This window comes from Setaria italica, chromosome VI (genome assembly GCF_000263155.2).
Source record: "Setaria italica strain Yugu1 chromosome VI, Setaria_italica_v2.0, whole genome shotgun sequence".
Classification (NCBI taxonomy): domain Eukaryota; kingdom Viridiplantae; phylum Streptophyta; class Magnoliopsida; order Poales; family Poaceae; genus Setaria; species Setaria italica.
Genome location: NC_028455.1, coordinates 20,888,953 through 20,949,900, shown reverse-complemented (window position 1 = coordinate 20,949,900; position 60,948 = coordinate 20,888,953). Strand labels below are relative to the sequence as shown.

The 60,948-nt window shown below is 45.4% G+C and overlaps 1 protein-coding gene across 1 annotated transcript; it reads right to left on the bottom strand.

Annotated features, from left to right (window-relative positions):
* Window positions 1–18,328: 18,328 nt before the first annotated feature.
* Window positions 18,329–20,198, bottom strand: LOC101764233. The gene is made up of 2 exons (XM_004973208.3): window positions 20,168–20,198; window positions 18,329–20,041 (listed from the first exon to the last, which is right to left on the bottom strand). Exons 1-2 carry the CDS (start codon window positions 20,181–20,183, stop codon window positions 18,552–18,554), a joined length of 1,506 nt encoding a protein of 501 aa, XP_004973265.1. The 5' UTR covers window positions 20,184–20,198; the 3' UTR covers window positions 18,329–18,551.
* Between the last annotated feature and the right edge of the window lie 40,750 nt (window positions 20,199–60,948).

Sequence of the window (60,948 nt, the reverse complement as noted above, 5' to 3'; positions counted from 1 at the left end):
TGCTTGTTGGGCTGAGGCGCGAAGCTGGGCTGCAAGCTGCTGTTGCCGAGCGAAAAGCGAGAACAGGCCCAAGCTGTGGAGGAACGACTGCCTTGCTCCTGTTGCTGAATCGAAAAACAGGAGAGACAAACAAAAGCATCGTCAACTGACTGAAGAACTCTCCTGCTGACATAAAAGGAAAAACCAACAGCTAAAAACAAAACACAAACTTGAAACCAAGCAAACAAAATGAAAACCATGCAGCAGCATGGATGCGCAAATAAATTCCTATGTTTCATTAATTTATTTTGAAAATGCTTAAATGCCTAAAAATACAAAACAACCTTATATGCCTTAAACACAAGCAAAATTGTTTCTAGCAAATTTTAGTGAAATGCAAGGTTGGAAATTTTGGGTGTTACAGTTGCTGTCTCTCGATGGTGGACACTTCGCCAACTAGATATTCAAAATGCGTTCTTACATGCGATGATTGAAGAAGAGGTATATATGCAACAACCCTCTGGTTTTGAAGATCCTAAGAAAATTGATTATGTGTGCAAGCTTGATAGGGCACTGTATGGGCTGAAATAAGCTCCAAGGGCCTGGTACTCTCGGCTAAGTGCAAAATTGGTTAACCTTGGTTTCAAGGCATCCAAAGCTGATACTTCTTTTTTTTCTATAGCAAGGGAGGCGTCCCTATCTTTGTACTAGTTTATGTAGATGACATCATTGTGGCTAGTTCAACAGAGAAGGACACGACAGCTCTACTGAAGGATCTGAAGGAAGAATTTGTACTTAAAGATCTTGGAGAGCTTCATTACTTCCTTGGAATTTAAGTGAACAAGGTACGTGATGGAAATGTTCTTACTCAAGATATATATGCTTCAAATTTATTTAAAAAGGTGGGAATATCAGGTTACAAACCAGTTTGTACACCTCTGTCTACTTCTGAAAAATTGTCTCTACATGAGGGAACATTGGTAGGTGACAGGTATGCTACTCAGTATTGCCGTATAGTAGGAGCTTTACAGTATTATCTCTCACAAGACCAGACACCGACCACTGTTGATTGGGAAGCCTTCACCTTCTTACAAATGCCAGATGAAGCCACATACTTAGCAATATCAACCTTCGTCCACTTCCACCATAAGCTTTGCCTCAAATCTTGATACATCTTAGTCTCACTCTCACCTGGATGCACCATCTTAGTCTAACTCTCACCTGGATGCACCATATATGCTCATGTAATGGCAACTGAATCACCAACTGAGTCTCCTTATGGCAACACCAGCATAGCACAGAGAAATACCAATGTTGTCCAATTCAACAATCAAAGGCATATGAATCTTAGGGACACCAGTTCTCCTGCTAAGCGCATCTGCAACAAAATTCACCTTGCTAGGGTGATACTGAATAGTCAAATCATACTCCTTAATCAACTCAAGCCACCTTCTCTGTCTCAAGTTAACTAATTCTTAACGAGAATACAATTTAGTTCGATGATCCGCAAAGATGTCACATGATTTTCCATAGATACAATGCTTCTAAATCTCCAATGCCAAAATCCACTACAACGAACTCTAGATCTTAGGTAGGACTAACCACATTCAACTTTAGAGTGTGAAAATTGGACTCATGATCATTCACTCAAGAGGAACATCCTTATTAGAATAATCTATCCATGGCTGAATGATCCGACTTCTTTCACACTTTTCCAAAACCGAATTCAACTACAAATCTCAAAGTACTCCAGGGGATAGTAGCAGAGAGATGCAAAAAGCTAAGCATCAGCTATGTAATAAGAAATAGGAATATATTCACAAGGACTCCTTCTATTGATCTACAATTGCATTGAACTCTTTAATTTTACCACTCAAGCACAAAACCTTGATCTATTATTGCCTCCTGGGTAAACATCTTCATAACTTCAAACTTGTTGCATCAATATCCTTCATCTCTTACCCCAAAAAACTCACCTTCCAATAGACAACTTTCTTAAGGAATTGCTTGTGCATCTATTACAAAAAAACAACTCATACAATTCCCCTCATGTATGCTTCAACCACTTGAGAGCACACACCTCTAAGGAAACAACCTATTGTGACAACAATGGCTTCGTCAAGCACTTTGCTCAGCTAGTGTAGCCAGCCTTGGATCAAAACAAAAAACCATGTCACACTCCTCTTTTAACATCCATCTTAGCAATAAACTTGGAGCTACTACAAGAACTATACCCACTCTACAACTAAGAGAAACTTGATATAAGAACAATAGCTTCATTTCCTCAGCTCTTCTCGATACCCAAGAACAATTTCAAAGAAATGAAAGGATCCTAGTTTAATAACCCTGAAGGATTACAATCATTGAGCCACAATAGCACCTTCGGAATCTAAGCCATGATGCGTTAGACTTTCTGCCAACTGAAGCTCAATCAAAGGAGAAGAAAAACATTGCGCCATCTTCCACTAGCTCAGTAGACTTGTTGTTGACTTGAAGTAAGCTCTAAATAGTGCTGACCACTAAGGGTAGGTGAATTAATTTCATATGTCTCCAAATAAAACAAAATTATCCTAAACATGGCAGGCTTGCCAAGCGAGCATGAAAATGCTCACTAAGACCAATCTCTCAACATTGAATCTGTCCTTTGGGAATGAACATATAAAAACTTCAAGCTTTAGCGCTCACAAACAGATCATGACAACGTATTAAATTGATCACATTCCATTTGTATTTCTCAAATGCTCCATGTCATGATGACTCAGTATGATTTTCAAACTCTGTTCCTAAACACAATGGACCACTTAGCTATGCAAAAATAAAATATAACCTTTAAGGCCACTGTAACCACAAAACTAAAAATAAACACACAACATATACACTTTGAAGCAAGACACTTCTAGCATCCAAACCAACACCTCAAACTGCAGGGCCCAAACAACAAGCACTTACTCTCGTGGAACCTGATGAAAATCTTTCCAAGTCCTCTTCTCGTCACATCTGTAGGACAAGCTAAAGATGGCCTCTAGACTATAGGGAAAGAACATAAACCAGAGGTCAAGCTCAGACGTCGCCACTCCACTACATGGGACAAGGCACACAATGACCCACCCATCTTATACGTCGAGAGGCAATAGTTAGGGTGCATGGTATGTTGGCTAATCCATCCGTCACTCAACTATTTGCTTCGAATATAGATAGTTGGGGTGACCCTAATACTCGGGCAACCTCACTTAGCAATGCAGATAAGGCATTGTAGGGGCCTCTACTTGACCCATCTGCACTGCTAAACTATACTTTGGCTACAAGTTTCAAACTTCTTGGGATCTCTGATAAACTGCAACAACCTACCTAAGTAAAGGTATTTAAGATATGACAATGAGAAACATAAAACAATATTGGTAAAACAACAAGGCGAGGAAAAAAACCCAACTCCCAACCTATAAGTGCAAGTGTGTCAAGTTTTAAGGTGAGTCAAATTTTAGCAATTAGAACTAAGCGTAGAACCTATAACCTTAAGCTCTGATAACAATTGTAACACCCTAGAACAACAGCAACATTCTGGAGCGTTACCACACTACACTACAGCTACTACATGCACACACATAAAAAAACAACAACGAAGATAAATAAACAGACCTCGTGGAATCAACTTAAATCATCTAGATAGAACATCTTACAAACTGGATCCCAATATGAGATTATAAGCAAAGCAAAGGCTTTACAACCAAATATTTTTATTACAACACATGTGTCAAAAACATATATGAAAAAGTGTGTGCACATGTGTTGATACTCCCATCCAACCAAGCACCCTCCAAACTCAAGAACCTTTGGAGGGGAAAAAGCATATGAGGTTTATGGAAAACCTCAGCAAATAATTGCTTTAACCAAGTCATTTAAATCATAATATATTAAGCAACAATTTAAGAGTCATTATTATAGAAGAAGCACCACATAACTTTGAGTAGTAAAATGAATAAATATTTCAGAACAATACTTCATAATGAATATGCGAATGGTGCAATGCAATGCAATGCATGACTTCACTTCTATCCATACATCCCAAGGAAGGAGGTGAGGGCTGCAACCACATTGCTATATATCACGTGCGTTGCTTTACCGTATTTACCGCACAAATCCAGCTACAGTTTCTTCATATGCATAACGAACATGAGAATGCAAATGCAAGATTGCAATGCATGAACTTCAGATACTTCATAATTCATAACTTCAAAAGTAAAGCCTCAAGTGGATCAAGATATTTCAATATAAAGACAAATTGCAGATTTATCTTGCTAGTATGAGGTACTGAAATTAAATGGAGGCAATTAAAACAACAAAGTTAAAGCATGTAGACTGCATTGCTACATTTACTTGCATTCACCGAAGATCAAGAACGTGAGTTAAGCATGATCTGAAGGTGCACCACCTGTTCACAAACATTACTCAGCACCAGCACAAACAGACAAGTATAAACAAACATAATTCAAAGCGTTTGTACGCCCAAACCCGACATTCTCACAAAAGCCACACGCAAAACTAGACATGATAGCAGCTGTGTTGCTTCTTTTTTTTGTATCTTTTAATCCTCATGGCCAAAATTTCTCATCTTGTACCATCTGAAAGATAACTTCAGAACTTACAACTTTCTAGTGATCTATAAACAAAGGAAAAATCATCAACATAGTCTAATCTTGAGATGAACCTCAAATTGAAAATCTAACAACAATTGCAGAACAGTCCTAGTAAAACAGATTCATATGAAGATGCACTTAACCCATCTGGAAAGCTTATGAAATTTGTGCAGCTGATTTATTCATCCAAAGATCGAATTCTATTGTTAGGGTTGCCTAGACTTTAGGTGAACAAATTCTGCCTAGAATTATGAGACTGAAAAACTGACAATCAAACTCCAATATCTCTCAGCTCTTAAATCTGATTGAGCTGTTCTTTACGGCTATGACAACCTCTACAAATCTTCTACAACTCATATATAGGTTTAATATTTTTTTAAGCCATTAAGAGGACACAAAACAGACATTACTCTAAACTGCGCAGATTGACTATGTGCTGAAAAACAACGACGAGGGCAAAACTTTACCCTAGCCCTTAACAGCGTCGAGTACCGCTACACGCAGGTTCTAGAACTCTTGAAACCTTAGGAAAAACATGGATTACAATGAGGGCAAGCCTTTCCTAGGGTTTTCCCATGAAAACAGTGGGCAACAGTGACGACGGCGATCCCAACGATGACTCCCGGTCATCTTCCTCTCCCTAGCAACGAACTTCACGGCAGCCCCATCGATTGCACCTAAATTGAAACCCGCATGGTGGCACCATCATGAAGCGAGGAAAGGAAAATCAATTGGGAGAAAACGGAGAGAGGAAACGGAGCCCAACCAATTTTTGGAGAGGAACGGTGGCGTACCCTAATTTCACCTCTCCTTTCTTCTCTTCTTGGTCTCCCTATCTCCTCTTCAGTTCATGGCAACTGGAGGTGGCGGTGCAGGGAGAAGGCAGGGAGGGGTCCTAGGTATTGGAATAGGAGGGGTTGATCAGGAGGAAAAAAGTAAGGGAAAAACACCACGGGTTAGACTCCTATTGGGACTGTAGCTCAGCCCGGGTACTGTAGCTATGCGCTTAAGAGTGAAATCTTGAACCATCCATAACTTCATTACCAGAACTCCAAACGAGATATATGAGTGATCAAACGGAATGGATTCGACGAGCTCTATGCAACCATGACATCCGTTCGTCCATCCGAGCACCGGATCTAAAAGTCAACTTTTAGTCCTCAACTTTACATATTCCAACGTACAAAGCATATTTTATCATTTGCGCATTCTGGGTATTACGACATTACATAAAAAATTATATTATTATTGTTTTGTTGAATGCTCTGTGTATTGTAATATAAATATTTTGTCGCCCATAGCAATACACGGGTACGATCCTAGTATATATTAGTATATATTATATAGGAGATTCCGTCAAGGCGTCAACACATTCCAGGTCATGCAACCATCGTATAACGACCTGCGAGAAAGTGAGAACGGGTAAGATGCATATGTTTTAATACATCGTCGTGCTTGACTGGCGTGTGAACTCTAAAGCTATCTTTCTGGCTAGCACTTTTTCCAACCATAACATATACCATTCCAGCGAGCATTTCAGTGTGTTATTTTAATCCAGCTAGATATGTGAATCTTTTGCTGAATCTGATTAGAAACGTAATGCAAATTGAAGGGGAAAATTACGTAGTTGTCCTCGTTAGTTGTTGATGAACCCAAAACCAAATGTTAGTTAGCGTTCTCATGCTTAATAGGTCAGCAACAGATTTTTGACAAATGGATGCTCAACAAGGGCGCAGAGAAAATTTATTCTTGGCTCGGCTGATTTACTTTTCATTTTGTATTTTTAGAAACATTGAGATTATTGTCTATGACCAATGCAATCACAATAATGCTTGACGATCAACCTCTACCGGGCGTCTGACCGGTATCGCTTGTTCAGTACTAAATGACACGCCATTTAGTACCAGCCAAAATGCTCAGTACTAAATGCGTCATTTAGCATCGGTTGGTGGTACCAACCTGTACTAAACTGTGAGCCACGTCACGTTATTGCAGACGCAGTTTAGTACCGGTTGGTTTTACTAACCGGGACTAAATGGTTATTCCTTTTCTTTTTTATTTTCCTTTCATTTTAATTCGTATTTTTATTTGTATTCATATTCGTGTAATAGTAACACTACTATATATTGATCTAGCATAGTTAAGGTTACATATATTATATTTATATACAATTTACATACACTTCAAATATATTAAATTTACATATATTCCGAGTCCACATTGTTTTGTAGTTGACCCATTGTAATAAAATTCTCCCTTTGGATTTATGACCTCCTCCAAACGGATTCCACATTGTTGTTCTTGAATTGCCCTTAGTCGTTCTGGGGCGAGGAGTTCTTCTCTCATATCACAAATCTGTCACATGATAAATAATGAATTGTTATGAATTGTGTTTACGTACTTCCCATACCCGAGCCGTCAACTTATGTGAGTATCCACATAAGTTTTTTCCGTCCTCCTGTCTCAATCACTATGTATGGAAAAAGGAGTTATGAAATATTCAAGCAGTCATGGTGTTTAAAGAAATGGCACTAGATGTCCAAATTGAATTCGTACTAGAAAGTTCTCACTGATATGACGTTGTTCCTTGAATGGTTTTGGTGTTTTTTTATGAAGCGAGCCTATGCCTTGTTAAGCACGTCTATGAAGCTTTGGTACTCTTCTTTTGGTTTCCTCTTCGGGTCCAGCACCGTGACGTGGCTTCCATCAATCTCGATAACAAGTACTATCCAGTGGAATCTGTTCATATTCATATACCCAAGCAATGTTAAATATACTTATTATTAACTTTGAATAGATGAAAAAAGGGATGAATGACCCACTAAAAGTTGTACAACAAAAGTATGAATTGCATGTGATGTTGCTTATCCATGAAGTTGAAAATAGTCTTCATGGTCCGATTTGGCCATTTCATTCAGCATTCCTCATTTATAACATGAGGGTCCATGAATCCGACATTATAGTATTGTTTTCTCTAGCAATGTTGAATCTCCATTATGCATGATACAAAATAAAATATGGGATGAGAAAAATCACAATTAATGTAGGAGCTAGGATTTAGAAATGAGAGCAAACAATTACAGAACCCATGCACTAATGAGGGACTTGTCAAGGGTGTCTTGATGGTATAAGTAATAAAGACTGTCAAACTCAATCCATATATCATCTAGTCCTCAAAAGTAATCATGATCTTGAACCCGAGCAACGAACATGACCCGTCCACCTGCAGCTGCCTCCATGTACCATTTATGAAATGCATACATTTTCATCGGTAGGTGATCCACCAACTGTGGCCACAAAAGAGGTTCCCCCAGCTTAAACTCCCATTTACCAACCCCTGGATGATTTGGGATATAGGATATAGTCCTCCCCTAGGAGTTGAGCTTTTGTGAGATTGGCCGAGGCAATAAATTTGGCCATAACCTCATCTTTTCTTGAAAGAACTTTGAGCGGATTGACCGATTGTAAGGATTGTTCTTCAAGATGGGGAATGGTGGACTCTGATCTTTCTTTCTTATGATATGACATTATAATTGAGTCATCATAGTCTGACATGGGTTCTTTCACAAGTCCTTTAACCACCAGGGATTTAAAGTATTTCTTCGTTGCTTCATCCATTGGTGGTTCCTCAGGCTTCTTCTTTCACCCGAAGTGAGCAGCAACCTCACCCATAGATATTTGATGACATTCCTTATCTTTAGTTGCTATGCCAACTTCGGAGATGCAGACTTTGCTTTCTTAGGATGTGAGTTATTCTTCTGCTAAGGAGGTGGCGGGTTCAAAGCCTTCGGGTTTTTCTTTTGAGGAAGTAGAGACTGAGGCAACGGTGGACTCATGTTTTGGTCCCTTGTAGCTGGTGCATCCCTGGATGGTGGTGTTGGTGTTTTGTGCCTTGACCTATGAGGGGATGATGCGGGAACTGTGTCTACCTGTGAAAATCTTATGTAGTGCTTGGCCAAACAAATCCAGGTGTGGATGGTGTGTCCTAGTTCTGTTTCACCATCACCTCCAGGGATCTCAAGGTCTAGGTCTTTCCATCCTATTTCCACTCAGTGAACCTGGACTCTAGCATATCCTTCAGGAATTTGCACGCCATAAATTATCCCACCTGGTACCGGTACTTATGCAATCCCGTGAGCCACTAATTTTACCGTTTTCCTCATTGGAGTAAGAAGCTCACATGGGGTACTTATAGTGATGTCGTCCACGGGTTAGTGTTGGTTGTTGCCTGCAACTATGTCAGACTATTCTTCTGGTTGGAACTTCGTGGAAGTGACGTTGTGAAGCGGGGTCAATTATGTCCACATTAGCACCTGATGTAGTTCCTACTTGGCCTTCATTAGTCAAAGTGCTAATGCCTCTTGTAGCCAATCCATTTTTTCATTAGTCAAAGCTACATGTTCTTCTAGGATACGCAACTTCTCTTCTGTTGCGGCCTTACTTCTTCTTCGACTTCTGTAAGACTCGATATCTTCACTGAAGCCTTTCTTCCGAGGAACTATGCCTATGCCTTTGACATGTTGAGTGTGTTCCGGATTCCCAAGTGTATAAGTTAGCTCATCTTTCTCTCTGTCAGGCTTGAAAGTTCCTTCAGCATCATCTACTTCTACGTTGTAATTGCTACCTTCATTAATAATATTTTGCAGGAACTCCTTTTCCTCCCTATCTCCCATTTTAACTAGTACAAGAAAAAACAAGATATTTACAAAGTAATTCAGAATAAATCAAACTAAAAGAAATAATTCTATCCATTAATAAAAGAAATAATTCTAGGCATTGTCAATCATGTAAGTAATTTTATAGCCATCTTCTAGTAATCTCAATGATTTCTAGCAATTTCCTATATTTTGTAATAGTTTTCTATATTTTTATCTTCCATATTAACAAATAAATCTAACTATTACTAAATGAATGTAATTCTAAATAAATGTAACCGTTACTAAATGAATGTATCATCCATATTAACAAGTAATTCTAACCACTACTAAAAGAAATAATTAAGAAAGTAATTCTAAATAGAATGTAACTAAATGAGACAAAAGAAATAATTCTAGGAATCATGTAAATAAGTTTCCAACCATTTTGCAGTAATCTCAATAATTTCTAGCAACTTCCTATATTTTCTAATAGTTTTCTATATTTTTATCTTCCATATTAACTAGTAATTCTAACCATTACTAAAAGAAACAATTAAGAAAGTAATTGTAAAGAGAATGTAACTAAACCAAACAAGAGAAATAATTATAGGCATCATGTAAGTAAGTTTCCTAGCCATTTTCCAGTAATCTCAATTGTTTCTACCAATTTCTTATATTTTCTAATTTCTAATTCCTAACATCATCGTGGGGCTTGCTGACGTCGGGTTGGGGGGTTGGGGGCTTACATTCGCATGGGAAAGGGCCAAGGGTGCAGTGCCGGGGGCGGAGGCCGGAGCATGGGGTCCTGGCGGCGACGCGCGTGGGCTCCTAGTGATGGAGGCCGCAACGAGGGCAGAGGCACTCGGGGGCGGCCGACGCAAGGCGAGCATGAGGGTGAGACGGGGCGGAGCACGATGAGCACGGGGGCCGACTAGAGAAGGGCGGTGGCTAGCATCGGGGAGCGTGCAATCCTACGGGGAGGACACGCGCCACAATGTCGGGGGAGTGCTCGGCGTGGCTAGATGTCGAGGAAGTCGAGGAGGAGCCGAGGCCTTGACTTGCAAACCAGGGGGCTAGTTGGCCGTGGCAGTAGGCGGTGCCAAGGTCGAGGAGGAGCACGGAATGTGGCAGGACGGAGTGCGCCGTGATGCTGGGGACCGCCGGTTGCGGCCGGATGTCAAGTCCAGGAGGAGCCGGGGCCGCGGCCAGCAAGGAAGAGGGCCGGTTGCCCAGAGCGATGGGCGGCACGAACATCGAGGAGGAGCGCAGAGTGTGGCAAGACGGAGTGCTGCACGATGCCGTGTAGTGTCGAGCGTAACCGGTTGTCGAAGAGGAGCCGGGGTGGTGGGCAACAGTGGACGACGACATCGGGGGCAGTGAAGTGGTGGCGGGATCAGGAGAGGGAACGACTGCGCGACTAAGTGTTCGAGAAGAAGAGGGGTGGGGTTTTTGTAGGTTTGGGTAGTTTAGTACCGAGTGAAGGCCTTGCCCGATACAAAATGGCCTTTAGTACCGGTGCTAGCTACTATCCAGTACTAAATGGTTTCATTTAGGCCCTCACCCGGTACTAATCTACCACAAGCGTTTTGTTTCTCACGCTCACTCTATTTTCGTTTCCTATTTCTAAAATAGCTATTACATTTATTTTATACTTAATAAATGGAGTAAACTTAGGGAAAAGATTGAAAAATGTTTCATACCTTCCTGTTGACTATCTCTCTTTATACAGTAAAATAAGAAATTTTTAATTACTAATAGAATATGAATTGTTTCCATATTGCTGTTGATCCTAAAAAAGAAAAAACTACTATTTTGAACATCCAAAAATATTCAGAAATATTAGCTATAATAAATTTGACAACTATGCCATCAGTATACAATGTACTTGTATAATTGCTTCTAATTTAATGTATCAAGACTTTTGATGATCCAAAATCGTGCAAATATTTTATATTTTGACCATGCAAAAATAATTTATGAATTTGTGTTTGTTTTATTTGATCAAAATTGTATGGATAGTATCGCTAACCGAGAGAAATACCACATAATTTTTCGAATTGTACAACATACATTACAATAGTTCCTCACATGTTCACATAATACCACATAATGGTTCTAAACCTACTCGTCATTATTCAATGGAACATTGATAATCTTTTTCTTGACGAACTATTGATGGCTGTTAGCATGCTAATTTGTGAACCGCAAGCGTACAGATTAGTTGTAGCTCTTCCCTCAGAGTATTCTCCCAAGGTTTATCAATCCGTGGAACTTATAGTACAAAATCTATTTCAACTAGCATTGTTAGTATTAACTTGGTGTTTATGAGAGATTCAGATCCAATCTACTAAGCATGTACAGACAAATAACAGATACAACAGAGGTAAACAATCTAGAGCAACTTAGACTATGCATATGTTGTAATTCTGAGCATGGATAACAAAGCAACATAGATGTGATCCTAGTAAAAAGCATATTTAAATCTACACCTCTGGTCTGGCTCCCGAAACCCCCTATTTAACACAAGAAAGATCCCATCACGATCTCCTCTATCAGCAAAGGTAGATTAAAGGCAGCATCGAAAGAACATGTTATACTCATTAGTAGATCGGGCATGCAAATAGTCACCACGACCACAAAAACATCCTGAGCAATCTATCATCGATTCATAGATTGAAAAGCAAGCAAACGCTATAAAGCATAAAAGTATCAAAGGAGATATTTATAATGCTAAGAAGATGAACAGATCTATTACTTCACCATGAATGATTGTACATCACAAGATCACCATCGAGATCCTACATTGATCTTGATGACTCCTAGATCTAGAATCCAGCACAATCTTCCTCGCAGGGTGATCACACCAAAAGAGGTTCAGCTACGCAAACCCCAGACAACTGCATGGCCCTCGGCTCTCTAGAGAGGTGTCCCTCAAGCTCCTTCTGCTTCTCTACTGCTTCATGTTGATTAAATCATCTTGGATATGGGGCTAGGTGTATTTTTGGGGTATTTATAGTTTGGAGAGTATGTGGCAAAAATTAGAAGGCGAGGGGCCAAAGGAAACCCCCATGCCGATCGGCCTGGGCCTTCCTTTTGCCCTCTCACATACTGCTTCGTCCCCAAGTCTTCTTAGATGCTCAGGAGTGCTCAAGAGTCTTATTTTCACTTGCATGTGGGTCTAGCACGTTGGTAGCTTCCGGATGAGATTGATCTTCAATAAATTTCAAAATTTTCGCTTGATTTTCTTTGATTCCTATTTGATCATGAAGTGATCCATGCCATATCATCATAAACTTAGCCCTTAAGTCATTTTGGAGGATTACTTACGAAAGATGGGTGTCAGGGGGGCGCCAGAGAACCCTAGGCCGATCGGCCTAGGCCCTTCCTGGGACCGTTGGCCTTCGTCTTTGACTGGTTCGTTGCTCATTCAGTGCTTTATCCAAAAGTATACTTTTAAGTCCAATTTCTTGCAAAAATAGAATATCCTCGAAAATATGTTGAACATGTGAAAATGATCAGTTTATTAGGTGTGATCAATAGTTTAGGTATTAAATTCATGTCATCATTGAGGATAAACAGGGGTAAATGTGTGTCAATAACGAACGTCCCTTGGTCATGATCATGACGTAAGTAGAGAGCATCTTCTTTGGATAATAGGATGCTGGAGTCAACCTCATGAATGGAGGAAGGTCATCAAACTATCAAAATCTTCTTATTTGTCCAAAATGTCCTCAACTCCAATGATTTTTTCTTTTCCCTCGCAGAACTATGTGGCATTTTGGCTCATCTTCTAACTTTTTAACGCCCTTCATCTTGGGTTTGCTTGACATGTCCTTCATATAGAAAACCTGACTCACATCCTTGGCTAGGATGAATGGTTCATCTCTATATCCAATGTTGTTGAGGTCCACCATTGTCATCCCATAACGGTCTTTCGCTACGCATCCTGCAGCCCACCCATTGGCAGCGAAACAGAGGGACATTCAAAGGCCCATAATCAAGTTCCCGTATCTCCTCTATGACACCATAGTAGCTGTCCTTATTCTCATTGTTGTCTATTGCAACTATATGGACACCCCTATTTTTGTTGGTACTGTTTTGATCTTAGGCTCTCATATACAATGTTTACCCATTTATCTCGTACCCTTGTATTGCAATATCGAGACAGATGGTCCCCTAGCCAACCATTGAAGTTGATCATCAATTGTCTCGTTACCCATGAGGTGTCGTTGGATCCATGTTGCGCTCCTCCATATATGGAGCCAGCAAGGATGAATTCTGTAGCATTATGAAATTTGCTTTGCGGATTTCAATCTCATGTATGTTCATATTAGCTTTCTTCCCGAGTGTGCCCATTCCCATCATGCGGCATTCATGGCATGACATGAGGACCCCTATCGGAATAAGTTCATCAATAAAGTCAACACAAAACTCAATGACCTCCTATGTTCCATAGCCCTTAGAGATGCATCCTTCTAGGCGAGAACGATTGCGAACATACTTCTTTAGGACTGCCGTGAACCTCTCAAAAGGGAACATATTGTGTAGAAATATAGGACCAAGAATGGTCCCCTAGCCAACCATTGAAGTTGTTCATCAATCGTCTCATTACCCGTGAGGTGTCATCAGATCCATGTTGTGTTCCTCCATATATGGAGCCACCTAGGATGAATTTTGCAGCATGGTGAACTTTGCTTTGCAGATTTCAATCTCATGTATGTTCATATTAGCTTTCTTCCCGAGTGTTCCCATTCCCTTCACGCGACCCTCATGGCATGATACAGGGACCCCTATCAGACTAAATTCATCAATAAAATCAACACAAAACTCAATGACCTCCTATGTTCCATAGCCCTTAGCGATGCATTCTTCTGGGCGAGAAGGATTGCGAATGTACTTCTTTAGGACTGCCGTGAACCTCTCAAAAGGGAGCATATTGTGTAGAAATACAGAACCCATAATGGTTATCTCTTTAACAAGGTGAACCTAGATATGCATCATAATATTAAAGAAGGAAGGTGAAAGGACCATCTGAAAGCTGACAAGACATTGGACCATGTCATTTTGTAGCTTTATTAGATTTTTTGGATCGATTGCCTTCTACGAGATTTCATTGAGGAATGCACATAGCTTTATGATTGCCAATCTTACATTCTCTGGTAGAATACCTCTCAGTGCAACTGGAAGCAACTGTGCCATTAGGACGTGGCAGTCATGTGATTTTAGATTTATGATTTTCTTCTCTTGCACATTTATTATTCCCTATATATTAGAGTACACGGATGGGACCTTCATACCATTCAAGCAAACAAACATACTTTCTTTCTCCTCTTTGCTAAGAGTGTAGCTTGGAGGACATAAGTAGTGTTGTCCGTTCTCTCTCTTTTCCAGATGTAGGTTCTCTCGTTGTTCTGTATGTTTCATGTCCTGCCTTGCTTCAAATGTATCCTTTGACACCCCATAAACACAAAGGACAAGCCTACCAGGTTCACACAAAGATTCTTCATCAGGTGCATCACGTCAATTGCATTGCGGACCCCTAGAACTTCATAATAAGGTAGCTCCCAAAATATAGACTTCTTCTTCCACATGGCTGCATGTCCATTATCGTCGTTCGGAATAGGTTGGCTACGGGTCCCCTTACCAAATACTACCATCACATCGTTTATCATAAAAAACACACACTTTCCATTATGGTGCAAAGGCTTAGCACAAGTGTCGAGCTCCCCTTTTAAATGCTTTTCTTTCTTTATTAAAGGTTGATTATCAGGAAGAAATCGAGGATGGACCATATATGCCACATTTCAACAATGTTTCAAATACATGTCGTTTTCATCTAGAAAGTGGGTGCACGCCTGATATCCCTTTTTCGTCTAACCTGATAGGTTACTAAGTCCGGGCCAATTATTGAAGGTTACAAAAAACAATGCTCTGAAAATGAAAGTATCCTGTTTGTCCTCATCCTACACAGGTACACCTTCGAATGTTAGATACACGTCAATGTTGTAAAAGTTCATCAACCAACGGTGTTAGGTACACTTCAATGCTGTTGCCACGTTGTTTTGGGCCTTGGATAAGGACTAGCATCACGATGAACTTCCGCTTCATTCACAACCAAGAAGGAAGGTTGAAGATACATGGGTCACATGCTATGTACTATGAGCACTACCGAGCTACCGAACTCACCAAATGGATTTATTCCATCAGTGCTTAAACCAAACCTTATGTTCTTTACATCCTTCTCAAAGTTTGGGAATTCTCTATCAACTTTTCTCCACTGGGAACCATCTGCGGGGTGTCTCAGCTTCTCATCTTACTTACTTTCTTCTTTGTGTCATCGCATTAACTTATTGTGTGCCTTGTTCCTGAACAAGTGCTTCAAACATGGTATGACAAGGAAATACCACATCACCTTTGCTGGAACTCTCTTTTTGACAGGGTGCCCCTCAACATCACCAGGGTCATCTTGCCTGATCTCATACTGCAATGCGTCGCAAACAGGACAAACATCCAATTTCTCATATTCCTCGAAGTGATAAAGAATACATTTATTAAGACATGCGTGTATCTTCTGTACATCCAATCCTACAGAGCAAACAACATTTTTTGCTTGATATGTGGTTGAGGGCAGTTCATTACCCTCGGGAAGCATGTTCTTTACGATTCTCAATAGCTCCCCAAATTCCTTATGGGTTACACCATTTGCTGCCTTCCACTGCAGTAATTCTAGTGTGCTACCCAACTTTTTGTGGCCCTGTTTGCAATCGGGGTCCAACATCTTCTCCAGTTTCTTTGTCTCCTTCGCATTTTCAGAGTCTTTCCGTGCATCTAGCAACTCATGACCTAGTTCATCAGCTGGTTTATCTTATGCAAAAAAAAATTCACCCTCGCCCATTGCAAAATGTACAAAGGCACAGCTTTCAGCCCAGTCAGCTGAAATGTTGTTATCATCATCATCTTCTTTACTGTCTTCCATTACAACTCCTCTTTCGCCGTGCTTCGTTCAAAGAATATAGTTTTCCATGAAACCCCAACGAAATATGTGGCCATGTAGAGTGTTTGTTTTAGAGTAATCCTTATTATTTTTGTACATTTTGCATGGATCGCACATGAAACCCTTCGGTGACTTGTCCTCTCCGCCTTCAAGAAAGTCTTTAGGCCATTAATGATGGCATGGAGCACTGATCGCCGTACATCCTTTGCCGGTCCATCTGCAAAAAATTTTTAATTTACATATCCATTTATAAAGCAACAAAAGTAAAAATCTTGCTGACCATTTATGGACCACTTTTGATGAGCAAATTAAATTCGAACAAAATTTATGGGGAATTTCGGCAGCATCTCCCTTTGTTCCGAATCGCCGTCAGCTTGAGCTCAACTATGTTATTTATGTAAAACAACAATCTTAGTTGATTACTTTTATTTCAAATAAAACTAAACTTCTCATCCAACATGGTACTAAAAGTAATTAACACAACACATATTTCTCAACATCCAATACAAATTTCTCTATAATGAATACACTGTCATAAGTAAAAAGTCTACATTCTCAATGCATGTGTAAATGAAAAAACTCTCCATTCATCCTCACTCTAAAAAATCACAAATTTCTCTAGCTACAAAGCATAAAACATAGAATACTAATCATGAGAGGAGGAAGGATAAAGCTGCTAACCTTTAGAACAGTTGGAAGAGTGAAATCCCCAAAAATCGTGGAAAAAATGGGCAGCACCTCCCCTAGGTCGCTATGGAGTGAGGAAGCCTGAGTTCTCAGTCACATGGTTGAGCTCGGGCTCGAGGAGGAAGAAGGAGCTCATTTTATAGGGTTAGTACCGGCTGGTGGCTGTAGCCGGTACTAAATTTTAACATTTAGTACCTATTGGAGCTACCAACTGGTACACACATGTGTGAACATCATTTAGTACCGCTTGAAGCTATCAGCCGGTACTAAATGGCTTTAAAGCGAATCTCGCCATTGGCCACCCGGTACTATAGGGGCTCCGGTGGTACTGTGCATAACGTGGACGGAAATCCGTCCGGTACTAACGTATTGGACAAATGTTAAGTTTTTCAGTAGTGCAATATGGCACCAGTATTGACTGATAATTAATGCGTTTGCAGGGTGTGTGATAACGCCCTTGTTGGTTCAAGCATCGAGGAGAAAGACTTTGAGCTGATTTTGGAGGGCTTTTGCGGCCTTCAGCTTGACATGTTTCGATCAGCAAATCGAGGAACTATAGCATGAAGCCGTATAGCATGAAGCCGTTTCGCAATACAAGACAAAAATGAACTAAAAGTCAGGTAAAGCTTCACCGTTGAAGTCATTTTGGGAGATGCGCTCCCAAATGGCATGTTCCCCAAAACTAGCCCAAGAGGTGAGGGTCTGCTCCACTATTTATGTAAAACAAGTTCATTAAACTCTCCTCCATTGATGACGCGGACATTGCTGATGTTGATTTATTTGCCACCTCCACTACCATCAACATGCAAAAACCAGCTCGGACGCTATCATAGGCATTGCAGCCACACAACCTTTTATATTATGCATGGAGGCTCCTAATTAATGACTTCTTAGGCGGTAATAATCGTTGTGTCCCGGAACTGCTCAAATGAAGAGACAGTCTACAAAGACATGTTTGTTGCAGCTCTGAGGATTTTTCTTACCACATACTCCATCTTGTCACCCAAGCTAGCCAAGAATTGTTGACTGAATCCGTGCTCTTCATCTGCAGGGAATCAAGCTCTTGCATGAGGTACTGACCACGAGCATCCATGACGTGTTGGGCACCTTGGTACATGCAGATTCATGTAAGCGGTAACTAGTAACCAAACCTGGGGCTGGGATAAATAGACAATTGGCCTTGATCCTTTTTACAGCACACATCCATTTAACTCACATGCTACTAGCTAGGCAACACTCCAACACGCGTGACACGTCCATTGGCTATAATGCCTTCCAGACACACGCTAATTAACACCCCTAACGTAGAACCTACATGTACATATTCCCTCTGTCCTGAAAAGAATGTAACTCAAGCTTCTCAAGGAGTCAAACAGTTTCAAATTTGACCAAATTTATAAAAAACTACCAGCATTCATGTCTCCGAATGGATTTAGTATGAAAATATATTACATGATTAATTTATTGATGTTTATTTTGTACCATAAATGTTAGTACTATTTTGTATGAATGTGGTCAAATTTAAAATTAGTTAACTTTTCAGGAAGCGAGAATTGCATTCTTTTTGGGGACTGATGTAGTATGCTACACTCTGAACACATTCAACTCGTGGCTAGATTTCTAGTTCGCTGCTCCCGGATGGTAACTCAAAACAGCGTAAATTGCCTGCACCATGGTGCAGAGTAGCCCGAGTGCCGCCGCTATGACCCCGACGACAAGCCACGGGTTGTCGGAGTACTTCTGAACCAGCAGTGCCATCCACCGCCGCGGGCGGCTGCGGTAGAGCTCGTTGAGCGCCTGACAGGTGGCCCTCAGGTAGTTGTGGTCGGTATCGTCGGCGTCGAACACGATCCCCTTGCAGAGGTCGGCGAAGAGCTTGGCGACCTCCTTGTTGTTGCCGAGCAGGTGCACGATGACCCCACTCCGGGACAGAAGCTCCACGTCCCTCGCGGTGCAGGCCAGCTGGGACATGAAGGTGCAGTACGCCGTCACGTGGCTTCCGACCTCCTGGTTCTGCTGCTCCAGCGCCATCAGGTTGCGCAGGATCCGCCAGGTCTGGGCGTCGATCCTCAGGCGGGGTAGCACCAGCGTCCCGCTGCCGTGGTCCATCGTCACGTCGAGGATGCAGCGGGCTTCCATGGCGCCGGTGCCCACGGGGCGGCTGCTGAAGTTGACGCCGTTGATGTAGTACTCCATCGCCGTCCGGCACCGGCCCACCGTCTCGCCGGCGGCTGAATAGGGTTCGGTGGTGGGATTCGAGAAGTGCTGGTGCAGAAGGTGCAGGAGGTTGCCCGGCGGCTCGTCGCCGTCCTCCACTGTTGCCATGGAGTACTGCTGCTTCTGCAGGATACATCTGGAGACGTACCGTGCGATCGCCTTCACCGCCGGAACACTTCTACCAGGACAGGATAGACTGTGGACCTTGTCGATGACAAAAAATGGTATCTGGTTCTCCGCGAGGTAGAACACATCGCGCACCACCAGCACGGCCTCCAGCTTGTTGCCGCCCCCTGCTGCCGACGCTGTGCTGCTGGCTTGATTGCTCCCTTCCACTTGACCGTTGGCAACAGGGGAACCGTTATTCTCGCGTGCGATGATGTTGCTGCCGTCCCCTGGTGCCGATGCCGGGCTGCTGTTCAGGTTCGCAGCAGGTGAAATGTTGTCGGGGACGAAGTTACCGAACCAGTCGAGCACGTAGCAGGCGTCGAGGAGCAGCATGCGCAGGAACTCCATGCTGTTCATCTCACTGAAGCTGTGGGCATAGAAGCTCCTCGCACGGCCTTCGATGAGAGCCAGCTCGTCGAGGTACGTCTGCACCGTAGCACCGGGGCACGACGCCGACAGAATGGTTTCGAGGCTCGTCAGCTTATCGTCCTCCCTGATGATGCTTGGGTTCCTCTTCCGGTGGTAGGGGCCAATGGACACGTAGTGCGGATTGTACTCCTGCTCGTCGACGTTGCGGGTCAGGTCATGCACCACGCCGATGGTGGGGGTGCAAGGTTGCGAGCCACTGCTGCGGTGTCGGCGCCGCACCACTAGCTCGTGCTCCAATGCTTGGGCGGGGGAAGGGATGTCCACGAAAACGGCACGAGGGTCGCTAGATGGTCGCTCTGCAGGAGATCAGTCAATAAGATATAGTGTGATTCGTCAACTGTAACAATTGGTTGTTAGTACTCCCGTTCTACGGGGAAAACAATAAAACTGAGCTTATCCTAGGAGAACATTTGTTGGCACACCTTGCTGATCTTCCATATTTGTCTGCAAGTTGTCTGGCATGTTACCACCAAGGGTCATATATATATATATACCCTTCAATACTACACCGGCATTCTTGTTCAACCTACTTTTGCATTCCATTCGCGATAAGATCAATCGGAAGATTCATGGCAATGCAGGACAAAGTAAGTTCACGGCGCACAAGAAAAGGTGCTTATTAGTGCGACATGTACTATTGTTGGTGACCTTTGTCGAAAGCTTCGAGCACACAAGTCAGTCAAGCAATGATGTGGATTAAGACACATCTCTCGTCCAGTCTGATTAGACAACAGCTGAAATGAACAAAAGGGACACAATTCAGCCCTTAATAGAAATAGCTTGGGAGGTTGGGCGACAGTGGCCCATTGGATCGTGCATATGAAATAATCTGAGGTTCTATATATTTCACTTCCATTGGATATGATCATAATCTATTCCTCAGAGCAGATTAGATCTCATCAACAAGTGATATATTATATATATCTTATAGGAAACCATGATATTGCAATAATTGTATCCATAGAGCAACAAAATGAAAAATTGTACATATAATACAATGGGGTTTTACATATTTTAATTATGTAGTTAAAAAAGCACTACTCCGAGAAGAAATCACTGGTCGTAGAATATGTAATAAGTTTCCGACCTCAAAACTGAGGCAGTGATGTTTTCTCTCTTATCCTCATTCACCATCTGCCATGAATGTATGGGTATATAGATATCATGTGTACCTAGGCAATTGCAACAACGGAGTGGAAGGAAGAGAGTTTTCCCCCAAGAACATGAGTTTTGGGCTACAAAAACCTATACAGGTTGTTCATGTCAATCTTTGTTTCTGTTACTGGAGATGTATTTTACTACCGTTTTCCTTCTTTGTTAAACTTTGTAATGTTAGAATTCAGGCTGCAAACTTAAGACACAGTTCATTTGACAAATACACTGACACTGAAAACAAACACATGTCTGAACACCAGGCGACTAAGTGGACTATGGTATCCTATGGTTTGATTGATCACGACCTCTTTATTTTGATCCGAAATAGTGTTGATTTTTCAAGTTACCTATTACTTGCTCTAGTACATAAGAAATTTGCAAGAAAGCATGTGGATATTATAATTTGTATGCTTTTGGTAACTGGTTTACAGGCGAGTGTAAGAAGATTTAAGCCAACTAGTCCAGTGTTCTAGCGAGAGAGACATGTTCGGACAGTAGAATAGGAGATTCCGTCAATGCATTCTTGATCACACAACCATCATATTAAGCACTGCTACAAAAGTGGGAATTAGGCTTCTATCTTCCTTTCAGTTGCCGCAACAAAGGATTAAAGAGGAAAGTTGCATATGCATCTATCTTAATGCTTGACTGACTTGTGAGCAGTACTAAATTAAAGGTACCATTCTGGGCTTCTGGCTATAATTGTACCATTCCAAACGAGATTCTCTGTGTCATCTTTTAATTGAATCAAACATTAAACGTGAGTATGCAGCTTACTCTAATCATGAAAAACTGGTGTTCAGTGGCGGTGCAAGCATATTTTCGTGGTGGGTTTCAACTCTCATGAAAATATTTATTCCTATGTGTTACTGACCATTACAAATAATTTTCTCGCCGTGTTACCATGATGTTTGGCTACTTTTATGTTTCTGATATTATTCTAACGATCTCTCCTACGCAGCTTCTTCACGGGATTACTTCAGCCTTTCACAATAAGTTCTCAATGAAGTGTATTGGTTACTTCTTGAGACGGTGGTGCTTCTCTCGCAGTGATAGTATATGCTTCATATTTTGGAAAATACCAGTACAATTGACTGCAAACATTGCACTACTCCCGTTGATACTAGTTCCAAGTTATGAGCTGATAGCCCTATAATTTTTGGATGATCCTAATCATTACCAGTCTTGCTAAAAGATCATAACCCATCCCGATATTTCTTATGAAGGACTGCAACAGACTGATTGGCAGCCAGCCAGCCACGATAGGAATGACGAGGAATGAGCAGAAAGTAGTATCTTTAAAAAAAGTAGAAATGAACTGAACAAAAGGTGATGCCACTGATGACTCTCATTTTTTTTTCTTTTTGACGGGGACTGATAACTCTCATTGATCCCACAAGCCTTTCGTTCTCTTTCATGGTAGCTTCCTAGATTCCACAATCCACATTATACTTTATACCTTTTGTGCATTCAAAATTATTTCACACTACTAAGACCTTTCGTCCTAATGCTAAGTACCGGTTGCATTTTGACCCAGTACTAATGTGAGTATTAGTACCGGGCCTAACAGATAGTCGCCGAGAAGCCCCCTGTGACCCCCTTTGGTACCGGTACTAAAGGCCCTATGGCACATTAGTATCGGGTGGAGACTCCATCCGGTACTAAAAGGTGGCATTTAGTACCGGGTGGGATTCCCACCCGGTACTAAAACTCCCATCCACTCTGTCTCCTCTATCTCTCTCTCCCATCCCACCCGCTCCTTTATCTAGCCGTCTCTCTCCCATCTCACCCGCTCCTTAATTATCTATATCTTCTCTCTCTCTTACAGTATCCCTCTCTCTATCTCCTTTATCCGGCGGCGGAGGGGTGGAGCAGCGGAGGGAGCGGGAGCGGCGGTGGGAGCGGGGGAGTGGCAGAGGAGTGGAGCAGCGACAGGAGCGGAGGGCGGCGGGAGGCGGATATGGCAGAACCACCCAAATTAACCTGGCTAAAGTGTTCCCAACATCGTCTCAAATGCGAATTCACACTTTAATCGAATTAAAATGGTAGTCTATCGGGTTTCACCCGATACAACCACGTGTTTTTGATCAAAACAAGCATACAAAACTCGCACAAAGATGAGTCCAGAGATTACGATAATCTAGATAACATATTACAGGTCCCAAATTCAGTTATAACAAACCGGGTGTACAAATGCATAAAAGAGTAGTTCAGAGTTCATAGCAGCGGAAAAAGAAAATGATGGTTCTAATGACGATACATAATACCATGGTGAAGCTTACCATGATATCACTCACCACGATTCTCACCGACCGAGGACGAGGACAGGACCCACTCAGCTGTCCAACCTGGACGGAGCTGAGACGGTTAATTCACACTAGCAATTATATGCTCAAAATCAACATTACTTGAAAACATAGCCACAAGCAAGGCTGAGTATACTAATACTCTACAAGACTTACCCGTCAGGTGATATCTAATCCACCAACTCCTAGACATGCAAGGCTTTTTGGCTGAGGGGTTTATTTTTGCCAAAAGCTTCTAAAGTGGATCCTTACTTTCAAGTTTTAGCATCAAGTCCTAGTTGATTAACCATTCTAGGTAAGCACCTATTCTAAGCAAGCATGGTGAAACAAGCAAATTAATCAAGCATCCATATTAATCACCAACCTTTGTTCCTCTTCTTACTTAGTGTAGAAAGGCGACCAAGTAGTCCCAAACTGTGAGAAGCAGATGATTCAAATCAAATTTCTTAACCTTGCTAGGTGGACCTAAACACACGACATATACGTACCCCAACAGTTCACATATATCAACCGTCCCCATCAAGCCCTAGCACATGTCCAGGTCCCACTTCCCTTGGATACAAGGCCCCACCGGTCCTAGAATGACGCCATACCGATGCTGCACTTGTACCCACATGATGCATCAGCGGAACTCGGTTCCAAAGAGAGCGGGGAGTATGTCCACATTCAAGTTCAATTAGGTACTAGGCTTCCCGATCCCATACTCGGTATGTGTTTAGTACTTTCAAACACTTAACCACAACTCTAAAATATTTCGACCTTAGTAATTTTCCTCTAAACAGACGGGGCATCCACCAAATCCAACACATATTACCAAGACCCACCCGTCAACCTTATTATTCCAACATAAGTAAACAGGCAACTCCTATTGCTCGCGAGTAACTAGAAATCACTTGATTTTTACCGTGTCTCTATTTAGCATAGAAACTACTCGACTTATCATGCTAGTATTCAATACATGGGTACTAGGAGCATGCAACTAAGGTTTCAAGCAACTCTGATGAACTTAATGCACAAACATACGTAATAAAAGTATTGCATAATTTTAGAAACTAAGGTTATGCTTCGGGGCTTGCCTTCTTGTACTACGCTAGCCTGTGGCTCTTCCGAAGCTTGGCTCGAGTCTTGTGTGGCCTTGTTCAAGTTCAACGTAGCAGCTGAGTGTTCCTCTTCATCGTTCGGAACCAACTCATACATACCGTCAGCGAGATTAGCTTATACACGAGATTCATATGCATAAGATTTCTATTACACGCTTTCATGGTGTAGGTTGCATTTCATGAACATTGTAAAAGCTTAGGGTGCATTTTGACCACATTCACCTAGACAAGATTTTAACAAAACTTTTCTTCGCAAAACAAGGTGGGTTGTGAAGAAAACCTAGTTTTTACTTTGATGGTGATTGTGTACAAATAAAAGATTCTAACAACTTAGCATTTATAAAACAAAGGTGGTGTCATGTTGGTGTTGTTTAGCAATCATTTCCAAAGTTATCCTATTTCTGAATAAAAATATAATTAATCATTTCCTAGTCTACCGCAATTTTTATTAATAAACAAACTAGCTCTTAAACATGAATAAATATTTCTGGAAGCATCTGTTTAGATATCAACATGAAATTTTTACAGCCCTCTACACAAGTGATTTACAGAATTTAATAAAAACCAAACAGTGTTCAATTGCAGAACATGAAGAATGATTTTTAACTGGAGATTCACCATCAGTCTGGTTTCACAAATTTTCTAGAAGGGTTACCAACACAAACATATGCTACTGTGGATTTTTCAGGATTTTATGAGCATGAGAGCCATTTATTGCATAAAAAGGGGATTAAACAACATGCATTTCATTAAGCAATGGAAAACACATATTTTACAGGAGTAAGTACTTTTACTAGTTAGACATGTACATCCGGAACCTAACAAAATTTACTTTGCATTTTTATCTATTTTCCACTATTTATCATGTAAATAACAAGATTAAAGCAACAATTAAGCCTTTGAAATTAAAAATAGTAGGAACATCATGGATTCCATTAACACTAGTTGCAGTTTTAGAACATGCATGTCAAAAGGAAGCTAACAAAAGTGGTTTCACATTTTTCAGAGTCTCCTATGATTTATTAAGCATTTAATAGCTTTTATACAAAATAATTTTTAGTGCCAGATACAGGATAGTAACATGCACTTGGACATTTTTAACTTAAACTAGACATCACCAGGAACCTATCAAAACTAGTTTCACATGTTTCCCATTTTCCTACCATTTCCTATGCATTTTCCAAGTTTCAGCTATTTAAATTAAATTTAAACCGAAAAAGGAAAACATGCTTTGCGACTAGGCCCTTAAATCTTTTGAAGCTTCACAACCAAGCCCTTACATCTGAGACCTAAGACCCTAGGAAATTATTTGGTTTTACAATGTCATCCTTCGGGGCTGGGCCGGCGGAGCTCTGGCAAAATCTGGTGAGCTCCGGCGATGGGGGTGCGAGCTAAGGGCTTGGGCATGACAAGGGGCTCATCGGGGGTCATCGGGCTGTGGGGGTCGAAGGCGGAGGAGGTCCGGCGGTGGTACTCTGCGAAGCAATGGCGGCACGGCTGTGAGAGATTCGTCTTCGGCGAAGGCGGCGGTGGAGAAGACCGGGGACAGGGCTAAGAAGGTGGAGTGTGGCTCTAGTGGTGCTCTGGAGGGCTCGGGTGGCGGTGGTGTGGCTTGAAGGCAGGAGCTCGATGGGCGGCAGTAATGGCAATGGCAAAGCTTGTGTGCGGGGGGTGAAAGGGTGGCACTGGTGAGCAGGGATCGGCAGCGGCAATGTGGCGAGAGGATAAGGCGAGTGTTGGGATAAGCTTGGCGTGCAATTGGGTAGGCCGGAGGTGGCCAGGCAGAGGCGGTAGACGGAGCAGCGCTAGGGGTGGCCGCCGGTGGCATCTGGGGTGCGCGCGTGCAGGGGTCGCGTTCGGCGGTTGGCTGGTGGCCATTTGGCATGGTGAGGAGGCGATAGCGTGGGTGCGGAGTGGGTAGCGGCCGCGCTCATCCCGTCTTGTCACCAATGGGGGTTGGCTGAGTGGCGGAGACCAGACAGGCGGCATGACATGGCGACGTCGGACACACCGTGCGCGATCACCGTGGATCCGGCGCACATGGGCTCGCCATGGCGCGCGAGGGCAGCAGCTTTCAAGCAAATTTTCTCTGAAAATTCAAACTGAAGTTTGAAATCTTCAAATGTAGAAGTTTGAACTGTAGACTACAACTTTTAAATCGTGATAGATTTGGAGATAAACTCGGTTGAAATATGGTAGAATGCGGGGCAAAGTTGGTTTGAATTTGACTTGAAATTGACCAAACATTGACCTAGTTTTTGAATTCATTCCACTCAAAATAAGAGAAAGTACAAATTATGAGAGTTGTTTAGTTTTATAAGGTCTACAACTTTTAAATTGGCAAAAAGTTGAGTTCTGATATGAAATTCTATTTTTAGATCCTACCCAAATAAGTGCCTTTTAGGGGTGTTTTTCACACTTATAAGGATTTGAAAGGTTTTTTAATTTGACCTTTGGCAAATTTGGTTTGTTTCTAATCTTTCCCCTAACTCTTGATTTGTACTCTTAAACTCTAGGGATGTCAGAACCTACCCCCCTTAAAAAGAATCTCATCATGAGATTCGGATGATGAAAACTAGTGTGGCTGTGCGTGTACTGCTTTGGTCGAATAGAAAACCGCGAAAACTTTTGTTGAGATATTCTTCAGCTTCCCATGTTGCCTCATCTTCGGTATGATGGCTCCATTGAATTTTGAACATTTTTACCACTTATTTCTGAGTTCTTCTTTCCTTACAATGAAGTATCTTGATTGAAAACTCCACATAGGAAAGATCCGGTTCTACCCATATTTCCTCTTGTTCGATGATCTCGGTTGGAACTCAAACACATTTCTTGAGTTGAGATACATGGAAGATATCATGGATAGAGGAGAGTCTAGGTGAAAGTTTCACTCGATAGGCAACGGGTCCACAAATTTCCGTGATTTCATATGGACCAATATATCTAGGAGTTAGTTTTCCTATTACTCCAAACCTCTTCACATCCTTGGTTTGTGAAACCCGAAGGTATATATGGTCACCAACTTTGAATTGCAATGGTTTCCTCCTCTTGTCGAAATAGCTCTTTTGCCTAGATTGGGCACCTTTAAGATGTTCTTGTATTATCCTTACTCTCTCTTCCACCTCAATTACCAAATCTGGCCCATATAATTTCCGCTCTCCAGCTTGGGACCTACTCAATGGAGTTTGACACTTGTGACCATACATGGCCTCAAAGGGTGCCATCTTCAAACTAGCTTGATAGAGTTATAAGAAAATTCCGCTCATAGTTAATAACACAAGCTGGAAGCATATCTTCAAGGATTTGATTTACCCTTTCCGTTTGTCCATCCGTCTAAGGGTGATAAGTTGAGCTGTGGATTAACTTAGTGCCAAGAGAAGCTTGCAACTATTCCCAGAAGCGTGCCACAAACTAAGCACCTCGATCGGAGATGATCATTTTGGGCACTCTTAAGTGGCTTGCTTTTACCCTTTGGCTAGTGTCGCATTCCGACACATATTTAGCAATCTCCAGTTTCATTCCGGCCCACCAAAAATTTTGTCGCAGGTCCTGATACATTTTGGTGCTACCCGGGTGAATAGAGATCATGGAGAGATGTGCCTCATCCAGGATTTGCTTTCGAAGATCGTGATTTGCTGGAACAACTAAGCAGTCCTGGAACCATGCAACTCCTTTCCAATATTGGCGGAAACTCTTATATCCTTTGTCCCCTTGAGAAAGCTTTTGCTTAATGAGTTTTATCTCTTCATCCCCTAGCTGTGCCATAATGATTTGATCGTGTAGGGTAGGTTCAATAGAGATTTGATTTAGTGCACCTTGAGGAACAATTTCCAAATTAAGCTTCCTCATCTCATAACATAAGGTTTCTATCAAGTTTTTTGCGGAAAGGCAATTGCAATGAGCCTAGAGGCTTAATGCGTCTGCAACCACGTTAGCCTTCCCGAGGTGATAATGTACCTCTATTTCATAATCCTTAATCAACTCCAACCATCTTCTTTGATGCATATTCAGATCAGCTTGAGTGAATATGTACTTGAGACTTTTAGGATCGGTGTAGATATTGCAGTGAACACCCATCAAATAATGTCTCCAGATCTTTAGAGCATGAATCACCGCTGCTAGCTCGAGATAATGCGTTAGGTAATTCTGCTCGTGAGGCCAAAGTGCACATGAAGCATAAGCAATGACTCGATTGTCTTGCATATGAATACAGCCGAGACAAGTGCCAGAGGCATCACAGTAAATGTCAAAGGGCTTTGTATTATCAGGTTGAGCTAAGACTGGTGTTGAGGTGAACAGCTTTCGCAAAGTGTGGAAAGCTTCTTCACACTTTTCGCTCCATGCAAACTTGACCCCTTTTTTAATAACTCGGTCATTGGCTTGGCTATCTTTGAGAAATCTAAAATGAAGCACCGGTAATATCCTGATAGACCAAGAAAACTTTTGATTTGATGAACGGAAGTGGGTGGCTTCCAGTCCATCTACTCTTGCACCTTGCTTGGGTCAACTGCTATGCCTTCACTGGATATGGTGTGTCCCAAGAATTTCACACTATCCAGCCAAAATTCGCACTTAGAAAACTTGGCATGGAGCTGATGATCTCTAAGGCGTTGAAGAACAATGCGGCGGTGTTGAGCATGCTCTTCTTTATTCTTGGAATATATGAGGACGTCATCAATGAAGACCACGATGAACTTGTCAAGCTCGGGCATAAACACTGAATTCATGAGATGCATGAAGTAGGCAGGAGCATTTGTGAGCCAAAAGGACATGACTAAGTACTCATATAATCCATATCGAGTAGAGAAGGCGGTCTTAGGAATGTCACTCGATCGGATTTTAATTTGATGATAGCTAGACTGGAGATCAATTTTGGAGAATACTCTAGCTCCGGCGAGTTGATCAAAAAGGACATCAATAAGGGGCAATGGATACTTATTCTTGATAGTCACCGCATTGAGAGGTCAATATTCTACGCACATCCTTAGACTATCATCCTTCTTCTTTACAAAGAGATCTGGGCAGCCCAAAGGTGATGTGCTTGGGCGAATGAAACCCTTATCTAATAGCTCCTGAAGCTGGGTTTTCATCTCTACCAATTTCACAGGCGGCATTCGATAAGGTCTCTTTGATATAGGTGCAGTGCTTGGCTGTAGGTCAATGGCAAATTCAATGTCCCTATCCGGGGGCATTCCTAGCAAGATATCCGCAAAAATATCAGCATACTCGCACACCATGGGAATATCCTCTAGTTAGGACTCTATTGCTAGAAAAGCGCATGAATTTATGCACCCTCGATCTGGCAAGTAAAGTGTGGAAAATCCATGTGTAGGTGAATTTATTTGGACGACCCGTGCTGCAATGTCTATCGTGACCTTATGTTGAATCATTCAATTCATCTCGAAAATTATATCTATGCCTTCCAGACCCAAGATAATAATGTTGGTTTTGAAAATTTTACTACCCAACTTGAGTGGCCCACGACACGTTATTTGGTCAGAAGCTATTTTACCACCAGGTGTTGAAATCATATAAGACCCTTTGGTGTGACAGAAACCCAATCCACATTTATCACTAAATTTTGTCCCAACAAATCTACGCGATGCACCAAAATCAAATAATATAACCGCAGGCTGGTTGTGGATAGAAAAAATACCTGTCATGACCAGTGCACCCTCAGGAAGATGGGCGAGAGTGGTGAAATTAAGCCTCCCTTGCTTGACCTGGACCTTCGGCCTCTTACCCTTGTTTGGGTTTAAGCCTTGTCCCTTGTTCTGGAGCCTATTATGTAGACATTCCTTTGCAAAATGATTCGGACTCCTGCAGGTGAATCATCGGTTACCATTGCCAGTGTGGGCTGGTTGTGGAGCATTTGTCCTTGGGCCTTGCTGCTGGAAGTTAGGGAAACATTGAGCTCCCTGCTGCTGAGGAGTTCTCTGAGGAACTCGGGGTGGAGCATTCGAAACCAGCCGAAACATTGGGCCCGAGGCACTAACTGAGGCCATTGGAGCCTTCCTCTTCTTGTCTGCCCTATGAGCCAAGATACAATCCTACTATGTGATCGCTAAATTCACTAGCTCATTATGACTATTCACCTTGATGGGATTCAGCCGTTCCCTGAGCTTGGTTTTGAGACCTATACGGAAGCGGTCCCTCTTCTTCTTATCGGTGTCAGCATGATAACCTGAGTACTGACACAAATTGTTGAAGGCCTGAGCATACTGGAGCACATTATGTGTGCCCTGAGTGAGTGCCAAGAACTCATTCAACTTTCTCTCCAATAAACCTTCTAGGATGTGATAGCCTCTGAAGGCAACCTTGAACTCATCCCATGAAACCACGTGATCAACCGGTAGCATAGCATGATAATGGTCCCACCATAGTCATGCGGAACCACGAAGCTGCTGTGCCGCGAACTTCGCCTTGTTCTCATCTAGACAAGGTGCCGTGAGGAGTGAGAACTTGGATTCGATGGTGCGAATCCAGGCGGCGGCATTCAGAGGCTCCTCTATCTTGTGGAACAAAGGGGGTTGGGTGCCCAAGAAGTCCTCATAACTTGTGATCTATGGCTGGTGGACATTCCTCCCACCGTGAGGAGGCTGCTGTTGCTGCTGTCCTTGGAAAAGATGTCGCAGCAATTCCGTTTGAGCAGCTAGTATTGCCTCCATAGAAGGCGGTGGTGGTGGTGGTGGTGGTTGTTGCTGCTCGCTGCCACTTGGTCCAAAACCAGAGGGGTTCTAGCGCATTCCATGCATCATCTGCAAGGGTGAACTTTTCTAATTAGTCACATAATTTTGAACCTTGCTCACAAGAAGATGAACAAGGTAAAACATGTGCGGAAAGTTAAAGTTCATCATGCAGTTAAACATTGCGAGCAGAAAACTGTTGCTTAAGAGAAAATTCATATGTCCTGACTCAACCGCACATAAATTATTGTCTTTGGTCATAGAGTAGGAAATTTAATGTACTACAATTTTGTTATTCAACTCAGAGACCAATTCAAACATTATGTAGGCCAAAAAATTCCATCTTTACATCTCTGTCCTAGCTGTTTTTCAGCACGCCAAGCTGTGATGTTTTGCTCATAACTCTAGTTAGGAAAGTCCAATGATGCTTAAATTTTGTGAGCATTCAGACTATAAAACTAGTCACAACTTTTGTATTCATCAAACAGCTCAGAGATGAAAGCAAACTGGGGTAAAAATTCGAACACATTTCTGCTGCGGAAAGTTGGTCATTAACATGCCGGTTACATCGAGATCAAGTTTTTGGGGACAAACCCCCATTACCATGGGTCACATCCATAGCATCTGCTATGCAAAATAATACTCAACTCTAAGTTAGCCTATTACATCCATATCCAAAATTAGGCTACACCGAGGAGTATACACAAACCATCTCTAACATCTAAAAATCATCCAAGTCATTAACTGAGACGCTAAGCATCAGAGAGTGAACTCCCCAAAGTGGTAGCTGTGGTGCTCCACTCTCTACGTCCATGCTGGAAACACCCTCTATCTCCTCGGATCCTCTTCCTCATCCATGACCACGGGAGGGACTTGCATAGCGGCCTCCTGCTCATGATGCATCTCGATATGATCATTAGCATCCTCCAACATCATGTTGAGATCATGGATCTGACCCACCAAGACCTCCATATCAACCCCTCTGTCATCTAACTCCTGCTGGAGCTCTCCCATCTAAGTCTCCATCTAGGCAGTCTGTATGTCCTTGTCCACTATCTCCAACAAGAGGTCAATCATCTGGGCGGTTGATCTCATTGAACGAGATCTGATTGGCTTGAGCCAGATCGGTCAACTTAGCCATAGCCTCACCCCTGAGAGCCTGCAGCCGGTACAGTGCATTCATGCACTGAGCTGTAGTGAAGATAGTCTCCTGGTGGCGGCGGAGAAGACTGGGAAGGGCACAGGAAGGTGGCGTGTGGCTCTAGTGGCACTTTGGAGGGCTCGGGTGGCGGCATTGTGGCTCGGAGGCAGGAGCTCGACGGCGGAAGCAATAGCGACGGTGGAGCTTCGGTGTGGGGGTGAAAGGGTGGTGCCGGCGAGCTGGGCATGGCCCTTTTATAGCGGAAAAGCGGCAGGAGGATAAGGCGACACCCATGATGAGCTCATGGTGCACTGGGTAGGCCGGTGGTGGCTCGACACTGGCGGCAGGAGGGGGTGCACCGGGACTGGACGGGAGGGCGCGTGGTGCTGCACGCCCTTGTGGCCCGTGTTCTGCGGTTGGCCGGCGAAGATGTGGCATGGGGAGGGGGAGATTGCACGGTGCGCTAAGTGTGTGAAGGCCGGGCTCATCCCATCTTGTCGCCGATGGCTGTTGGCCGACGGTGCCGCGCCAGCCGAGCGGCGCAATGTGGCACCGATGCCCACGCCGTGCGCGATCATCGCGATCCCGGTGCACGTGCGGTTGCCATGGTGCGCATGGGCAGCATATTTCAGGCAAAATTTCCCCAAAATTTTAAACCAAAATTCAAATTCTTCTAATACAAAAGTTGGAGTTTGAACCCTGGGCTACAACTTCTACAAAAGCTGACTGGTAAAAGACACAACAGATTTGGAGATAAAATTATCGAAACTTTGGTGGAACGCTGGGCAGAGGTGAATTTGAATTTGGCTTGAAATTGACCAAATTTTGAACTTGTTTTTGAATGCCTTCCACTTAAAATCAGAGAAAGTGCAAAATATGAAAGTTATTTAGTTTTAAAATTTCTACAACTTTTATATTGGCCAAAAGTTGAGTTTCTATATAAAAATCTGTTTTTTATTTCATACCCAATTAAGTGCATTTAAGGGGTGTTTTCAACACTTAGAAGAATTTGAAGTTTTTTTGAATTTGACATTTGGCAAGTTTGGTTTGTTTCTATTCTCCTCCTTAATTTCTCTTGTTTTGTTCTTTTAAATACTAGGGATGTCACATGATGAGCCCAAGTAATTTCCCAGATGGCACGCCAAAAATGCACTTGGTCAGGTTGCGCTTCCATTGGAACTCCCGCGGACTTGTGAAAGTTTCTTCTAGATCTGCAATCAGGTCATTGGGGTTTCTGGTCTATACGACTACGTCGTCCATATATGCCTCCACGTTGTGGTGTAGCTGCTTCTTGAAGCACTCCTGGATGGCTCGTTGGTAAGTCACGCTAGCGTTTTTCAACCGAAACGATATTGTTGTGTAGTAGAAAGCTCCATATGGGGTGATGAACGCAGTCTTAATCTGGACCTCTTCTGTGAGAGCTATCCGGTGATACCCCAAGTAACAATCAAGGAAATTGAGTAGGGTGCAGCCAGCTGTGGAGTTGATGACTTGATCAATCCTTGGTAGCCCAAAGGGATCCTTTGGACAATGCTTGTTGAGGTCGGTGTAGTCGATGCACATTCGCCACTCATTGTTGTTTTTCTTCTTGACCAGGATGGGATTGGTGAGCCACTTTGGATGGAAGACTTCTATGATGAAGCCCGCTACGAGTAGTTTGGCCAACTCCTCTTTGATAGCTTCCCTTCTATCTTGGCAAACCTGCGTAGGAGCTACCTCTTCGGTGTAGCTTTTGGATTTACGTTTAGTGAGTGCTCGAACTCCCTGGGCACCCTTGGCATGTCTGCTAGTTTCCACACGAAGATGTCACGATTGGCCCGAAGGAAGCTCATGAGTGTGCTTTCCTATTTAGGATCCAGCTTTGTGCCTATCAAGGCTGTCTTGGAGCTATCACAGGTCTCAAGGTCAATGGCTTTGATGTCGACTTTTTTCACCAGTTTGACCTTGGCTACCCCTGACTTCTTCTTTGGTATCTCCAGTTCTTCGTTGGACAACTTCTTGGATGCTGTGAAGACTTGCATCATTGAATTTGGCACTTTAGTAGTTGCTACGAGTTCCACAACTTCTATGTCGCAGTCGTATGATATTTTCAAGTCTCCACGCAAGGATAGTACTCATTTGGGTCTCGCCATCTTGAGTACTAAGTACACATAATGCGGGATAGCCATGAATTTGGCCAGTGCTAGTCTTCCAAGGATGGCGTGGTATGATGTTTCGAAGTCAGCCACCTTGAATCTGATGTGCTTCGTCCGGTAGTGGTCTTTGCTCCCAAAGGTGTGGCAAGACCACCTGACCAAGGGGTACAACCGTGTTTCCTAGAAAAATGCCATAGAATGGAGAGTTCATGTCAGTTAGCATGTCGGTGATGTCGAGGCCCTTCAGTGTTTTGGAAAATAGGATGTAGAGGCCACAGCTGCCATCGATGAGTACTTTGGTGAGTCTAGAACCTGCGACCACTGGATCTAGGACTAAAGGGTAGCGCCCTAGATCTGAGAAACTTGTCCATTGGTCTGCCTTGGAGAAGGTAATAGGCACCTCCGACCATTTGAGGAAAGTAGACGCTGCAAGTTCAATGGACATGATCTCCCGTAGGGTAAGCTTGTGGGACCGCTTGGTGGGGAATCCCAATGAGCCACCAAAGATGACGTTGACGGTGTATGACAGGTTCTAAAAGTTGCCGTTCTCCCAACCGTCTTCGTCTTCCTTGGCTTTGCACTTGTATTTGGTGCTAGACGGTTTTGGCACGTCCTTCATAGCTTTGTGCAAGCTAAAGCAATCCCACGCAGAGTGCTTGTGGTACGGGTGCCATGGACACTATTTCTTGAGCACATCATTGAACGAGCGCCTGTATGAGTTCTTGTTACCACTATTCTTGGACAAGCGCTGCATCACCGGGACTATGTTGTCTGGCTTGCGCTTGTGGTTCTGACTTGCCGAGTAGTTACTTTGGTTGTCGTTATTGGGGTGATCATTACGGTTCTTGTTGTTGTTCCGGCCCTTGCTACAGTTGGACTCGAACCTTTTGATCTCCTCGTCTTCTTCGCCCGCCCAAGTCTGAGCCATAACCTTTAAGGATTTGACGCTGCTTTGGGCACCTCCTTCCAAAGTCTTGGAATATCCAGCGGTCGGAGAGGCTATTCTGGAAGTAGTCAATGATGTCATTCTCTGTGACATCAATGATTCTGGTTTTTTATCAAAGAAACGACGTATGTAGCTGCCCAGAGTCTCGCCTTGCTGCTGCTTGATCTAGGACAAGTCGATTCTGTTGCCGGGATGCTGCATTGCCCTAGCATAGTTACTGGTGAACACCTTCTTCAGATCCTCCCACGAGTTTCCTGCAAGCGACTCGAGCCATGTTAGAGACACTGCCTCCATGCAGATGGGGAAGTATACTACATTGATGTCGTTGTTGCCATCAGTAGTTTGTACTGCCAGCAAGTCGCATCGGATCCATTGCACTGGATCTTGTTTGCCATCTTACTTGGTGATTCCTGGGAGTTTGAACTCGTTGGGTAGAACTATCCTACTAACGCACCTAGAGAGGGCAGGAAACCCGTCAATGTCGTCTCCAAGGTGATCAACTTCTTCATCGCGCTCATGACATTGGCTATCAATGATTGTACGGGCATCACGGTTGGAGTTGATCTTGTTGTGGAGGTCTTCTATGGGGCGTTTGGGCTCTGGATGACTGCCTCAGTGGCCACGGCCTCCCGATGCTCCTGTTCGGCTTCCTTTGCCTCCACCTTGACATGGTCTAGTGCCCTCTGACTGCTTTATGCGGAGGGTTGTTGCTGATCTGACATGGTCTCTGCAGGGGGTCATTGCTAATTTGACTTGATCTCTGGCTGCTAGCATGATGGCTTCGGTCTGAGCAGTCCACCGATTGTATAGTGATCGAGTTGCTCGTATGCTCGCTCGGCTAGTTCTGCGAATGCACAAGTGTACTTGTTATGAGGTATTGCTTGCAAGATGAGATCAATAGATACCATAGTAGCCAGGGGAGTGCGATGTTAACGCCCTCGGACTGCCTTGAAGGCATCATCCATAGTTTGGATTGGTAGGGCTTCCTTCAGGTGATGGCGACACTCTGCTCTTGAGGCATTCCTTGCTCTGTGTTGTCCGTTGGGCATCAGTTTCCTCCCCATCTACATCAACAGTCAACTCGTCATTGGACACCTTGTTTGGATAACGCTCATGTCATTGGTCCCTATCCCGTTCACTTTCGTCTTCGTTAGCAGCGCCAAGGATGACAAAGACTTCTTGTTCTAGAGAATAACTTCCTAAGCTTGACATGATGACCTCTGTGGTACCGCCTTCTTCGTAGATGGGCAACAAAGGAGCTCCCTCTTGGTATGGGAGAGTGTTGAGATAGGCGATGAGGCTAGAATCATTGTCTCTGTCAAGAGGAGGTGGCTTCATGTTGGACTAGTAGATGAATCTACCTTGTGGAGTAGATATAATTACTAGGTCCCACTATGGACCTGTAAAGGAGTCTCCTCATTTGGATGCAAGTAGTAGTTGAGGTCCTTGACCTTATCTGTGTCGGATTGTGATCAGGACAAGGCTGCCTGGTAAAAAGTGGTCGCGTTACGAAGTCCAAATGGGAATCTACTATGGGAGTAGTCCAACTCGTACGATGGCTGCCGCGCTGGCTCGTGCAAGTCAATCCAACTAAGAGAAAGTCAATTTGTACTTGAACTTGTCCCCCCAGCCCCTAACTAGGTCATAAATTGAAAATTTGCCGAAATTCTTGATGAGATCTTCCAGTGCATTACGATGGAGCTTCGTGGTTGACTACTTCTCTAGGCCCGACGCGATGTGGCGGAGAAAACTTTTGGCGCTATCCGCAACACAAACCCAAGAGCTGAAGACAAACATCGTGCCTTCTTTGAACACAATGGTTGACCTGATGATGACTTGAGTCATCGAGTTCGGCAGCGGATTCTCGGCGAGAGCCCCTACCTGGCGTGCTAGCTGTTGGTGTTAAGACTCGGCAACCTACCAAGGGGGTGCCCGAGTGTGGCGGAACCACCTCGGATTAGCTTGATTAAGCAGGGTTAAGCCGCCTAGCATGCGACACTCCTGCCTAAACCGAGCTAACACGAAGTGCCGTTGGATTTCATCCGATTTAACCACTTAAACAGGATCGAGTTTAGCAAACCCACACGAAGGTGAGTGGTTACAGAGAACACAACAAGTTCGCTGAGTTAAACAAGTTTTACCCATTTAGTTCGGCCATAAAATCCAACATCAGAGTTTTACAAGATTCAAAAGAACAACAGAGAAACACTAGCGGAAGACTTCGTCGGGGTCGGATGTCCGGGCGAGGCCAGCCGGAACATCACTGAGTCCTCTCCTCGCCGTCCGAGGAAGGATCCCACTCGACCGTCCAGCCTGGCGGGAGCTGGGGCGGCCAAGCACCAACCAGAGAGGGGTCGGACGCAGCAACTTCACCTGAAAAACAGGAGCCACAACAGGGCTGAGCTACTAAGCTCAACAAGACTTAACCGATAGGAGTAAGAACTACTCCTCCTTCTAGACATGCAAGCTGTTTGGCTGAGGGTTTGTTTGCCAAAAGCACTAAGTAAAACCCTACTTTCAAGTTTTAGCTCCGATTCTAAGTTCATTTACCAGTCTAGGTTGTGCAACCTATTCTAAGCAATCATAGAACCAAGCAAGATGTGTAGATATAACAACAACATTGCCATCATCAGATTCCTCATTTACTGAGGGTGACATAGCGATCAAGCAATCTCAAACTGTGAGAGGCAGACGAATCGATCCGAGTTCTTTAACCATGCATGGTGAACCTAGCCTCACGACATCCGCGCACCCGGAGGTCGCTTCCTGTGTCGGCCTTCCTCATCGATCCCCTAACCCGTGTCGGGCCTATTTCCTTTGGTGCAAGGTTCCACAGACCCAGCCTCTGCCGTTCTGTGACCACGCTTGCCACCACGTGCGACAACCAGCAGGGGAAACTCCGTTCCAAGAACAATGGGGCGACCGCTCACGTCTAGGTTCAATCCGGTACTAGGCTTCCTCATCCCATACTAAGTATGAGGCTAGTACTTTCAAACACTTGATCACGAACACCACCACTGTCGGGCCTTAGCAAGATTTCATAGACAGACGGGGCGACCATCCGACCACCAAAACGTTACCCAACCCTGCCCCGTCCATCGTCCTTATAGTTATAACAGGAGAGTAAACATGCACTCCTACAACTCGCGAGTGACAGGAAATCACTCGACTTTTACCGTCTCCTAGTTAAGCAATGCAGCTACTCGGTCCAACAGCTAGTGCTCAGATCATGGGTTAACTGAGTCATGCATCTAGGGTTTCACACAACTCCTATACGTAAATGCACAAGCATATTACAGAAGGCATGTGCAAGTTTGGTAAACACTCAAGGTTTTCATGCAACCGGGGCTTGCCTTCAAGCAAGGAGGAAGGGAACTGCTCGACTTCTGGGCGACTTCGGCTTCGGAGGACAGGAGCTCGGCTACAGCTTCTTCTTCTGGCGCCGGGTGAAGCTCGTAGAAACCGTCGGCGAGGTGCAGCTCTACACGAATGCAATGCAAGGGTTAGCTTAGACAGTTATTTCAACAGCAACACTGGCTCGCCTGAGCCCAGAAACTTGCGACAAAGAGCAGGAGGTTATGGTGGTTCGAGAGAGCTGATGATGATCAAGAGGTAAGGGTAGGAAAGGAACTAGTGGTTTGATCCTTGAACTAGAGGATGTGATAAATTGGGGGTCCTTAGACGCAAGCGCTGAAGGGTTCCCAAGTTTTACACATACACCCTCGAGTTGAAGAAAAAGATCATACCCAAGCCCTCGGGCGAGGCGGATAAGGGTCGGCGGAACAGATAGGATCGGGCGAGACGGAACCGGGGTCGGGCGGATAGGAGGGGTCGGGCGAGACGGACTGGGGTCGGCAACTCACCTTCTTCCTGAAAGGAAAGCTTGGGGTCGGGAAGAAGCAGACTTGGGTGGAGGGAACTAAGGTTTGAACAGAAGCTAAGACCGGCAATGCTCCGGCGGCGGCGCTGCTCCTTGCGGATCACAAGAGAGCTTTCACGCAGCACGGAGGAGCAAGCTGCTGGGTGACTTGGAGAAAACTGAGAGAGAACTGAGAGAAGAACTCCTCAAGAACTGGGTGGGTGGCGCTAGGAGCTTGAGCAGGGAGCTAGAGAAGGCTGAAGGCAACAAGGGCGGAGGGAACTCCGGCGACGGGGGCATTCCTTTTATAGCTGCTGGAGCGGAGGAAAGGAAACGGCGCGGAGAGAGAGAAGGGGAGCGGCGCGAAGGCCGGGGAGAAGCAATGGAGTGCTCTGCCAGGGCGGCGATTGAGTGAAGAGGGCGGTGGTGCAGAACTCCGGGGGTGACGCCAGCGATAATTGCGTTCTGTCGTCAGGGCGGCGTAGGAGCGGGTAGACTGGTGGTTGAGATTTGGCGGAAAGCGGGCGTCGCCGTGCGGAAGAGGTGATAGAAGCGACCGGTTTAACGGCGCTAGAATCGAGGGCGCACAGGTGAGAAGACAGGCGGACGCGGGCGCGGGGGAGAGCGCGGAACAACAAATTGTCGGGCGGCTTCTGACAGAGCGGGGGAAAGGAACTGTCGCGGCCGCGGTCGGGGTTGGCGGTGGAGGATTCGTCGTGTAGCGGCGACCGGGCGGCGCGACTGTGGCTGAAGGGATGGAAAAGACGGGCGACATCGGGCTCTGGGGCCAGGATCTGGTGGCGTGATGATGGGCGCGGGAGGCGAGGCTCTGGAGAAAGGGGTGCAGAGGGCTTCCGCTGCCATTGGGGAAAGGGGGCGCGGGAACCCACTCGGTTGCTTGCCAGAGACAAAACTGAGCGGCAGGCATCGGAGAAGACGAGCCACGCGGCAGGAAGACTCTGAGGCGGCCATGCAACTCGAGTGCGGCTGTCGCGGGGGATCTGGAAAAGATCTCGCGGGTCCACCGGTGGATAGATCGGACGGGTGAGGAAGATTAGCAGAATCCGACGGTGGGCTGAGCTCGCCGGGGTCGGAAGAGGAGCGAAGCGGGAAGGGATCGGATCTCAGGGGTCGGGACCGGGGAAAAACTGAGCACTTAGGTGCGGTCAAGCAAGACAGCTGACTAAGGTTAAGGGCTGCGATCAAGACTAACTGGAAAGGCTTAGGGGTCGGTCGTTACACCGAGGTGGTGTTTTGGTTGGTGGGGCTCATTGAGATTAGAACTTGAAGGTAAATGTAGACACACGATTAAGATAGGTTCGGGCGCTGAAATGCATAATACCCTACGTCCTGTGTGTTAGTTTGATTGAATTGCTTTGGAAGGGGTCCCTACCTCACCTTATATACACGGGGGCAGGGCTACAGGTCAGTTAGTTACAAGAGGACTAGTAGGATACAACTAGAGAAGTCCTACTCTGTTACAACGAGTTCTTTCCTAATCCTCGACTAGTTCCTGCCTTTCCACATAGATTACGCAGTCCTGCACCATGGTCTCTATGTCTGGTGCATCTTGATTTCCAGCCCCATATTTGGGACTATTCAAACCTTATGGTGGGCCCATAGATATATGTACGACAAGTCCTCGAGTACTTTTTAGCCGAATGTAGCAGAACTGAGTACTTTTGAAATCTCCACCAACTACTCTTAATACTCCAAAAATTGCCATGAGGTTGGAATGTGCTCAAGTCTCATGAAACATGACTTTGTAATCTTCATCCTTGAGTTTTTCAGGAAGTGCGACGAAAGTCACACTCCATATGGAGTAGCCTTGAGCCTAAGGTTTAATTGAAGAATCAGACTGAGGGTCAATCTGTAATTTGCATCACATCCCCCATAAAAACTGGAGAAAAAACTTTTTGTTGATGGACACATGGCACACAGCTCCTGAGCCTTTAGCCGACTAGTTTGCTGGGTATAAGGGCCAACCTTTGGTCAATATGACCATCTCTGGAAAATAATCTTATCTCTTCCCGAAATAAAGGCAACTGCCAATCAGATTCCCTAATTTTAAGGAATCTTGTGAATCAAAAAGATCCACTTCTCAAGTTCATTGTGGTGCTATAAATAACGAGGGAATTTGTCACCCATGAAAACCTAGAACCAAAGCAGCTAAAATAGGCTGATCGTCCTGCTCCCACATGAGCCGATCGGCCTGGCATCTTTTTGCGCACCCAGAGCCCCATCTTCGAGTAGAGGTTGGGTAATATTTTTCATAATTTATTTCTATATATAATAGGTACGCTACGCTCGTGAAAAATTAGGTTTATGCTTATTGAAAATCTGGTTTTTCTAGTTAGAGTTTTCTAAGCCATTTATTTTTGTTTCTTTCAAAATTCTCTCTATGTTTTTAGCTAAAATTAGGAACCCAACACCATAACCATGCATGGTAAAAATTAAAAATTATTTAGTCTAATTTGATAGACTAACTATCTTTGAATTAACCTAAATTAATGTGGTCAAGAATTCTTGATCTATATTAATTTTTGACAATGAACTTCACCTCTGATTTACATAATGGCCCGGTGGTTGCATTGAGCACTATTTTATTTTTCAAAATTAGAGTTGACTTTTTATGTTGAGAACAATAAAATAACAACCAAGCATTGATCATTTTTGAGCCATTGCTTCTGCATTTTGCTTTGCTCTCTCGCATCGACAAGAAACCCCGACATGCTCTCCGTTTTTTCTCTGTGTAGGAACCATGAAAAATGAAAATGTCAATCAAAGAAAAGAGCATGTTAAAGAGCACGTCATGAAAGTCCCCAATCGGAGGATCAGCACCAAACCTTTCTTTGAGTTGATGGAAGGATGTGATAAGGAAGAACAACAACCGAGTAATGGACAAAACAACCATTGAAGAAGGCAGGAGCAGATGGAATAATTAGAAACATCACACTCTTGTTTTTGCATGTCTTTCTCCCCTCCTCATTTCTCATATCACAAGTTGTGGCAGTGTCAGCATGTTTCCAAAAATTTTTTAGCGTGCCTGTCAAATGGAACGTTCATCACATTGAGCTTAATTTCATATGATTAATATTGATGTTGTTGTTTATGCTATGATGGATCTTGCTGGCTTGTTGATTATTGTATTTAGTTATGCATAGCTTGATAAGTGCTCCCTGAATATGACTTAAAATGAATTTAATGCAAGCTAATTTTTGTGGAGATTAAATGACTTTTATTAAGACCCACATAATTCTTGCTGCTCTCTTATTTAAATTTACTGAAGGCTTATTTTTGTTTTAATGAAATAATTCTTGCAAGAGCTCTATCCTATCCAAAGCCATATTTATGCCTTCATGATAAACCGTAGATTGCAAGTTTATGTTTTAGATGAATTGGATTAGGATTGATTTTGGTTGTATGAGACTTAGAAGCTAGTCTGAAATGGACCCGAATTCCCATTTCTGAGAATTCAAGCCTACGCACCTCGGTGATAGTCCCAGGAAGGCGTGCAAATCCCTATCTCAAGTAGTACAAATCCATACAAACATAGAAACAAAGAGAAAAATAGAGTACAAACATCATTATAGATAGCATGAGTATGTATACATCTCAGCAGCGCATGCCGATACAAGTCCATTAGGACTGAATCAAGAAAGGTAAAACATCTACGTAGCGAAAACAAAACCTATGGTGAACTCCATCTTCACAGGCAACTCGAGCGAAGCAGTATCCCTAGTCCTACCATCCGTCATTGATGAAGTCATAGTCGGGCTCCGACCCTAAAAAGCCAACATTTACTCGAGAAGCAGGTAGGCCATGTCAACTCCCAAAAGTAGCAAGCCAAGGAAACAGGGGAATTATACTATATGCATGGGTTAAACCTATATATGGATGTAGAGGTTTATGCAGCAGCAGCAGTAGCAACAACAAATCAAGGAAGCAAAGCACATTATCCTGAGGTTAACACCTCAACAAAGAAGTCTGCCCAAAACACCGGACCCTTCACCCAAGGGTCCAGCTCCCAAACACACTAGGCGATGTGAGAGCTCCCTCCCCTCACATCTCAACGACAATCGCCGATCTATCTGAAAAGAGGGAAGGTAGAAGCACAAGAAAAGTCTAGTCAGAAGTAGCCATAGTCAACAGCACTATCCATAACCAGTGGACATGGACTATAGCTATAGCTTTATACACTCTGCAGAGGTTATACAACTGTACCCGCACGGATAGAGCCTCAATGGTAGCTAGCCATCCAAACCCCACCTAACAGCCGAAGCCCTAGTAAGTGGATAGCTCACTCCTGTTTCCTCAAGTCTGGAACCATCCTCAGCAGCAGGGCACGCCATCACCAGACCTCGAAGCTGTGAAACCTACCCACGCCGGGGTGCAGTCTGCTCAGAGCAGGCCACCGCCTTGAACTCCTTACACGATCCTCCAATCTGCCTACAGGCTAAGCCCTATCCACTACTAGTCTCAGACCGAACCCCGCCCATACCGTAAGTGAGCGGTAAGTACGAAAAGTAGCTGCTGTGACAGATGGTAAACTAACTTGGTCCATAAGCAGTTGAGAGCGAGCAATCTACCAACAAGTATGTGCTGAAGTACCTACTGCGTACAAGTATGCCACCTTCTCATCAGTGACAAACAAGGTACCCGCCACAGATACAGGGCATAGAGAGTCTAGAAAGCTCTCTCCCAGCAAGGCACTCCTTAGTACCAACCATGGCTCGCTCCCGCCAAGAACACATCAAGGAGTCACACTCACCCAAAACACACGCAAGAGTGTTCAAGGAATCCCATCACCAAATCCATGGCAAATGCCCATCCATAACTCAAAAATCATGTATATGGATATATGAGCGGTGGACTAGCTAGGGGTCTTTAGCTAGTCCACGAAAGTAGGTAAACAAGGAAAACAGGATAAACAATTATCAAGGCATGGCTAAAATATTAGGTATGCAATCCATCATCATCAAGCCACCAATATAAGTAAAGCGCTAGCAACTAAGCATGCATAGGTTCGATATGCTTGGGAGTGACATGACAACTTATCCATAGTCGAATGGATCCTCCTCAGCATAGTTGGGGTCTTGAAGGTCTTTTTGGTCATAGCTCGGGTCTAAACAGAACGAGATACGATGAAATGTAAATTAAACGGCATTACATCTAAGCAAAAACTCCAAGAAAGCCAAATTTAGAAGATCCAAATAATACCAAAATGTCTACAAATAGCACGAGCTCGATTTTACGAATTTAACGCAACTGGTTTCATATTTTCTGAGTTAAAATGAATTTGTCATGAATTTTTAAAGATTAAAGGATTTATTTAATTATTTAAATAATTTTAGAAAACATTTATTGGGAGGGACACGTGTCAGCATGGGATTGGTCCATGTGGCATCGTGAGAGGGTGCCACGCTGATGTCAGCATTGATCGGTCAACGGTCATCGTTGACTGGTCAACAATAAGCGTTGACCTGGTCAACATTGATCGGTCAAAGGACAATGGTGGACCCCATAGGTGAGCCCCACAGGCGGGCCCGGCCGGCCACATCAGTGGCATGAGGCGCATGCATGGCGGCGGTGAGCGAGCAGGGCGAGCGGTGATGGCGCGCGCGGACGGGTGAGAGCGCGGGCGGGCACGGCACAGGCGAGTGCGGCATGCGAGCGGCGCAGGTGAGCGCGAGCGAGCGCAAGCGCGTGGGCATGGGCTTCCCCGGCCACGGTGGCGTGCGGGGCCCTAGTGTCTCGGGCCTGCGGCGGTCGGCGGTGACGCAGCGAGCGGCGGCACCTACGACTACGGCTATGCTTTAGCTAGGAAAGCGGGAGAGAGAGAGAGAGAGAGAGAGAGAGAGAGACGGGCGGCTCACGGCGAGGCTCGGCGAAGGCGTGGCGTCGATGGCGAGCAGCGGCAGCTAGTGGCTTTGGGCGGCGACTCCTTGGGCGGCGGTGCTCCGGCAGCGGCTCCAACTCCTCCTCCCGCGGACAGCCTCCCTTCTCCTCTTCTCTTTCCCCCCTTCCTTCTCCTTCTCCCCCTCTTCCTCCTCCTTCCCACAGCCCTGCTCTCTCTCTCTCACGCTGGCGGACGGTGGTGGCAGGGAGAGCCCTGGAGGCTTGAGACGGCGAGGAGGTGCCCTAGGGTCCTATTTATGGGTGTGGCAAGGTGATTCGAGGGCAAAGAAGCGGCCGACTGTCCATTGCGTCCGTGCCGCAGGATGGCATGGGGCATATCCGACGGCTCAGATCTAGGGTTGGAGGTGCGGGGTAAGGGTAGCGGCATCCTTTCCTCCAAGACGGAAGGTCTTGGAACCAGGCCACAGAGGGATCCCCCGCCAGTGGTGCGCGCCAGTGCAGCGCGGCACGCGCCTGTGACTGCACACACACAACACACGTGCGGTTCACCGGGAGGTAGACAACGGCACTACAGCGCGCGGGCGGCTGACAGGTGGGTCCGGTGAGGTAGCGAGCGAAGGAAGGGGTGAGCGAGCGAGTAGGCCAACCTGGACTACTGGGCTGCGCGAGCATGTGCGGTGCGGCTAGGCGGAGCAGGCGCGTGCGGCCTTGGGCTGGTAGTAGTGTGGTGGGCCAAGCGAGGGGAGAGGGCGAGCTTGGCCGGCAAGGTGTTGCGTGGCCTAGCTGGGCCGGGCGGTAGTGGCCGGTGGGTTAGGAGGTTAGATTAGTTTTTGGTTTTTATTTGAATTAGGTTTAAGTTTTAAATTTAGTTTGAATTTTTAATTGAATTCAAAATTCAAACCTCACATAATCAAGAACTCCAAATAAAATTTGAGAAGATCCAAATCATACCACACATATTTTTTAAATGGAATTTAGGGTGAGAGAGAATTATCTAGCTTTTCAAATGAGCACACAATTCAAACAAAAAAGTTTTAAATTTTTGCAAATTTTCACTCATAAAAATGTTAACATTTTTTGGAATATTACAGTCTCCCCCCCCCATGAGAATTTCATTCTCGAGATTTAAGCTTGGATCTCCTACTCAAACAGGTGTGGAAACTCCTTTAAATCTGCCTCTTTCTCCCAAGTTGCCTCCCTCTTGGTATGGTTGCTCCAAAGCACTTTGCAGTATGGCACGAACGTCCTCCTCATAGCCTTTTCTGCATGATCCAAGATCTTGATTGGGTACTCAGCATACTCCAAGGTGTCCTGCAAGTCTAGTGCCTCAGTGTGAACCTCCTCCTCATGAATCTTAGACACTTCCTCAACTGTGAGATGTGAAACACAGGGTGCACTACAACCATGCTCTCCGATAAGGCAACCTTGTAGGCAAGGTCTCCAGTCCTCTTAATCACCTAGTAGGGTCCCACAAACATGCAAAGCTTTCGCTTAATCAGAAATCTCTTGGTTCCTCGGAGCGGTGAGACTTTGAGGTAGATGTGATCACCAACTTCAAAAGACAAGTCTATCCTTCTCTTATCTGCGTAACACTTCTAGCGACTCTGAGCAATCTTTAGGTTCTCTCGGACCTTGCTCACATTCTCTTTAGCCTGCTTGATAGTTTTTGGCCAAAAGAGTGTCCTCTCTCTAACCTTGGACCGCATCAGAGGTGTCCTGTAATGCCTTCTGTAGAGAGCCTCAAATGGTGACATTTGAAGACTGGCCTGGTAACCATTGTTGTAGGAAAACTCGGCAAAAGACAATATGCTCTCCCAATCCGCTCCATAGGTAAGCACACAAGCCCTCACATTCCCTTTAGAATTTGGTTCACTCTCTCGGTCTGTCCATCTGTCTATGGGTGGAATGTTGTGTTGTACTCCAAACTAGTCCCCATAGCCTTGTGGAAACTCTTCCAGAACTTGGCAACAAACTGCGGACCCGTGTTGGACACGATACTATTAGGTGCTCCATGTAGCCTCGAAATATTGTCGACGAACAGCTCTACAAGCTTCTTGGTCTGGAAGGTGCTCTTCACCCGTATGAAGTGAGCTACCTTGGTAAGCTTGTCCACAATTACACAAATTGAGTCATTTCCCTTTTGAGTCTTGGGCCAACCCACAATGAAGTCCATGGAGATGTCTTCCACTTCCAAACTGGTATCTCAAACGGTTTAAGCAACCCTGCTGGTCTCTGGTGTTCAACCTTCACTCGCTTGCATGTGTCACAACAGGTGACGTGGTTAGCTATGTCAACCTTCATATCTTTCAACCAAAACCTCTCCTTCAAATCTTGGTACATCTTAGTGCATCCTGCGTGGATAGAGTACCTCGAGTCATCAGCTTCCTTTAGACTACACTCACGAATAGCTTGATCTTTGGGTACACAGATCCTATCCTTCAACCAAACAGTGCCTCTATCATCCATTCTGTAATCGGTTGCCTTGCCTCTCTTCATCTGCTCCCGAAGTGACTCAATTTCTGAACAGTGCACTTGTGCCTGTCTAATCCGATCTTCCAAGTCATACGTCACTTGTAGTTCACAAAGTTGCCCCTGCTCAATGATCTCCAGCTTAAGCTTCTTCATCTCCTCACACAAATTAGGTTGCTCTTATCTCACCATTATGTTGTTGCAGTAGGCTTTCCTCCTCAGAGCGTTGGCCACAACGTTGGCTTTTCTGGGGTGGTAGTAAATCTCCAACTCATAGTCCTTAATGAGCTCCAGCCATCTCCTCTTTCTCATGTTCAACTCGAACTAAGTGAAGTACTTCAAGCTCTTGTGGTCGGTGTAGATCTCACACTTGTTGCTGATCAGGTAGTGCCTCCCAATCTTGAGAGCATGCACAACAACTGCTAACTCCAAATCGTCTGTCGGGAAGTTCTCTTCATGCTTCTTCAGCTGTCTAGATGCATAGGCCACGACCTTTCCTTCTTACATCAACACACAACCCAAACCTTACTTGGAAGCATCATAGTACACCACAAAATCCTTCTTGATATCTAGTAGAGTCAGCACTGGAGTGGTGGTAAGTTTCGACTTAAGCTCCTGAAAACTCTTCTCGCAAGCTTCAAACCACTCAAACTTCACGTTGTTCTTTAGCAGTTTGGTCATAGGCTTGGCTATCTTGGAGAAGTTCTCAATAAACCTCTAGTAGTATCCTGCCAAACCAAGAAAGCTCCTGATCTCTGTCACGTTGTGAGGTTGCTCCCACTCTGTGATTGTTTCAATCTTAGCTAGATCAATGGCTACTCCCTTTGCTGACAACACGTGACCTAGGAAGGCAACTTCCTCCATCTAGCACTCACACTTGTTGAACATGGCATAAAGCTGGTGTTGCTGTAACCTCTCTAGCATGATCTGAAGGTGCTCCTCGTGCTCTTCTGCTGTCTCGGACTAGATTAGAATATCATCAATGAAGACCAAGACAAACTTTTCTAACTCCTTCATAAAGATCTTGTTCATCATATTCATGAAGTAAGCAGGTGCATTGGTCAAGTCGAAAAAAACCACTGTGAACTCGTACAACCCGTACTGAGTAGTGAACGTGGTCTTGGATATGTCACTTTCTCGAATCTACATCTGGTGGTACCCCAATCTTAAGTCAATCTTGGAGAAGGACTTCCCTTTCCTGAGCCGGTCAAGCAGATCGTTAATCCAAGGCAAAGGATACTTGTTCTTAATAGTCACAGAGTTGAGAGTTCGGTAGTCCACACACATCCTCATCGATCCATCCTTCTTCTTCACAAATAGAATGGGTGACCCCACGGTGAAGCACTTGGTCGAATGAAATCTTGCTCAAGAACCTTCTTCAACTGTTTCTTCAGTTCATCTAGCTCATCGGCCGACATCCAGTACAGTCGTTGTGCTACAGGTCCTGCGCTGGGTATCAGCTCAATCACAAACACCACATCCCGATCTGGGGGTAGTTTGTGGCAGAACCACCCAAATTAACCCGGCTAAAGTGTGCTCAACATCGCCTCAAATGCGAATAGACACTTTAATCGAATTAAGATGGTAGTCCATCGGGTTCCACCAAATACAACCATGTGTTTCTGATCGAAACAAGCATACCAAGCTCGCACGAAGACGAGTCCAGAGATTACAAAAATTCAGATAACATATTACAGGTCCCAAATTAAATTATTACAAACAAAGTTTCAAATGCATAAAGTAGTTCAGAGTTCAAATGCAGCGGAAAAATAAACGATAGTTCTAACGTCGATACATGATATCACTCACCACGATCCTCACCGACCAAGGATGGGTCCTACTCAACCGTCCAACCCGGAGGGAGCTGGGACGTCCAAGTCACACTGGCAACCAAGTCATCAACATCAACATTACCTGAAAACAAGGCAACAAGTAAGGCTGGGTATACTAATACTTCACAAGACTTACCCATCCGGTGGTATCTAATCCACCGACTCTGAGACATGCAAGGCTTCTTGGCTGAGGGGTTTGTTTTGCCAAAAGCTTCTAAAGTAGGTCCTTGCTTTCAAGTTTTAGCATCAAATTCTAGTTGATTAACCATTGTAGGTAAGAATCTATTCTACTCAATATTAAGCATCATCCTTGTTCACCTTCTTACTCAATGCAGGAAAAGAGGTCAAGCAGTCCCAAACTATGAGAAGCAGATGATTCGAATCGAATTTCCTGACCTTGCAAGGTGGACCTAAACACACGACAATGCGTACCGCCACGGTTCATATATATCAATGGTTCCCATCAATTCATGGCGATTATCCAGATCCCACTTATTTTGGATACAAGGCGCCACCAGTCCTGAAATGACGTCGTACCGTGACTGTACTTGTAACCACATGAGGCCTCAGGAGAACTCAATTCCAGAGAGAGTGGGGGAATGGTCCACGCCAGTTCAATCAGGTACTAGGCTTACTAATTCCCCATACTCTCACCATGTGTTTAGTACGTTCAAAAACTTGACGAAGACTACCACACGTTTCGACCTTAGCAGTTTTTCCTCTATACAGATGGGGCATCAACCATCTCAGAACAAAGTACCAAGCCCCACCCGTCAACCTTATGATTCCAACATAAGTGAACAAGCAACTCCTATAGCTCGCGAGTGATAGGAAATCACTCGACTTTTACCGTGTCCCTATCTAGCATAGCAACTAGTCAACTTAACATGCTAATATTCAAGTCATGGGTACTAGGAGCATGCAACTAAGGTTTCAAGCAACTCCTACAAACTTAATGCAGATACATAAGTAACATAAGTATTGCATAATTTGGGAACCAAGGTTATGCTCTGGGACTTGCCTTCTTATCCTACATTAGCTTGGGGCTCTTCCGAATCAAGGTTCGGGTCTTGAGTCATCTCAATTAGGTTCAACTCCGCAGGAGGGTGTTCTTCTTCAGCTTCAAGGAACTAGCTTGTAAGTTCTGTCCGTGAGGTTAGCTTCTACATGAGATGCATATGCACAAGATTTCAATTACATGCTTTCACGACGATTGCATTTCATAGATTGCATTTCGAGCACATTCACCTAGACAAGATTTTGAACTTTTATCTTCTTCATGAAGTAAGGTGTGTTGTGATTTAAACTTGGGTTTGATTTTGATGGTGATTGTGTACACATATAAGATTTTAATAACTTAGAATTCATAAAAGAAGGTGGGGGTTAGTTTGGTGCTACTTGGCAATCATTTGGAAAGTTATCCTATTTCTAAATTATAAACAAACATAATTAAGCATTTACTACTTTACCATTTCTATTAAGCATTGAATTTAAAACAATGTGAACATCAGGAATTCCAATAGCACAGATTACAGATCTTGAACATGCATGTCAAAAGTAGGCTAACAAAAGTGGTTTCATACTTTTCAGAGCTTTCTATAATTATAAGGCATTTATTGGCTTGTATAAAAAATAACACTCAGTGCAAAATACAAGACAGTAACATGCATAAGAATATTTTTCAGTGAAACTAGACATCGCCTGGAGTTCAACAAAATTAGTTTCACATTTTTACCATTTTCTACATGTTTTCAAAGTTTCAGCCATTTTATTCAATTTTAAACCAAAAAGGATAAATATGTTTTACGTCCAGGCCCTTGATACTCTTAAACGTTCACAACGACGTCCTATCATTCCATGACTTAGACTTTGGAAAGAAAAGGGCCTTGCAATGTGGCCCTCAGGCTCGGCCAGCGGCACGGCGAGCTCGATTCCGGTGAGCGCCGGCGGGGAAGGGGCAAGGTGAGGTCCTGGGCATGATGAGGGGCTCACCTAGGGCTTGTGGGCTATGGGCATTGAAGGCAAAGGATAGCCGGCAGTGATTGGTGACGGCGAGGTAGCGGCCGTGGCAAAGGAGCTCTTGCTCCGGCGACAGCGATGGTGGAGAGGGTCGGGGGCTAGCTCGAGGAGCTGCGGGGGTGTACGGGTGGTCCACCCGTGGGCTTAGGGGGTGGTGGTGAGGCTCGGAGGGGAGGGCTCGATGGCGAGGTGGCAAAGGTGAAGCGGTAGAGCTTTGGTGCGGAGAGAAGGAGGCGGGCAGCGCCGGCGAGGGGGTTTTCATCCCCATTTATAGCAGCAGAGGGGTGCGGAGGGGCTCAACAAGCGTCGGGGAGCACGGAGGTGGCCGACGACTGGCGAAGGAGGCATGCGGCGTGGCAGTTGGCTGTGGCGGCGTGCGCGTGTGGGCAAGCGGTAGTGGATTGGCGAGGAGCGATTGTGGCGTGGAGCAGCTACATCGGGCCTACCGGGGAGCATGGAGGTGGTCGGCGACTGGAGAAGGAGGCGTGCGGTATGGCAGTTGGCTGTGGTAGCGTGCGCATGGGGGCAAGCGGCGGCGGATTGGCTTGGAGCGATTGTAGCGTGGAGCATCTGCATTGTCGCGCACGCGAACTTGCGGAGGAGGCATGCTCGACTCGTCCCATCACTACGGTGAATGGCTGGGCGGTGATGGCCATTGGCAAGCGACAATGTGGCGGTCGCAGTAGCGGCGCAGGCAGGCGCGCGGCTAGGAACTGGCCGGAGGAGATAGGCCGGTCGGGAGGGTGAGATGGTGCACTCATGCAATTGGGCGAGCGTTGGGGATGTGTTGTCCCATCACCCGCGGTGACTGATCAGCAGTGCTGCGCCATCATGGGTGGCGCGACGTGTCGCACCACAACACACCGTGCGTGATCACCCCTGATCGCGTGCACGTGCTGTCGCGGGTGTGTGTGTAGGCAGGGACTTTGAGCAAGGTTTTCTCCAAAATTTGAATTCAAACTTCAAATTTTCCAAAACTAGAAGATGTAGATGGTATTACTGGCTACCACTTTTACAAAAGCGGCCAGGTGAAAAACTCAACGGATTTTGAGTTAAAATTGGGCAAAGTTTGGAAGAACGCTGGCTTAGGCTGAATTTGAAATTTGCCCCAATTTCGGTTGAAGTTGGGTTCCATTTTTTAATGTCTTCCGCTCAAAATCAGAGGAAGCTCAAATACCAAAAGCTGTTTAGTCTGAAAAGTTTTACAACTTTTATATTGGCCAAAAGTTGAGTTTATATATGAAATTTGTTTTTAACTCCTACCCCCAATTAAGTGCTTTTTAGGGTATTTTTTAGGGAATTTGAAAGGATTTTGAGTTTGGTATTTGCATTTTGGCTCATTTCTAACCTTTCCTCCTAATTTCTCTTGTTCTATCCTTTTCAATTCTATATTGTCCTTTTGAAATCTAGGGTTGTCACATAGTTCTGTCAGCTCTTCTGGAAACATGTGAGGAAACTCAAACACAATGGGTACCTCTTCAAGGGTCTTGGAATCCAACTTGCATAACATCGAGGCTATCTTGGGGTACAAAGGCTCAAAATATACTTGAACTCCACTTGGATGCTCCAATCTGACAAAGCGGGGGTTACACGAAACCAGCCCCTTGTGCTTAGCCATCCAATCCATTCCCAAAATCACATCAGTGCTTGAAGACTTCAACATAGTCAAATCTGCTAGGAATTGCTGCTTCTCGATAACTATTGGAATTGCCTTGCACTCTAGGGTGCTCCTGACTTCTCCTAGGGGAGAACTAGTTGAGACCGTTCTTCCACAAATTTAGTTGGGAGAGACCGTTCTTCCACAAACTTAGTTGAAACATAGGAAAACTTGGCACTGGTATCAAAAAAAAGTGTAGCTTTAACTAAATCAACTAGAAACTCACCGGGAGCAACGTCTGGAGCTGCTGCAGTGTCCTCAGCTGTCAAGTGGTTTAGGCATCCTCAAGTAGGTGGTGGTGTTATCCTTGCCGCGTTTCTCGATGGCTGTCCTCTTGGTGCGTGCGTCTTGACGGGCGTCTAGTACTAGCCAGTGCGATACTGTCCTCCTGCCTAAGCCTTCTGCGGACACTCGTATACTTGTGCTCGAGCTGACGGCATGTGTAGTAGACAATAAACTTTGCACCATCACGTGTGGTAGACTACTGGGGTCTTGGCTTCCATATACCTAAGCTTCCACCTCCTGCACTGGGGTTCTTGTACTGTTGTTGCTATGTAGGGTAGCTGCGTGGCTTCTGCTGCTGAAATTGAAGGGGTCCTGTCCTCAGACTCTAACACAGCCCTGAGCGTCCAAACTGCTCCTGACGCTTCCTCTTGTGTCCACGAAACTCCTTAAACTCCAGCCTCGACTTCACCACTTAGAGTGCCTTGCCCACAAGTGCGTGTAGAGTAGGGAAGTCATGAGCAAACAAGTGCATCTCCATGTCACGGTGAAGTCCCTTGCGAAACCAGTACATCTTCTTTTTCTCCATGTTAGTGTCATCCGGTGCGTACCTCATCAGCTCCTGAACTCATCGGGTAGAGTAGGTAAGTCATGAGCAAACAAGTGCATACTCTTGCACTTTCATGTTCCCCATCTTCAAGTTCCGGAACTCATCGGCATTCTGATCCATGACTGCTTCTGGGATATGGTGGTCACGAAAAGCTGCAGCGAACTCATTCCATGTGATATGAGCTGGGTTGGCGTGAGAGTCACAATAACTACCCCACCAAGCGCATGCTCTCCCAATCAGCTGGTTAGTGGCTAGCGCCACACACTCCTCATCTGTACAATCTGTCAGGTCCAGCTTCTTCTTGATCTCCCTCAGCCAGTTGTTTGCGTCCAGTGGGTTGTCAGAGTTGTCGAAAGTGGACGGACGAAGATTGGTAATGTAACAACCCTGGTCGAATCTTTCAAGTTAATCTTAATCCGAGTCCCTAATTCCGCTGACTCAGCTCCCCCGAGCTTAAGTGCTCAACCTCCAGTTCCGGTACCGACCCCTGAGAACTCAACCCTTTTTCGCCGGTTCCCAGCTTCGACCCCTGTAAACCCCAACCCACCCCGCCGGATCCTTCAAAGTCTCACCCACAGTGTCTCCTTTCAATCTGGAGCAGAGGATAAACCGAGACTGACTGGTGGACCCGCAAATCTTTTCCCCCGGATCTCCCGAAGCAGACGCAATCGAGCGGCCTGCACCACATCAGAGCTCCCCCGCCGCGTGGCTCAACTCCTCCGACCCCCGCCGCTCCGCCCAGTCGCCGGCCGCGACCAGATGGATTCCCGCGCCTTCCTCCCCAATCGCAGCGGAAGCCCCTCTGCAACCTTTCTGCGGTGCCCCATCTCGCTCGCGCCCTCGCCGGCCACGCCTTGGTGCTCTGTCGCTGCTGTGGCAGAGCTTTGCCGCCTACTGCATCAAACCACCTCGCGGCTCGCGCCCATCATCACCTCACCTGACCCCCGGCTGCAAGCCCCGATGCCTTCCGGCTTTTCCGCCGCCTCTCCACAGTTGCGCCGCCCCAAATGCGCTACGTGACGATTTCCTCCATCGCCAACCCCGACTCCGGCCGTGACAGCTCCTTTTTCCGCCTTGCCAGAGCTGTGCCCGGCAAACCGCTGTTTCGTGCTTGCCCGCGCAGCCGCAGCCCGCCTGTCTCATCACCTGTGCAACCTCGCGTATAGTGCCGTTCCCCCTGTCACACCCATCAAATCCACCGCACGACGACGCCCACCCCCACCAAACCGCAACCACCGGCAAAACCGCACCTGCGCCACCCTGTCTCCAGTGCCCAATGGCCGAAGGCGTCATCTCTGAAGTCCTGCTCCGCCGCCCATCGCTGCTCAATCGCTTCAATGGCAGCGCACTCCATTCTTTTCCTTCCCGGTCTTCGTGCTGCTCCAGCTCTCTCTCTTCCGCGTAGCTATAAAAGGGAATGCCCGAGTCCTACCGGAGTTCCCTTCGCCATCGCTGCCTTACCGCCTTGTTTCTCTGTTTCGTGCTCAAGCACCGCCACCTATGTTCCTGAGGAACTCTCCTCTCCGCTCAACACCCGCCTTTCCCAATCCACCCAGCCGCTTGCTCCTCCGCGCTGTGCTAGAGCTTTCTTGTTGTCCACAAGAAGCACCGCCGCCGCCGGAGTACCGCTGGACATCGCCGCTACCCAAGCCTTAGTGCTTCAGTCTTTCCGCCCAAGTCTGCTCCTTCCCAATCCCAAAGCTTCACCTATAAACCGAAGGTAAGCTACCAACCCCTTTTTCGTCTTGCCCGACTCTCTCTGTTCGACCGACCCCTTTTCCGTCTCGCCCGACCCTCTCTGTTCGACCGACCCCTTTTCCGTCTCACCCGACCCTCTCTGTTCGACCGACCCCTTTTCCGTCTTGTCCGACCCTCTCTGTTCGACCGACCCCTTTTCCGTCTCGCCCGACCCTCTCTGTTCGACCGACCCCTTTTCCGTCTCGCCCGACCCTGTCTGTTTCACCGACCCCTTTCCGCCTCACCCGAGGACTCGGATGTATCCTTTTCCTTGACCCGAGGGTATATGTGTAAAAATCGGGGACTTCTCTGTGTTAAGTCTAAGGACCCCCAGCACAGCTATTTCTCTAGTCTAAGGGTCAGATCATAAGTTTCTTCCAATCTGACCCTTGGTCTTGTTCTCTATCCACTGAAGCTTGAACCTCCACGCTTTTTCTGTAGCTTTGCTACAAGTTTCTGGGCTAAACCTTGCAAGTATTGCTGTTGAAATAACCGTCTAAGCACTAACTCCTGCTTTTGCATTCGTGTAGAGCTAAGTCTCGCCGACGGCGTCTACAAACTGCATCCGGTGCCAGAAGACGGAGCAGTAGCTGAGCCGCCGACCGTAGGAGCTGTAGCAGAACCCTCAGAAGACCAGTTCTCCTCCCCTCCACTTGAAGGCAAGCCCCGGAGCATGAACCCATTTTCTCTAAAACTTACACATGCCTTCCATTGTTGTATGTGCGTTTAAGTACAGGAGTTGTTTGCGACCATAGATGCATGGCATAGTTCCTTTGATCTGAACACTAGTTTGTTGGACCGAGTAGTGGCTATGCTTACACAGGAAACGGTAAAAGTTGAGTGATTTCTTGTCACTCGTGAGTTATAGGAGTTGGTTGTTTCTCCTTCTGTTACAACTATAAGGACGATGGACGGGGCAGGGTTTTGGTTAACTCTTTTGGTGGTCGGCTGATCGCCCCGTCTGTCTATGGAATCTATTAAGGCCCGACAGTGGTGGTGTTCGTGATCAAGTGTTTGAAAGTACTAATCTCATACCTAGTATGGGATGGGGAAGCCTAGTACCTGATTGAACTAGGGCGTGGCTTATACCCCTGCTGTCCCTGGAACGAGGTTCCCATGGTGCATCATGTGGGTGCAAGTGCGGTCACAGTACGGTAGAGGCCGGGACTGTGGAGCATTGCATGCCAAGGGAAGTTTGGACCTGACACGTGCCTGGGAATTGATGGGGACGGCCGACACAGGAAGCGACCCATGTGGTGTGGGATGTCGTGAGATTAGGTTCACCATGCATGGTTAAGAAACTCGAATCGATTCGTCTGCCTCTCACAGTTTGAGACTGCTTGATCGCTATGCTACACTGAGTAATAAAGGAATCTGATGATGGCATGGTCTTGATGATGTTTTATATACCTAAGGTTGGATCTATATTTGCTTAGAGTAAGTTGCCAACTTAGACTGGTTAATGCACTTAGAATCTAAGCTAAAACTTGAAAGCAAGGACCCACGGTAGTCGCTGTTGGCAAACAAAACCCCTCAGCCAAAGAGCCTTGCATGTCTAGAGTTGGTGGAGTAGTTTACCACCGGTCGGTTAAGTCTTGTTGAGCTTAGAAGCTCAGCCTTGTTTGTGGCTCTCTTTTCAAGTGAAGTCGCCGCTCCTGAGCTTGTTTCTGTTGGCACTTGGCCGCCCCAGCTCCCTCCGGGTTGGACGGTCGAGTGGGATCCCTCCTCAGACGGCGAGGAAAGGGATCACTGATGTCCTGATCGGCCTCATCACGGACGTCCGACCCCAACGAGTAGCTTCCGCTTGTTTTATCTTCTGTTGTTTTCTTCAGAACTTGTTAAACTCTGATTTACAACCAAGTGTGTAACAATTTGTTAATCTTTTGGTGGACCTATTGCATTCTCTGGAACCGCTCACCTTCGTGTGAGTTTGCTAACTCGGTCCTGTTAAGTGGTCAAATCGGATGAAATCCGACGGCACTTCATGTTAACTTGACTAAGGCATGAGTGTCGTGTGTTAGGCAACTTAACCGTGCCTTAATCAGGCTAATCCGAGGTGGATCCGCCACAGGTAAACCCCTCAACCTTCCTCTACAAAGTCTCAATTGGCGGGTTCCTACATTGCCCCTTCTACTGGTTAAACTGGAGCAAAGCACCAGCCATGGTCTGCATCAGCTGTGTCTGAACAGCCATCACCACTACAAGGTTAGGTGGTGGCGGTGTCTGCTAGTCCTTTGCTCCTCCTGCATTCACATCCTGCTCCTACTCCTCCTAACCCTCCTGGTATGCTTCTCCCTCAGCACTAGCTGTGTCTTCCTATACCTCCATCTCTAGGACATGGCCACCATGTCATCCGCGGCGACCTCCATGGAGTCCACCTCGGGGAGTGCGACCTCCATGGTGACCATGACCTCTGCTGGGCTTAGGCCCATCCTGGTTGGCCGCTTCTTCGAAATGGTGCAGGAACCGTCTTGACCTCCTTAATCCCGACATCTATTCCAAATGAGATAATTAGTGGTTACTCTCAAGATATTAGGTAGGGGTTTAATTAATTTATTAAGAGAAATATAAAGATAAAACACACAAATAATTTCACACAGACAATAAGAAGCATAAGAACTATAAAATCCATGAAACTCCATATCACTCAGGCATAGACACCATACAAAAGAGGTGTATCTCGAGGTCTACAACATAAACCTTCAAGATTACATGAGGATCATCATCATACTGCTACATCGAGCATCATGGTGGTAGACTCTAAACTAAGACATCATGGTGAGCCTAACTCAAACCTAGCATTAGATCAGAAGCGTCCACTCAGCTAGAGAGTGGAAAGTCCTCGTCGTCCATGTCCCTGTCGCTGGGGTGGTACTCTGATGTAGGGACCCTCCACAGACCCAACCCGTTGTGCGAGAACACGGGCACCTCCAGTGGGTCTCCTCCGTACAACTATGAGAGTGTGGTTAGAGCTCAGGTCATCTCCTCTATGGCAACCCTAGCTGGTGGGTACAATACCTGCATGTACAACCTGGAGATTGATAACTCAAAGCTCTCCACACGAGGCTCCCTCCTGTACTCAACTGGAAGCCAAGCACTCAGCTCCTCCAACTCCATCTTCCGCCTGCGGTCAGAACACTCCCACGTGTGCTGAAGCCTCTCGACCAAGTCCCTGTCATGGTAACAACATGATCCAAGGTGGACCAGGTTGTAGGAGTTCCTATGCAAGCGGTGGTGTAGCAGCTCGACGACACCGTTCTTCGTAGCGAGTGCGGCATCCAAGGTGCCAATCAGCACCTCCTTCTCCTTGATCCTCGCATTCTTCTCATCGATCAGCTTGTCCCTAGCCTGCAGTGCCTCCTTCATACGAGCGACCCTCGTCTCCAGCTTAAGGATCTTCAAAGCATCTTGCTCCTCGTGAGGGTCTGGTGTGGTGTTGATCTTGTGGCGGAGATGGCAGTTCATCTGGTCCAGCCTCTCCAAGCAGCGATTGAGCCCCTCAACCTTGCCCTCCAGCATAGCGTTGGCCCCAATGCAGTCATCCCAGCCCTTGCGCAGAACCTCCATCTCACGGTCATACCAGAACAACACAAGGTCCTGAGCGTGAATGCAGCGGAAGGCCACCCTGTACCTCTCATCGGGCTCTGCGTACGCATCCTCGTGGTACTCCTGGGCTGCTCTCTCGAAGTCTCCTGGACTGTGGCATAGCCTGGGTAGGTAGCGGTAGGGAGTCTATGCCAGTCTATCTCGAAGATGCATGTGCACCTCACGTGCAGCCCTCCTAGCTGCAGTCCTGTGAGCCTCCGACACAGAGAGCTCGAATGCGAACACCACAACCTTCTCCAGCTCGGGCACCCTGGGGTCTGCAAGCACTGTCAGCCTAACCTCTATTGGCATGGAGTCCACGCTACCCCTCATGCGGCCCTGGTAGAGCACACCGTGAGTGCGGACTCTGACCCTCTCCAAGCACTCGTTGAGGAGAGTACAGAAGCCTCCATAGCATACTCCATCTCCCGAGTATGTACGCCACTCTTCGGTCGTCATCTGAAACCCGTAGTTAACGGCAGTTAGTAAGTCATATATGTTAGAGTAAAAGAAGGTGATAATAGTAACAATTAAAGGTGTTGTATAGCAATCAAGGGGTATATAGTCAAACAAAGATAGTTTATGCTTTCTATACTAACGTCCATTGCTAGGGCTCATCCTACGGTCAAGTATGGCTTTGATACCAGCTAGTACGGACTCGAATTCCCATTTCTGAGAATTCAAGCCAACGCACCTCGGTGATAGTCCCAGGAAGGCTATCACATGTGAATCCCTATCTCGGATAGTACAAATCCATATAAACACAGAAATAGAGAGAGAAATAGAGTACAAACATCATTATAGATAGCATGACTACAAGTAAATCTCAACAGCACATGCCAGTACAGGTCCATCAGGACTAAATCAAGAAAGGTAAAACATCTATTCAGCAGAAACAAAAGCTATGGCAAACTCCATCTTCTCAAGCGACTAGAGCGAAGCCCGATCCCTAGTCCTCCCATTCATCATTGTTGAAGTCATAGTCGGGCTCCAACCCTAAAAAGCCATTATCTACCTGAGAAGCGGGTAGGCCATGTCAACTCCCAACAACTGAAAGCCAAGGAAATGGGAAAATTATACTATATGCATGGGTTAAACCTATATATAGCTGTAGAGATTTATGCAGCAGCAGCAGCAGCAAATCAAGGAAGCAAAGCACATTATCCCGAGGTCAGCACCTCAACAAAGAAGTCTGCTCAAAACACCGGACCCTTCACCCAAGGGTCTAGCTCCAAAACACACTAGACGATGTGAGAGCTCCCTCCCTCACATCTCAACGGTAATCGCCGGCCTATCTCAAAAGAGGGAAGGTAGAAGCACAAGAAAAGTCTAGTCAGAATTAGCAGTAGTCAACAGTACTATCCATAACTAGTGGACACGGACTATAGCTATAGCTTTATACACTCTGCAGATGTTGTACAACTGTACCTGCACGGATGGAGCCTGAATGGTAGCTAGCCGTCGAGTGAGGACCTCGAACCTGTGAAACCTACCCACGCCGGGGTGCAGTCTAGTCAGAGCAGGCCATCGCCTCGAACTCCTTACATGATGCTCCAATCTGCCTACAGGCAAAGCACTATCCACTACTAGTTTCAAACCGAACCTCGCCCATAATGTAAGCGAGTGGTAGGTATGAAAAGTAGCTGTTGTGACTGGTGGTAAACTGACTCGGTCCTTAAGTAGCTGAGAGTGAGCACTCTACCAACAAGTATGTGCCGAAGCACTTGTTGCGTACAAGTACACCACTTGCTCCTCAGTAACAAACAAGGTACCCGCCACAGGTACGAGGTATAGAGAGAGTACAGAAAGCTCTCTCCTAACAAGGCACTCCTCAGTACAACCGATGGCTCTCTCCTGCCAAGAACACATCAAGGAGTCACCCTCA